General features: G+C 44.9%; 3 protein-coding genes across 3 annotated transcripts; 1 reads left to right on the forward strand and 2 right to left on the reverse strand.

Moving 5' to 3' along the window:
- Nucleotides 1-11,524: 11,524 nt before the first annotated feature.
- LOC125535548 (serine/threonine-protein kinase TIO) lies at nt 11,525-21,971 on the forward strand. Its single transcript, XM_048698616.1, has 23 exons — nt 11,525-11,913; nt 12,017-12,132; nt 12,214-12,288; nt 12,777-12,869; nt 12,978-13,052; nt 13,143-13,235; nt 13,591-13,654; nt 14,114-14,198; nt 14,838-14,910; nt 15,000-15,068; nt 15,157-15,234; nt 15,351-15,444; nt 15,532-15,660; nt 16,381-16,519; nt 16,884-17,055; nt 17,270-17,368; nt 17,451-17,981; nt 18,579-19,724; nt 19,804-20,037; nt 20,150-20,293; nt 20,374-20,454; nt 20,577-20,765; nt 21,499-21,971. Exons 2-23 carry the CDS (start codon nt 12,043-12,045, stop codon nt 21,742-21,744), a joined length of 3,999 nt encoding a protein of 1,332 aa, XP_048554573.1. The 5' UTR covers nt 11,525-11,913; nt 12,017-12,042; the 3' UTR covers nt 21,745-21,971.
- On the reverse strand, nt 21,956-22,908 carry LOC125535549. Its single transcript, XM_048698617.1, has one exon. It carries the CDS (start codon nt 22,518-22,520, stop codon nt 22,038-22,040), a length of 483 nt encoding a protein of 160 aa, XP_048554574.1. The 5' UTR covers nt 22,521-22,908; the 3' UTR covers nt 21,956-22,037.
- Nucleotides 22,909-23,624: 716 nt separating this feature from the next.
- LOC125535550 (lon protease homolog, mitochondrial) lies at nt 23,625-33,758 on the reverse strand. The gene is made up of 20 exons (XM_048698618.1): nt 33,333-33,758; nt 32,799-32,864; nt 32,510-32,707; nt 32,352-32,417; nt 32,231-32,272; nt 31,600-31,722; nt 30,857-30,955; nt 30,214-30,279; nt 30,052-30,138; nt 29,748-29,787; nt 29,464-29,635; nt 29,261-29,385; nt 28,557-28,687; nt 28,356-28,460; nt 28,079-28,192; nt 27,462-27,629; nt 26,098-26,199; nt 25,523-25,750; nt 24,523-25,041; nt 23,625-24,109 (listed from the first exon to the last, which is right to left on the reverse strand). The coding sequence occupies exons 1-20, from the start codon at nt 33,642-33,644 to the stop codon at nt 23,927-23,929; spliced, it is 2,946 nt and encodes a 981-aa protein (XP_048554575.1). The 5' UTR covers nt 33,645-33,758; the 3' UTR covers nt 23,625-23,926.
- Nucleotides 33,759-72,089: the final 38,331 nt, after the last annotated feature.

The following is a 72,089-nucleotide window of genomic DNA, read 5'->3' on the forward strand; positions in this document are numbered from 1 at the left end:
AGTCGAAGCCGCGGCGGCGGGGCCCTGTGGTGTACGATGACTGGCTGCAGGTGGCCCATTCGGCGATCGTCCATGGCGCCAGCCGTGCCTGGTTTTGTTCTTCTGAGTTCTCCGCCAGAGTCGGAGCTGCATGGTCTGGCTGCATGGTCTGGCTGCAGGTCGACTTGTCGTCGATTAGGGTGGGCTTTGCCCTGTGTGTTTCAGTCTATGGGAGTGGGCTTCGCCCTTGTTGTTCCGGTTTTTGCCCGGTTTTCCGTAATTAACTGGGCAATTCTCTTCTGCTTATTTAATAGATGAGGCAATCTTTGTCTCCGTTTCAAAAAAAAAGTTTATGAAGGTGGCATCCATGGCAATATGCTATTGCCCGCTGCGCTCCCGTTCCTTCTTCCAGAAACAACCCAGATCTAAAGGGTAAGGAAAGCAGAGGCTATTCCCCCTTCCATCCGGGGCTCGATGTCAAGGAGAGAGGCGGAGATGGTGAAGCTGGCGGGTGGCAACATAGAGAAGCTGGTGCGGCTGCGTGAGATCGATGAGTGGCTGCCGACGGACAAGGCGTTGAACGACAAAGCGGAGGCGATTCGCTCCATCCAAACCGCCGAGGAGATAAGGAGGTGCTTCCCGAAATTACGACCTCGGCCACCGATGGAGGTGGTTCTCTGGGCGATGTTGGAGGCGGAATCGGAGGATCTAGCCACACGGTTCAAGTGGGCGGCGTTTCGCTCCCACATCTTCGGTTTGCTGCCGCCTCAGGAGGAGGTGGAGGTGGTGATGGCGTTGTTGGCGCCGTGGATGCAGGCGATGCCGATCGAGATCGTCGACAACGAGGTTCCAAGGCCCCACAGGGTGATGAAGAGGAAGACAGTGGCGCTTCCCCGCCGCTCACCTCGCTTTCCCTGCCGCTCGGCCCGCCTCCGGGCCCTCTCCCGGGCTCGGTAGGGTGCTCTTCGGCCGGCAGCCGCTTCTAGCTGCTAGCAGGAGATGGTTGGCTTGTCGGTTTCATCACGTACTAATTCTGGTTACCTCAAATATCTGATTTCTAGTTCATCGATTAGTGAAGATGAGATTGATTTGGGCAAAAAAAGAAATAAAATTAAGAAAAAAGTTGTTAAGAAAACTAACACACGATCTCATGATTCTGAGATAATTTGTGATGTGCAAATTTCTGATGCATTGGATACAAGTTATAATAAGAGAAAAAAGATTGATGCTATCAACGATTACATGATTAGGTAGGGGCTTATGATCAAAAATCATATGCGGATAGGGAATTTTCCTCCAATTCCACAATATTTAGAGGATCAAGATATTGATTTTGGGGAGATGGAATTATTCTCCTCTAAAGTCGTGGTAGATAATATGGATAAGACTAGGAATAAATTGGGAAAAAAGTACTAGTGCTGATAAAGCTAGTTGTACAAATTTTGAGGGTCCAGTTGGGACATATTTGGACTTTCTAGAAAGTGAGGTGGACCTGCGCTTTAGAGAGAATGGGCCTTTTCCACCAGACACATGCCCTAAAATATGCTGATGATACTATTTTTCTTATACAAGATGACATAGAAAGTGCAAAAAAAATTGAAATTCATTATGTGTGCGTTTGAGAAAATGTCTGGACTCACTATCAATTTTCACAAGAGTGAGTTGTTTCTTTTTGGGGATGCTAATAACAAAAGAGGGGAATATCAAGAAATATTTACATGTGCTATGGAGACACTTCCTATGAAATATTTGGGTATGCCTATATTTGGTATTAGAATTAGAAGGTCTTGTGTGACTAACAACATAGAGAAAAGATGTAGATGTTGGCAAGGGTAACTCTTGGGATCAACTGCTGGGAGAATCACACTAGTGCAATCCTGTTTGACCAATATACCCTTTTCATGATGTCTTTTTATCATATCCCTGTTGGTGTGCTCAAGAAAGCTGATTTCTATAGGGCTAGATTGGTCTGGCAGGAAGATGAGGATAAGAAAAAGTATCATTTAGTCAGTTGGAATTCCTGCTGCAAGCCTAAAGATATGGGTGGATTGGGGATTCTAAATTTAAACATCATGAACACTGCACTTCTAGCCAAGCGGTTTTAGAAATTAGAAAATGAGAAATGACTCTGGCAAACGGTCTTACTAGAAAAATATGTTCCTAATGGATGCTTGTCAAGGGGTAAGTCTAAAATTGGCGATTCCTAGTTTTGGACTAGCGTCGTGAAGGTTAAAGAGATCTTTTATAAATTCTGCAAGAAAAAATTAGGAGATGGAACAAATACTAGATTCTGGGAGGACACATGGGTGGATGACAAACCCTTAAAACGTGCATATCCAAGATTGTATATGCTTAGCTTTGACCACAATATTACAATGGTTGAAGCTCTTGTGAGGGGATTGGTAGGGGTTTCAATTTCGCAAAACTTTAATTACATGGAGAAACTATGGATCTGTGGAACAATCTTAGAATGAGATGTGAAGAGGTGGAAATGAACACCGACAAAGATCAGACTGAGTGGATGCTGACTCCCAACAAACAATTTACTGTCAAATCCTTATATAGGAAGTTGATAGAAAATTATTGTAACTTCCCTCACAAATTTCGGTGGAAAGTTGAAGTACCTGCTAAAATTAAAGTTTTCCTTTGGTTATTGGCTAAAAAGAGTATTTTTTAAGCAACTAAAAAGAGTATTTTAACCAATGACAGCTTACTTAGGAGGAGTTGGAAAGGAAGTAAACAATGTGTTTCTGCAGGCAGGATGAAAACATAGATCTTTTTTAAAAATGCTCGGCAGCTGTCTTGGTCTGGAATTTACTGAAGTTTAGTATAAACTCTACACCAGACTCTCTAAATTCTTGTTTTGGGGGCTGATTTGAAGCTTTCCGAAGGATAAAAAAACTTGTGCTGGTTGGTATATCTGTTGTTTTCTGGACTCTTTGGAAGTATAGAAAGAATCTTATTTTCAAGAATAAAACATATGCATACCCACTGATAGTAACGCGTTTGGTTCGATGGAAATGTCACGACTTCCGATTACAGCGCTTTCTGAAACAGAATCCGGCGTTTGGTAGGCCCACGATGTATTAGGTAGCGGCGTCTTCCGATACATGCGCTCGCAAAGCGGAAAACGGCGGGACCGAAGGTGATTAGAAAACCAGGAGCCGAACGCTCGAAACAAACATATCTCGTATTCGGTAAAAATAGTTTGAAGACGGAGCTTCCCGATACCCAAGTCGAATACGTTACCTAAGCGCAAACCAAACGCGTCGTAAGCTGATTTGCTATTGGATCGTGGGATGGTCAATTTTACAGATAAAGGAGGAGCGGAAAGAGGCGCTGATGGTGGAGGCAAGGGTTCTCAAACATGTAGCAAATGAGGTCTACAAAGCTTCTCATAGATGGCGCAATGGAGTCTACAGACTGGGAGTGTGATGAAAGACTTTGCCGAACCTCTGTGGTCGTTTTAGCTGCATTTTCTTTAGTTTTTGGTGTAATAAGGTTGCCTCAAACCTGGTTATCTTTTGTACTGCGCCTTTGTCCTGCTCTTTTGTTTCATCAGGTGTGTGGCCATGGGGCGGTTGATGCTCTAAGATTAATTATTTTCTGTAGTAGTTTGTTCTTAGATGAACCATTTAATTTCTCTAATAGAAATTGCAGGGGGTCAAAAAAATGGCAATATGCTATTGTGTCCCCTTTCTGTCGCGCTGCACCATAGTTGTTTGGAAGGTGAGAGCATCTACGGCCAGACATAGCAAATATAACCCCCTAAACTCCTACGGACGCGCCATGCTTCACTGATCACTGGGATGATATAAGGGATCCGGTTAGGTCATTTTTTTCTTTCTCTCTCCTCCTTAATCACTGGCCAAACGCGTTTGTGGACATATAAGAGAGGGTTTGAGGGATCCAGTTATAGATACTCTGAGATCGCTGTGGGAGACATGACCCATGATTTATAGTGCTGCTTGTCCCGCAACCACAATGAAAAAGGAGCTGTCCTTCGTGGTATATCATACATGTACGTGTGCAGGCTGGCTGCATTTTTTTTACATGTTTATATAAGAAATACACAACCGGCCGAGATGCACGTGAGTACGTCCAACCGTTCACGCATGATACGCGATGTTGCACAGTATAAATAGTTATGGGCGTGTTTGGTTGAAGTTGTGAATACTTTTTGTATCGCATACACTTCTTAACTCAGTCTGGTTAAACAAAAACAGTTCCTAATACGTCATTTGTAAGTTGTTTGGTTGGCTACATCTAGTGTCCATGCATTAGGTAATACGTAAGTGCACTTTGTTTGGTTGCCTGCATTGACTCTAGCGGCACATGAACACGGCGTACATAATGTGCTTACCTTGTATCCTAGTTGGTGAGCATGCCCAGAATGATCACACCTAGCACACCAACGCCACAACACAGCAATGGCGATGAACTGGGCAAAGATGATGAAGTTCTTCAGCTTCAGTCTAAACTGACGATCCACCTTCACACCTCCAACCTTGCCACTGTCAACACTGTTGCCTCCCTGTTTTCGCACCCAGTTGGAGTAAGCTTGTTCTGCTGCCTACCTAGTCTTAAACCCTCTATGGCTGCTATTGCTATACGGTGCCACTTGTGCACTGGCTTCTTCCCATGAACTGTAAACCCCTGGAGCCTTACCGATGAACATGGCATTACCATTTGCCCTAGCAATGCACAAGAGCAAGAGTTGAAGTAGTAAATCAATGGAGCACACAAATAGCAAGCAAAGTAGCACACAAACACCAATGAAGCAGAAGAGAAGAAGTAAAACATGCATGATCATACGGCATAGCAAGTTCTACCTAGCACTACCTTGGTGTTAACCTACCACCATATTCAAAAAAGGGTTTCGTCCTACCACCGCAAGTTCACTATCATCACGAGGGGTTAGTATATACCACATCACCAAAATATACAGACTATCAAATAGTTTTTCAGGCCTAGCTACACAACATGTACGTCGTCGTCATCGTCGTCGCCACAGCCATCGCCGTCGGTGATCATGCACGCTCACAGGCAGCACTACTCTAGTAGTAGTGCTTGCCCAGCCAGCTCCTGAGCCACATCACCCTGTGAGCGTCTGCCATGGCAACGAACCCAACACCCTGGACCTTGTTGTCAAGCAGGTGGCTGAGAGCTGCCATGAGAGCCTCGTCACTGAAGCCACCCTGGGTCATGATAGCGCCATACAGGTCAGGGTGGACGTCGAGGGGCTTGCACTCCCTGATGGTTGTTGCCACCTCATTCACCGCCTCAGTCATGCTGCAAAAGACATTGATCTCCTCCTTCATCAGGCCTCCTCTCTTCCTCTTCCTATCATGGACGGGGTCAAATGGCTTGTCAAAGGGCTTGTCAGGGCCATCAAGGACCTCGACGTCCGGGGTCCCAGAGAAGTCTGGCGTGGGAGAACCAAGAGGCTCCCCCGAGCCCATGACATGCTTCCCAGTTGCCAGTCTGAAGGAGAAGATGTGTTGCATCTGGCTGTAGTTCTATATGGGTGTGATGAGGAACTCAGCATCCCTTGGATGGTCCTAAGAATGAAACACAAGTGTTGTTTGTTGCGATTAGGAGTAGGCAATGGTGGACAGTATGAAAAGGAAGAGGGCAGTGAGCTAACCGCGACATGGCCGGCGTAGTGCTCTGTCTCCAGAACTATGGAGCAAGTGTTCTCATCCCATGAGGCGTCGCTAAGGTCTCTCATCTTGGACACTTGGATCCATCGATCTCTTCACTTCCTCAGATGGTTGTACACCTGGGTGGCAGACGCCTCCTGCCCACAAAACTCGAACACATACTTCGCAACGGTGTTCAAGTGCACCTCCTTGAAGCCCTTATCAGTCCTAACCCCACTAGAGATGAGCTCACACATCTTGTTCAGCATGAACGTGGACATGAACGGCTGCCACTTCATGTTGTTCGACCTACCATCCTTTTTTGCCTTGGTTGTTGCTACCTTGCAGCAGCAACAGCAGGAGATTGCTCAACGAGCACTACTGGCACATAGAGGGAATCAGACGTGAATATCTCTGAATCAGGTGCCATCTCGAACATAGGCTGAGAGTCCTCGACAAACGATGGAGCAAACTGGTTGTCGGATAGGACAAGGGCCTAACTAAGATCTTGCGTCTATGTGGCCATGTCCTACAATCGTGGCACGCATTGACAGTAAGCATAGCACACAACATACGTATAATTCATGAAAGCAGGACTATACATGTACATGGTTCATCACTATCATAGCAAGCACATGCTTCATCACTATCATACTAAGCACATGGTTCATCGCTATCATACTAAACATACCGGACAATCTATGAGCACAAACATACATCTACAACAAACAACATGCTACAAATGGACCATCAATAGCTACAAATCACGGATCTAAGCACGAATCAACACAAGCACAAGGTTCAACTTCAAACTCTACTACTAATCTAGCATACTACATGCTTGAACATCTAGCCCTACCACAAATTGCAACCGCAGCATAACAATCAACCATATGAGCTCACAGATCAGACCACTAATCAACCATGCATCTAGATCAAACCCTAGCTGCAGCTCAGATCTAGCTAGAAGGAACAGAGAGAAAGGGGATTGAACTCACAGAGGCCATGGCTGCAGCTCAGATCTAGCTAGAAGGAACAGAGAGAAAGGGGGATTGAACTCACAGAGGCCATGGCTGCAGCTCAAGGACGAGGGGGGACGGTCGTAGAAGATCAACGCCGGCCGGTGAAGGAGCGTCGACGCCGTGGACCGCCGGCCGATGAAGATGCGCCACTTACCTGCTCGTCGGTGCCGATGCGCGTTGGCGGGAAAGCTCGAATGGAGGGAGAATGGTGGCGGGAGTTGGGACGGTGAGGGAAGGGGCTAAATAGGGGTGGACTCGGCGGGGGGTGAGCCGAAATCCTGCCAGCGATTTTTCGGCGACGCGGGCGAGCTCGCGCCATCTTCCTGGTCGCATGAGGAGAGAAGCGCGTCGCCCTTCCTGCCTCGCCCGAGTCAGGCTTGCGAGCTACTGCCGATTCAGGCGTTTCCTCTGGGCCTGGCCTGGACGTGCTTTTAGTTCCATGGCATGCGGGCCGCACAGTAAACGCAGGCAATCAAACGGGCCAAGTTCTTCCTGTGCAGGTCAGGCTGGACCAAATGCAGACAACCAAACACATCCTATATGTATTGTATATACACAACACACGAGACACGACATACATGGAAGAACCGCATGTGCGATCCCGGTGCGGTTCGGACTGACCACACGTGTCCGCGAACCCTTATATCCTCCTTACATTTGAGATGGATACGAGGGTTCGCGGACATGCCAGACATATAGGGACGATACAAGGGATCCAGTTGGGTCATTTTTTTCTTTCTCTCCTCTCTGATCACTAGCCAGACGTGTCCGCGGACGTATGAGAGAGGGTTTGAAAGATCCAGGCTGTAGATACTCTGAGATCGCTGCTGCACGGGAGACATGACCCCTGATTTTGTAGTGCCGCTTGTCCCGCAACCACAATGCAAAAGGAGCCGCCCTTCGTGGCATATCATACTCCATGTATGCGTGCAGGCTGGCTGCATTTTTTATATGTTTATGTAAGATAAGAAAATACACAATCGGCCGAGATGCACGTGAGTACGTCCAACCGTTCACGCACGATACGCGTGATGATGATGCGTCAAGAAAAAACATGATGTTGCACAGTATACATAGCTATATGTATACTGCGGTTCGGGTAGGGAGCCCATGCATGACAAGAACTTGGCAGCCCGCAACTTAGCAGAATCAGTCGAACACCCGAGGACACACATGCAAACAAACATAGCTTGTCAACTCGTTAAAGCTTGCAAAAACTGTGTGGCGGATAGGCACGAGGTCGGCCGAGCGAGCGCTGAAAAATCGCCACCATGCATATGCGGTGCCTTCTTTTATTGACAAAGAAAAGCAGAGCCTGGCCCCGCATGTCCGTATTCCTTGCTTGGATTCGGACAAGAGCCTCCGAGTTGGACGCGTTTGTTTCCTTGCGGCCTGTCTGATCCCTGCCTTCGATTCCCTAGCCATCAGAGACTCTCGAGTCTCGATCGATGGTGCCTGCCTTGCGCGCCGCTCTCTGCCGCATGGCCGACTGGCCTCGCATCTCAGCCAATTGTCCCCCTCTCGGTTTCCCCCTGCCTTGTCTGCTTTCAAATGTTCTTCCATATCCAAGGCGGCGGATCGCGTGGACTCGTCGCTCGTGTGTCCCTTTCTCCCTCCGTTTTCACCTTGCAATTTGCATGGTTGGCTGGGGACACACACGCATCGCTTGCAAGTTGCGGCAGCGTTGCACTTGCACGCACGAAAGGATGGACATGCTTGTGCCACGACTCTCTGCTGCCGTTTTTTTGTGTGTGTCACGGACTGCTTCCTGCCGTCCTGGCTGCGTATACGCCAAAAAGAAAAGGGAGAAACCAGCATGATTTGCTCCTGTCGGCATAGCAATGGTCTCGGAGAGGAGCGTCTGAGTTATATTACTTGCTCGGTCGCTTCAGTCTTGGCTTCAGGTTGTGCGTGCGTGCATGAGCGGCCGAGCTGCCGGCACACGCACGTACGCTCGCCTGCTTGTTTTTGTCGTACGTCTCGGCGTCCAATGCATGCGCATATTTTGAAGAGGGGAACAAGGGTCGACGTACGTACGTCAGCCGCAAACCAAACCGTAGTGCGACGGTGCATGCATGCCGTCGACGGCGGTGCTAATAATTAGTCGATTTGTTTGCTACTACCTGGCCTGCCGGACGATTTGATAATTTGTCATCCTTTACTTCCTCCTTTCATAATTTGCCACCCATTATCTCAATGATGGGCGGGCCCAGGCCCCACCTGTCATTCTCAAGGGGAGAGGGGGAGGAGTAAATTATGAAAGGGGGAGATAAAGGGTGGCAAATTATCAAATTTGCCTGGCCTGCCTGCATGCTCTGTTTTTCTCTCGGACGATCGGCTTTTGTCTCTTCTCTCGTGCTTTCATGTGGCGTGCGTGCACCTTGACGTCCATGCACCCAAATCCATCCTTCATATGAGGAAAAAGAATCCGGGACTCACAAATAAGGGCACATATCTTGGTCTTCCACGGGACAACGGTCTCTAAAGTTTTCACTAGCCGGTACTTACCACTTTACCGGTATGTAATTAAGGGCATCTTTAATACAAACCCTCAAAACGCTTGCAACACATCCGGACACAATTTGTCATCCAACGCGGTAGCAGCTATCCATTGGTCCGTGGACTCGTCCGGATGACCAAAATCCCACAAACCGGACACAAACCATGGAGCCTTTGCGGGCATCTGAACCGCTGCCACGTGCGGATCCGGTACCCCCGACCCACCCAAAACCTCTCCCGCACGAAGCAGTTGCAGCGCATCCATGACGGTTAGCACCGCTCCAGAGCGCCAACACCGCATCCATGCCAGTCCAGAGCGGGTGCAACCTCTCTTTGGAGCCGGTATTGAACTGACTCGTCGGCCGAGAGCGCTACTCAATCTCCACGTCTGTTCGATGCTGGAGAGACTTGACGATTTTCTACTGCATTCAAACCGGCTCCCTTAGTTTTGAAAGAATTCTGGAGCAGTGATTTTTTTGCCAAGACTTCCACGTATGTGATCTCATGATAGAAATTTGCAAACACTTGTCAAAGTAAAACAAAAAAAAGTCAGAAGTTTTTTTATTTTACTATTCATTCAAACTTATTTGAGCTCGAACTCAGAAGGGTACTTTCGCAATTCAACGCCTTATGAGACGCATAGTCAGGCTAATAACTTAAAGGCCCCTATACGGGCCTAGCACTAACACAACCCAATAAAATTCATACTGTTTCTATTTTAAGTATTTTATTAATTGTTTTGAAGAACTATTGTGAAAATTAAGATTTTGAATGACAAAAATCATATATACGAAAAAAATAAGTGTTTCATGTACCAAATATATAGGTCCATATATTTTTTTTTGACTATTAAAGGTCCATATATTTGAAATAAGACATTCATTTCTTATTTGAGAAATGTTCATTGTTTATTAAAAATATAATTATATATTGAATTTTGTACATGTTTAAAAATGCAATTCATGAACGTGTGTATATGCTTAATTAACTTTGAGTTGTTTTTAGGGAAAATGTAGAAACATAAAACAGGGCACAAAATTAAGAATAAAAACATAGAAATACAAAGAAAGTAAATACAGAAATAAAAATAAGAAATAAAATTGTAAACAGAGGGGAAAACAAAAAGAAACATTGTAGAGAGGATTGTGTGGATAAATACAAATTGCGTGGGAACAACTATCCAAAGGATACCCCTTGTGCTCGGGATGCTCATCCAACTACCAAGTGGTGGCCCAGCTGTTGCCGCATGTTGTGCGCTGGATGCTCTCGTGGTAGCACATTTTTTTTGGTTTTCTGCACACATTTTTGGACTTTTCTCTCGTCTTTTGGCTTTTCAAAATTTGCTTGATTTTTCATAAGTTTCCTCAGGGAAAAAAATGTTTTTTGGGGGTTTTCCCCTTGTGAAGCACACAATTTGAAAAACACATTATGTTTCCTAATGAAACACAATTGCGCTTCCGCGTGAAAAGGTGAAAATCACAGTTGTGCATCGCGTGAAGCACAACCTGTGCTTTCCGAAAAGTGAAATTCATAGTTGTGTTTTTCACGTGCTTCTAGAAAAAGTAAAACAAAACATGTGCTTCCGTGTGAAGCATAGTTGTGCTTCCGGTTTTCCTTTCTTTATCTTCCGGGTTTTATGCTTTACTTTTTTTGTTTTTTGTTTTTTATAAGTTCATCTAAACCTATTAACAAGTGATCTAGTTTCGAAGAACTTGACACTGGAACGCAATGGTGAAAATAATTTGTGATTTGGACGCATGGTTCGAGCGATAAAACATTTTGAAAAAGGAATCTACAAAAAGAACACAATACTCATAGGTTGCGACAAGTGAAGCACATGCAACGCGTCATTTGTCATCACCAGAGAAAGCGGGAGTGACCTTTGCAAGGGGGTATTCCCTTAACTAGTGATTTCGGAATTGCGCTTTATCCAAACTAGTAAATGGCACGTTCAATGCACATTAATTATGTGATTAATCCATACGTTGATATCCGGTATGATATTAATTGAATGCTAGACATGTGGAACGCCCACTCTTGGAGCAACATAGGTCATTGGATTGACATGGTATGATGACTGAGATTAATTAGATCTGCCTCTTTGCGTCTTTTTATATTGATATAGATATAGATATATATATAGATATAGATATAGATACAGAGGGGTATAGAGATAGTTAGTTTGTACCTTGGGTTCTCATCAATGAGAAAAAGTACCTGGGGTTGTTTGGTGGAAACTCTCATGGGCCACATTTCGCCTGCGACACACATGGAAGAAAACCTCTAGGCATTACGGCCCAAATATTCAAGATAGCCGTTTTTGACCTGACCGGGATTTTCCGCAGCGAGCGGGAAAAATATTTAAGCTCCCAGAGCCGCTTTTCTTCCTCCCCCTCACGAAAAAGCCATTCGAAATTCCAAATCGAACTCCCAACCCCGAAGCCAGTGCACGGGCGCGGAGCGGAGGCCACTGCGCAGATCAGGCGACCTCCGGTTCCCCACCTCCCATCCACCCAGATCGCCGCCGCCGGCGGCGCCTGCGCCCGATTCGCCCCCCTCCGGCGGCCGACGGCGGAGGACGCGGCCGGGTCCTGCTCCCACGCACGCTCGCACAGCGGGCCCCAAGTCGAGCCGCGCGCGGATTGACTTGCCCCCAAGCCCTCAGGCCCTCCCCGCGCCTCACGTCGTCGACCTCGACTGGATTCGGCCAGCGGGGAGCTTCGCCCCGATTCGCGCGGCTCCAACAGCGGCGAATCCACCGCCAGTGCACTGTGAGTTCGATTCTGCTGCTCCCCTTGGGCGTGCGGCTCGAATTCGGGTCGCGTTTGGCGCTCGACTTTTTTCCCCCCTGACTGAAGCGTGGATTGCGGCTAGGGTTTTGCGCGCGCGACTAGCGGGAGATGGGGGTGGAGGACTACCACGTGGTCGAGCTCGTCGGGGAGGGGTCCTTCGGGAAGGTGTACAAGGGCAGGCGCAAGTACAGCCGACAGGTTCGCATCAAACCCCTCTCTCCCCTCTACTGCGTTCAATATATAAAGTTTGATCCCTTCTCCTGTCTGAATTTGATGCAGACTGTCGCCATGAAGTTTATCCTTAAGCATGGGAAGAGCGACAAGGACATCCACAACCTAAGGCAGGAGATCGAGGCAAGTGCTCTGCTGCTGCTGCTGCTAGTTTTTTTCTAATTCAGATCAACATCCGTAGAGATTCAGGGTTCCTGCCTGTGGCAATTTACCTGTGCCTGCAAATCGCATCCTTGACTCCTTGCTTGGGGATGTCACATGCCAATTGCTAGTTTTTGTGAGGATATAAGGGTAATCTCAAACTTCCTCCAATTGTATGTTTTGGGGTGGGGTGGGCTTCCAGTTCGTCATGGGGGATGGCCTCAGTTTGAGAGTCATGCTGATACCGTCGGTCTACTGAATCTAAACCAAGGCACGCAACACCTTCAAAAATCCCAAATGTCGCTGTCATTTGTTTGTTTAATCTGCTGTGGGAGAGTCATGAGATGTATCATGTATGGAACAAGGGATCACCATATTGCTAGAAGCTTACAATAGTTCCCTATATAGTTGTATTTCTTAGCTCGCTATGGTGTTTCTTGTCTCACTTTGCCATCTCAATGATTCTGTAGATTCTGAGGAAACTCAAACACGAGAATATAATTGAAATGATCGATGCGTTTGAAACCCCACAGGAGTTTTGTGTCGTCACAGAATTTGCTCAGGTACACAAGTACTTTTTTTCTAGTCACATTGTGCTTTACACCAATGATTGCTTTCAATGGACTTGGATTGGCTAAATTTTAGTATCAATGGGCTAACGCCCATTTCAGGGAGAGCTATTTGAGGTGCTCGAGGATGATAAATGCCTCCCAGAAGAACAAGTTCAAGCTATTGCTAAGCAGCTGGTACACACTTACCTTTTTCTGGTTCCTTATGCACAAAACCAGCTTAGAACCCATTTGCCTTCATGGTTTGAGCTTGTGCCCTCATTTCAGGTAAAAGCACTCCATTACTTGCACTCTAATCGTATTATCCATCGGGATATGAAACCCCAGAACATCCTTATTGGAAAAGGATCTATTGTGAAGGTATATTCTATTTCATATCTGTGTACAGTTAATAGTTTTAGACCATGAGAAGTATTTTTGATTTTGGCACAAGTACATGTTTCTTTCGATGTAAAACACCTGTGTCACAGTTATGCTTCTTTCAGTATGATGTTGGCTAGTTGTGTCTTTTTACTCTGCTAAAAAGAAGTATTTATCTCAGTAATTACAATCCTCACGACAAACACCTAACTGATGACGTGAGACAAATTCAATTATCGTCATTTATGACACTTTCTGCATTCTTTACTGTTCTAGTTATAGTACTTATGATCCATTAGAGATTTACATTATTGTAGTTTGAATTCTGATTGGGGTTTTCCTGCCGTATTCACAGCTTTGTGATTTTGGGTTTGCTCGTGCCATGTCAGCCAATACTGTTGTGCTACGCTCTATAAAAGGTACCTTTCATCTTTGCATGCTAGCCAGTTTTCTTACAAAATCATTTCCTTCATGTATACCTCTGTTGGTATGTTTCATTCATTATCGTGCAAGTAACTTTGGATCTTGTAAAATCCATTTGTCTGGACTTGTATTAGCTACTGGTCATGACCACTGACATGTTACATTTCTAACATAAATGTGTGTTTGTGTTAGCATTAAATTTTATGGAGAATGAATTTATCTGGGGTTTGCATTAAATTTCAGATTTGACTTAATACTCCCTAGTCCCTACATTCTTACTTAGCTTATTTAAGATGATGATGATCGCTTCTAGTCGAGCATCTCCTTGTTGATTCTTACTTAGCTTATTGTGGCATAAGATGATACCTATATGGATGTTTTCCAAGTATTTCATGATGACTTATGAGATCCCTTTGCCAGTCATCCATTTCACTAAGCATGTTTCTCTCACCCAGGAACACCATTATATATGGCTCCAGAACTTGTGAGGGAACAACCTTATAATCACACCGCAGATCTATGGTCCCTTGGGGTCATCTTGTATGTAAATTGTTCTTCTTTTCTTCCAAAAGTATCTTGTTATCTCTGTATTCTACTGTTGAGTTTCTTTTTGTGTGACCTGTATTCCATGATATCATTCTAATAATGCGTGAGCTAGAGCATGTTTGGAATTACAGTTATACTGCAAACATGCTTTAGGGATAAGTAAACAAACAAAATACAACTCTCCAGACTTGCTGTAGTGCAAGCATGGTATGAAGTAAGGCTGAAGGACAACGATCTATTTGTTTAGTTTCACTATAATATCAATCCCATGCAAGTTTGATGCATGAGCTAATTTCATCAGTTGATGTAACTTTTTATTTACAAATTCCGAACACTACTGGCTATGTAATTCCACCCTCATTTCTTATATACTTTACTTTATCCAGAGGGCGATACCTAATTTAATCATGAATAGCTCATCTTGTTGCTTTGTTGGTATGCTTAATTATGACTTTCTGTAGCAAGTGTATTGGTTTTACCCTTTTTGTAAAGAAATTTTTTCTTAGAACCCAGCTTGCTTGCTTTGAGGTACTTATCATTGTAGCACACAGTTATACTCAGCTTCCACTTTGCGTTTGATAGTCTATCACTCTATTTACGCTCATCAAGCTAACTTTTGTCACTGATGGTCAGATATGAACTATTTGTTGGTCAACCTCCCTTTTATACAAATTCAGTCTATGCACTTATACGACACATTGTCAAGGTTGGTCCGTTACTGCTTGTTTCAAATATCTGCTATTTGAATTTTGTCACTGTTTTTTTTTAACATATGCTCTCTCTGTGTCATGGCAGGATCCTGTGAAATATCCAGATAATATGAGTGCAAACTTTAAGAGCTTCTTAAAGGGTTTACTAAACAAGGTCCTAACTGACATTTTTTCTACTAGAGCACAGTTATTGAATTTATTTATTCCTCCTTTTCTTTGCTCATGCTGTATGGTGTTAGCAGTTGCCTCAAAGTAGACTAAGCTGGCCAGCATTGTTGGAGCATCCGTTTGTTAAAGATGATTCAATGGATTTAGTAGCTGTAAGTGCCTTGAATTATTTCTTCTAAAAAATGGATTCTAGAAATAACAAGTCACATATTTGCATACCACGGACTTGTATCCTGATGCTAATCATTTTTCTCTATCATTTTCCTAGGACACTCAATCCACACCTTTTGAAGTGAAAAGATCTGAGGCCACACGGAAGGCTGATGAAATTCAAACATCAAGGAACCCTGCTGAACCACCAAGTAAATGTTTTTAATGCTAAACATGTTCTCACTCTTAAGCATTTGGAGTTCTGGATGTTAACTTAAACTTACACAAATGTTTGGCAGGTAAAAATGCTGCTAACAATACAGAACATGATCACGATAAACAAAAAAGCAGTAAAAAAGATGGCCCTACATCAACTACCGATGATCATCATGGTTCATCTCCTGGTGCTATTTCTGATGCTCCATCAGGCATGTTTTCTTCCAAACACCAGTTCGAATTGCTTCTAATATTTATATTTATTATGGCAGTAATTTTGACCTCTCTAGATTTTTGTGAACTGAATCTACCATATGCCAGTAATTGCCATCTGTTGGGATTAGAAGTTGTTCTTCACAGTTCATGAGATACTAATGGTATAAAATAGTTATCCTGAATGTAGTTGACCTTTCAGCCAATGATGATAAGGCAGGGGTAGATAACTAGTATTGTATTGCTAATTGGTTGGTTAACGGACCAATGCATAGGGTACAAGGGGCATATGCCTTTGAGAAGAAGGACAATACTGGACTGATTTAAGTCACTTCACTAGTTCTTAGTCATAATATTGAGCTTTCTAGGAAGAGAGATTATATTAGTTATTAACTACGAATGATCCGTTCATGCAGAGTGGTAAAGTACATGACGGTACATGCACATTCCACAAACCACACACATAATCCTTTCTAGCTAATTAAACAAACCATCATCCTTTATTTCAATCTCTCTCTTTATCTTGTGTACATGCACATCCTGTAGAAGCAACATCAATCGATGTCTTAATATCTTGAATCATCGGACCCCTCCTGGAACGGTCACCAGTAGAAGCAATAGCCTCTTAAGGTTTAATAACTTGTTGATGCTTCACTTTATGCTTTCATTAATCGTTTATAAACGTACTAACCAGCACCGACTTGTTTATCGCATTGCAGAGTGTACAGCTTTAGATAAGCTGGAAAAAGCTTCACAAACAGTGAATGGTGCTAGCAGCATTATTGGAGATAGTGCAGTGCTGTCGACTATCCTCAGTCCCATAAAAAATTGGTTGAGGAATCCTCCTAGTTCCCCGAGGTAGATTTGTAGCTTATGCTTTTACATTTAACATGAGCTATTCAAGTCATTGTTTCTACTGTAGAAAAAAATAAAGAATGATAATGGCAAACTTGTGCAATATGGTTGTTATCCACTAAATCCATGCGATTGTATGCATCCTATCTCTTCTTCATGTATTTGTTACACAAATTTGACATCATTTTGGTGATAGGTTCCACTCTATAAGGATTTAAACATTGAGATTGTCTTTTGAATAGATTATTTGAATTAGGAGATTGTACTGTATAACTGGCAATTATTCATTCAGAGTAAAAATCACTAGCTGTACTGTGTCTGATTTATTGTCATTCTAACTACAATTTATGCTTGGTCAACTTTGCAGGGAACTGAATATTGATGGTGCAAATCAGTCTCTCAGAATTGTTAAAAATCTAATTGAAGCTGGGTCTTATCACTCTTGTGCAGCAATTGATGACATCATCTGCCTATTTCTCGAGTTTACAAGTCTCATTATCAGAATGAAGCTTTCAGGCGCTTACAGCCTTGCAGTGAAGGTATTCACACCAGACATCTTGCAGATTCATATTCACTTGAAATATTATTGACTTTGCCATGTGAAATAGAAGTGCTACCAAAGGAAAACTCCTCTTTCTTTTGACATATATGAAGAGCAGGCTGTGCTAATATTAGTTTTGGAAAAGTACAAGTAACTGTTGAGATGTATTTGATGATATAATTGGCATTATTAAACAATGCTTCTGTTGGCAGTGTCTAGCTATAGCACGGAAGCTACTTGATACAAGTGAAGGCGCTGTGCTAAATTCTTATGGCAGACACTGGTCCTCTCTATGTGATCTTTATTCACAGGTCACACTTTGCCACTCACTTCAGGCTCTATTGTCTGATTTTTTTCCTTTTGTCTTGACTAGCTAAGAGTTTTGATTTGCAGATTCTGGTTTCCACTGTTGATCCATCTGGACGAATATCTCGTGAGTCAACTGCATGTCTTGCTCTGATGTTATCTAGGGTTATCTCTGTGTTGAAAGCGAGCATCTCCTCTGAGAGTCCAAATCCAGTTGAAGAAAGCCTCATCAACATTATAGATCATGCAAGGAAGTCACAGCTACTAGAACTCTTGTGTGAGTGTCTGATAGCTTCAGGTTCAGACATAATATCAGGTTCTACGAACATGGTACCAGCAGCATGTGAGGCATGCAAGGCCATCTGGTATCTTGCTCATGCTGTTGACATTGTGTCCCTTGGCGCACACAATTTTTCATTTCCATTAGCTAGCTCATGGCGACAAGGTCACTCAAAGTTGGATGGTAAAATGCAAGAGCAAGATTCATTACCAGATTCAAACTCCAGCAGTCTGATAAACATATTTGTCAAATCATTTCTGGCTTCACGGCCAATGCAGATTGCAGTTTACCACTGCTTGCATAATGGTTTAGAGTCAGCTATTCATGCTTCTCTTCAGGTAATTCTTTCATGCTTGGGCAAATAAGTCTTTCCATAGGATTCTTTTGAGTATGATCAGTTATCCTTTTTGTAGCCCTAGTGGAATGCTAATAATATAAGGTGAATATTTGGGTTCTAACTCAAACACAATTTGTTCTTCACCTCTTTGCACTGTTTCCAGTTAACTACAACTTTGTACCCCATTGCTATCTCTGATTTCATCAACTCGCGGGCAAACTCACAAGCAGCCTCACCTGCCGTTTTTATCTCATATGATTCCACTACGCTACATTCTGAGACTTCAGATTCTGTACTTCTGGTTATCTTCTTGTACATTGAGTAACAAAGAAACCAATATGAGCCTGGCTTTCCATTAAAGAAAGTACATTTAGTATATTCACATTGATGGAGGTTATACTCTGCTGCTATATTTTTAGTTAATGCAATATACCCAAATTATAGAAATTAAAAAGCTTAAGGTTGTCAGTTGATTATCCCTTTTACACCAAGAACTATTGATGTTTGAGCTTATTATATTTTTGTACATTGAAAGTGTAACTTAATTCTAACTTATGATAGTTGAGTTTATTATATTTTTCTAAATGTTGCTTTTCAGCTCATTGCTAGGGCCTGCCTGCTGAATCTGTCTTTCTGTGCTATTATGTGTGGTCCAATGAATTCATCACCGGAGGCCAATGAAATAGAATATGGTGGAGATGGGACAATTGTATCTGATATGTTTTCACTGCTGTCACTGTGTGGCTCATATTTGAACAAGGAGTCGAAGCAGAACAGTAATCAGAAATGCAAACTGTCCAATCCTCATGCCCTTGTAGTGCACTGTTGTCTTGCATTGGCAACAATAGCAGCGTGTCTGAAGTCGGAGGGGAAATCTTCAGCATCAATTATTTTAACAAGTTCCCACAAGAAACAGCGGTCCCGGCTTTCTGTTCTTGCGCACCTCTCTTCAGCCGATGATACAGTGAAGAGTTGCCTGCAGCCACACTGTGCAGCTGCAACACTTGCACTGTCAACGCTTATTTCACTTGAAAATGGAGGGCAAAGCAGATCTTCCTTATGTGAAACTGCCCTTGCTTTGTTTCCTCGTATGGCAACACTGCACACATTGCTGAAGCTATGGCTATCTGATGGAAGTGAGGAACTTTGCAGATATAATGCTGGTTTACTGAATCTGTTTGGCCTTCGTGATGGGAGTATCGGGCTGTTGGAAACTAGATTGAAATGGGGTGGACCATTGGCTGTTGAACAAGCCTGCTCAGTTGGTATCCCACAGCTCCTAATTCGTTTGCTTACCGATGGTTTCTCAAGGGAGCCTTCTGATGGGAAAGAAGTTTCAACACACCGCAGTGGATTGTCACCGTTGGGAGTTGCCTGGACACTTTCAGCTTTATCTCAATGCCTTCCTGGTGGCGTTTTCCGTGAAATTTTGTATAAAAGGGAACATCTAAAACTGTTGACTGACATGCTGTCTGATATGCACCTCAAGGTTTTGGCAGCTTGGACTGGTCTTGGTGGTGGGAAAAAGGGAGTACGGGAACTGATAAATTCAGTTGTTGATATTTTGGCATTTCCATTTGTCGCAGTGCAGAGTTCTCCAAACATGCCATCAACATCAGCATCCATCAATAGTGGTTTTCTCCTCAACATTGGATCACCTGGGGGAAGAATTGGTACTGAGAACAAGGAAATGCTCAAAACTATAGAGCATAATATGCCTCAATACTTTCAAGTTCTCCTAGAGGTCTGACTAACTGACTTTGAACTTGTTCTTATTCATAAGTACTCATTTCCATAACCTTTCTCCTCCTTTTCCTTTTCAGGTTGGTGTTCCTGGTTGTATACTTCGCTGTCTTGATTATCTCAATATGGAAGACATATCAAGGCCCTTGGCCATTGTGGCCAAAATGGTGGGCTACCGTCCACTTGCGTTGCAGCTTCTAAGAGAAGGCCTTCTCAATCCTTCTAGAGTAGCAAAGCTACTCAAAGGTCCTCTTGCTAAGGAGACTTTGCTCGACTTCCTCATGATAATTTCTGATCTTGCACGCATGTCAAAGGTTTGTCTTTTGTTGGCCTCTTTGCTCATGTCTTGGTTGCACAAAGAAGTCACGTTGAGATATCAAAACTTTGTTGGATATGCATAGTGACACGAGTTACGCTATTGCCCAGGACTTCTACGAGCCCATCAACAAGGCAGGCATGGTTGAATATTTGAAGAACTTTCTATCAAATGAGGACCCCGATATAAGAGCAAAAGCTTGCAGTGCCATTGGCAACATGTGCCGACACAGTCCCTACTTCTATGGTCCATTTGTAAGACAGGATTTAGTTATCTATTTATTTGCAGATTAAAATTTATGGAAGGGATGTTTAACCTTGTTATCTGGGAACAGGCAGCAAATAAGGTGATTGAGCTTGTAGTTGACAGGTGTTCTGACCCTGACAAGCGGACGCGGAAGTTTGCATGTTTTGCTGTAAGTTTGTAAACTGGCTTCCGATTGTTGTATTTTTATCTTCATACTGAGATGATAATCCTCAATCCTGTTAATGTTTTCGTGATTGATTTTGGAACCTAATTTAGCTGTTGCTATTTCAGGTAGGCAATGCTGCTTATCACAATGACAAGCTGTATGAAGAACTCAGACGATCTATACCTCAGCTCACTAAGCTACTTCTTGCTCCTGAGGAAGATAAAACCAAAGGCAATGCTGCAGGGGCCCTGAGTAATCTAGTCAGGAACTCTGACGTACTCTGTGGAGACATTGTATCCCAAGGCGCAATTCAGGTTTGCCACCCTTTGCGTACTGCTCATGATTCATGTCCTGTCATGTCATGTCTTCTCCTTGTATTTTTTACTTTTAGCGTAAAGGGAGGAAACTGGCATCCATACTTCATAGATTCTTTTTCTTGATATACGGTGAAGCTACTAAATAGCAATGCCTTTTGGTGCTCGGGCTCCATGAAGCCCGTTTTGTCTTGAAAAATTCAGAAAAAATGATTCAATGTTTAAAAAATACTGAAGAAAATGACACGCACAAGTCAATGTATCTTCTCATGAAATTTTGAAAATAGTGAACAGCGTCTGCACACACTCTGCACTATATAAAACCGACGATTTTCACTTTTTTTGTGTAGCTTGCGAGTCAATGTATCTTCTCATGAAATTTTACTTGAAATGTGATTTTTGAATGTTTTAGAGCAAAACGCTTCAGTAAGCTACTAATGGGCCATAACCGCACAAGTCAATTATTGTCATCTCAGTGTTAGCAAAAGTGGCAAGTCTGCTATTGCTTCATTCCATCGAGCTCTACTGTATTCTGACATCATTTTTAAGAAGTTGAATGGATCAGATACATATTTAAAAATTGAAATATATGTATTCGTACCATGTGTCAACAAAACTAGCGTAATGCTTTGGCCGTCTATTCAGTGGTAAATTGTCAATTCTCAATTTCTTCAACGGTTGTTCTTTGTGATGCTCATCAGACACTCTCATCCCTCGACTTATTCATGCGCAGGCCCTACTGAAGATGGTCAGCAGCTACTCCGCGGTTGCTCTGAGCCCCAGCAGAAAGGATGCTCTAACCGAATCCCCACTAAGAATCGTGCTCTTCGCGCTGCGCAAGATGTGCGACCACACCGTCTGCAGGCTCTTCCTGCGGTCATCCGAGCTGCTCCCCATCATCGTGCATCTCAGGCAGTCGCCTGACCAAACGATCTCCGAGTACGCCTCCGCCATCGCCAGCAAAGCGAACCAAGCTTGACGAGTTTCGCCTGGCAGGCGCACCGCGAGGGGGTCCTATTCTGCAATGTAGTAGCCGTTCAGTTTTGCTGAACAATTCTGCAATCCATTCTGTTTCTGGAATTGTAACTTATTAGAACAGTATCACGGGCCGGCGTACCGACTTGTTCATGTATGTAAGATCTCCGCTCTTTTGCCATGTATATATACATATATGCAGCACCAAATCGGTTCAGAGAAAGTCTCTAATCACATGCCAACTTTTTATTTTTAAACAAGATCACATCCGTTTGCAGTTGCACGAGTCGATCGGCGTCAGAAGAGCCAGTGAGGCACCTTCCTCGGCAGCACGCGCTCTTCGATCGTCCTCAAGCTGGGCTTCCAAGGCCCGCCGCGCATCAGCTCCTGGCTCAGGAACTCCGGCTGGTGGTCGCCGGCCCCGCCCAGCAACGGCCCAGCCTCGTCCCGCTGCTCCTGTGCGCTGACCGGCATCGACCGGCACCGCGCAAGCAGCCGCGACGCGGCGAGCGCTCGCCGGGCCTCGCCGGCGGAGACCCTGCCCCGGGTGGCCGGGAGCACGACGTACACCCCGGCACCGTCCAGCAGGTGGTCGGCCGGCAGCGCGGCGACCTTGGCCCCTCCGCCGGACGCCGCGAGGCGCGCGTCCACCACGAAGTGGCGCGGGTGCTCCACCATGAGCTCGGCCACGGACACGGGCTCGCCCAGCGCCCGGACGCTCCCGTCCGGCAGCACGATCTTCCCGCCGCCCGCCGCGCTCGCCGACACCAGGTTGCCCATGGCGGCGGCGGCTCCTGCGAAGTGTGGCTGATGTCTTTTGGCCGAGGAGGAGGGAAGGCGACGGCGGGTATAAAAACGCTGGCGGTTGCGAGGTTCAGTTGGCGTGGATCCGGCGAGAGGTTTTAAAATGGGAAATTTTTGTCAACTTTGCTTATACCACTTTAGAATTTGACATCTCACTTTTGCCAATTTTAGCTTTTGACAATACATCACAAATGACATTTCGTGGCAAAAACGATAATTTTTCATTTCACTTTTACCACTCTTAGCTTTTGACATGTATCACAATTGCCACTCTAATTTTTTTTACTTTTGCCACAGAATGGCAAAAATGATATATTGTCAAAAACTAAGAGTGGCAAAAATAAAATATCAAATTCTAGAGTGGCATAAGCAAAGTTGGTAAAAATAAAGTTTCCTCTTTTAAAATTATGGAGGGTCCGGTGTGAACCTGATCTATCAAGCGAGCCAGCTGCTCCGCTACCTCCAACGTCAATGGCTGGGCGGTCACGGCGCGGCGCCGGGACAACGCCGGCGGCGCGGCGACCCATGCACCGTGCGTCTCACGATGTTTCTTCCGTTATACTCGCCGTTTGGTCAGGCGAGTGTGCTGACGCGATATTATTTAGAAAGAAAAAAAAATCGCGTGGAGTAGGAACAGAGATCTTCGGTCACTTGCATTCTTTGCTATCCACACGGCTCACTTTCTCTGGATCGTGTTTCGTTCATGCTTACAGTTGCTGCCACATAAATGGCGCGTTGAAGATGGAGGTAATGTGCATCTTTTCATTGGCTGCGAATTTATTTGCCTGACATTACGCTGCCTGAACTGATACCGTATTTCCTTGTATGCTGATTTATGTAAACAATAAAAGCTCTTCAACTAATATATAAAAATGCTATTTTATCTGCACATCCCAAAGCAGCAGCAGATGGATAGGATACAGGGGTAGTGTGTGCATACGTTCATAGGAATAAGTGTATTTGTGCACGTCTGTACTCTGTTAGAAAGCCCAGCCAAAACCATATCTCAAGGCCTACTGCATTCTACCTACGGTGTCTGTGTATTAGAGAATCAGGAAAGAAGTAAACAGACTTTGAAGATACCAACAAAGTCCATAATGAAACAATCGTAGAATCATTAAAAAAAACTTGTACATTCTTGGGTTTGTAACAAACCTCTAGTTTTCCTTATTTGACATGGCTCCTCAGCTATCTAGCTACGGACATTCTCGTCAAAATTTCCGTAAAACATATTGTCACATGGGGCACTAGGAAAAAACAATCATTACAACAAAAAGTTACTCCTGATCTTGCAAAGAATGGCCTAGCTGCAAACTTCGTTCAGTATTCAGTCTTGCCCCAAAGACCTCGGCGCAATCTGAATACTCTGTTTGAATTGCTTGCTAGCTTGTTTCCGTCTCGTTCTGGAAAGCTATCTTGTATATTTCACTGTATGTGTCAACAAAGTGAACCTCGAGACCCTCCTTTACGTTAGCAGCAAGCTCATCGAAATCCCTTTTGTTTGCTGCTGGAAATATGATCGTCTTTATTGAGCTTCGCCTGGCAGCAATGGCCTTCTCTTTTACCTGTTTTCAGGATTAAATGTAATAAATACGTCAGGGTGAAAGTGCTTGCACACAGGAAAGCATGCACAAAAGATCAATTAGTGGTCATGACAGTATGATAACAGGATGATCTATCTCTTCTAGAGACTGGAGTATGTAAAATGCATGCGAGATGATTTTGAGGACTACAAGAATGCATGGTATACAATTCATCAGATATGACATCTATTGTTGTTTGCAGATCAAGCACTAACTGTAAATGTCAACATGAACAATTAAAGATGAAATGCCTCAAGATGTAAACATCGCAGCAATGAAATCAATTGATGTTTTGGTGAATAAGCAAAGTTCCCTTGTTTGAGAAAGACTGCATGTGTGTAAACAACAGAGGGATTCAACAAACCGAGTTTGAGAAAGGAGTAGAGGAAACATACCCCGCCGATTGGGAGGATTCTTCCAGTCAATGTTACTTCACCAGTCATTGCTAAGTCCTTCCTGGCAGGTTTTCCCATAGCCAAGGACAACATTGATGTAATCATGGTACATCCAGCACTAGGGCCATCCTTAGGGGTGGCCCCTGCAGGAACATGCAAGTGCAACTTTGAGTTTGCAAAGAATTGATTATCTGGCTCTCTATCTCGTAGTATAGCTCTACTGACTGTGTGAGCAATCTGAGCACTCTCTTTCATGACATCTCCAAGCTGCCCCGTCATCACAAGTGCACCTTTTCCTTCTCCTTCCTCCACTTTTGTTGTTTCAATGTACAAAGTAGAACCACCCATAGAAGTCCAAGCTAAACCCATGACCACTCCAACAGGAGTTTGCTCATATATACGCTCAGCATGGAATACAGGTTTCCCGACAAAATCGTCAAGGTTTGATGAATCAATTAGTACCTTCTTAACTGCCTTGTCTGCTGCCTCCTCCTTTACTCCGTCTGTGTCCTTGTTGCCCTACAGAATCAGCACTTAGTAAATCCATTACGATTTCAGCTATAACCTACTATCATTACCAACTCTCCTCAGCAACATTCTCGCTCGAAAAAAAAACTCCCCTCAGCATAGACTATTTATATACATTGCTAAGTCAGTTAGAAATTTAAAAATCTGTTAATTAGCTAACATTTGCATCCACCACGGTAGCCAGGGCATCGGGAGCAACAGTTGTATCCAGTATTTATTAAAAAAAATGACGAAACATCAATATATTAATTTCATCAAGAGTCAAGAATATCCTATGAAACATACTAGTTTACTCTGCTGCATTGCTTGTCTCAGATCTATCCTAGGCCAATTATCATCAGGTGAGTTAATCAGCAGCACATAAAATACCACGTATATGATTGGGTTTGCACAGTACAGCACCATATTCAGGATCAAGCTATTCACATTTTATCTATAAGAAACACAATGGAATCCATGATGGTCATACTACCTCTGGTGTGCTCAATGTGTCGGTTGATAGAGCTGGCTCAGTTACAAGAGTTTCTTTCAGAGATGGTTCTTTAGTTTCCTCGGGATCTTTGACGGCAGGATCATTCAACTTCTCATCTTTCACGATTGTTGCACTACCACCATCAGTAGGTTCTACGCTTGGTGTGACAATCACAGCCTCTAGGGCTGGCTCATTTGATACCCCTTGGCGGACAAGCTGCAGAGCTATCTGCAAAGACGGGTCACATGGTATGTAAAGAATGTACGAGGATAAAGTTATACTCTATTACTCACTATTGAAGAACTACTAGATAGTCTGATTGCCAGTACACTGTGCCAGTAATGCAGGAACAAGTAACTTTAATCAAGATTAAGCAGACACCAAAGACAATGCATATGTCATGATGTTCCAATTTTGTATTGCTACAAACACTAATTTCAAGAGCACAGAATTACAACAGGTTTGTCGCCCTGCTTTTCCTTACATGGTATTGAGTATAGACAACCCATCCTTGTTTCAACAAACTAACAGCTCAAACATAATTAGGTTGGCGCTCTGTTGCCGTTGTAGCGTACCTTCCGGTAAATTTTCTCAATCTGCTTTTGAAGGTTCCGCACTCCTGCTTCTCGGCAGTAATTTTCAATAAGGGCAAGGAGGGCAGCATCTGTAACTTCAACCTGTACATGTTTATAGATGGACCATTAAAGCTAAAATTAACAATAAAATGTACTCATAAAGAAATATCACTGGAAGCCTCGAGCTCTATTACTGTATAAGTCGAGTGATACAGCAAAGTGGAAATTTCAAGCTTAATGTGATTGTTATTTCCATTTTGTTCTTTAGTTCACTCTGGAAGCACTTCCAAAGATACTCTTAGATAGGTGGTCTAAACGTTTCTCAAGACATACTCATGTATAATAATATTAATGACAGGAAACTGCACAACAGGAGTGTCAACCTTGAAAGAAAATCACAGATGGACATGAACTACTCCCTGCCTTCCAAAATGCAACGCATATTTTGTTTTCTAAAAGTCGAATATATCTATGTTTGACCATGTTTATAGAACAAATATCAACATCCACAATACAAAATTAGGTTCATTAGATTCATCATAAATTATACTTTTGTATTTATATATTTGGTATTTTAGATGTCAATAGTTTATTCCATAAACTTGGTCAAAGATAAACATGCATGACTTTTGAAAAACGTAATATGCACTACATTGTGGAACGGAGGTAGTATTACATATGCAATGAGCACCGAATAACTACATTAGGCTTACAAAATTCGCAAAACAAGTCACAACTCACAACCATAGGTAAAACTTGTCTGTCAAAAATAAACTGTTAAGTGTGGCATCCCCAAGTTACATGTCTCCCCCCACCCCCACGGTGAAGGTAGAATCTCACAGTTGGGTAAAGGCTCTGTTTGGAATTGTGGATTCATGAGAATTCCATTTGGCAGATCATTTTTGGAAGTGGCAACGGGTTACTATCTTACTAGATACAGTAGATATTTTCCATATGCTGACCACATAGGGTGCAATATAGTTGAATATACCACCTAAGTCTGTAACCAAAACAATCTAAAGATAAGTCCACTGGAAGCCTTGTGGTGAACTAGGATTTATTAAGTTACTACAACTCGTCACATTTTCCAGCATCACGAAAAAGAACTTATGTGACGCAATAATGCATAGAAAGTTGTAAGAATTCAGAAGTCATACATAACAAAGCATAGCTTGGTGAGATTTAGTAACTTGGTGAGATTTAAGCTATCTATATCATACTACAAAGCAAAGCATGACCACTAGTTTTTCTCTATGTCAAGGTGTGGACTTCCATTTTGTAGGAAATTAAACTTTTAAAGTTATAAACAACACTACAAAATAAAGCAGATTGAATAGCTAGTCTACTTCCAAATCTGCAGATACCTGTTCAGGTTTAATGCCACAAGCCTCTCTAGTATTCTTCTCCAGATAGTCCCGAGCAATATGCATCTTCTCATCAGTTATATAACCAGCTATTGAAATGATCTCCATTCTATCCAGCAACGGATTAGGTATTGTATCAATAACATTTGCTGTGCAAACAAACAGAACCTGATTTTCACACAACAAAATGTCAGGGAATGTTTTGCAATAATTAAGTTCAAAAACTTATTATATAGAACAAGAACATCATAAACAGAAAGTTGCATGGCAGAGAAGTCACGAAGCACAAGCAAAACAGCAGCAATTAGCAAGATCGGAAAAGGGAATCAAGCAAAAAAACAACATCGCATTAACTTAATCAAAAATCTCAAGGAGTCAAGGGTAATAATGCTCTATCACACCTCATGAATAATAGCATAAACACTGCATGTGATAGCGCAATAATAAGCGTGGTGCACGCCCAATCATAACAGCATGCCAAGAGATGTAAACTGATGATGTTTGCTACAGTTGTTGAGGAGACATTAGAAAACATTACTTTGAACCGTAAACTGAAGTTACCCGAATGCATATATAGGTAAAACAGGCAAATGCCCTTGAGAAAGCAACAGACTAACCTTGGATAGGTCAATAGGAACATCAAGGTAGTGGTCCAAAAAATTAATATTCTGCTCAGGGTCCAGAAGTTCCAGCAGTGCACTCGCTGGATCACCAGAATGCCCTCTCCCAAGCTGCCAGCAAACAAAGATAGCCAGTTAAATTTTGAAGTGATGCATTTGAATCAAAAATTTCGTAGTGGCTAACAAAATAAATTGATGTTGAATATGTAGTCCATGTCTAAACAAATGCAAGTAATCGTCGACCCAAACGAATAAAAATCATTTGTTACAATACCTTGTCGATCTCATCTATCAATACCAGAGGATTTGCTGTCCCAACTGATTTGAGACACTGCACCATCTTCCCTGGCATTGCACCAACATAGGTCCGCCGATGCCCCTAAGATTATTTAAATGTTATTGGAACAACAGCTCAACTAGTTTTAAAGGATACCAACACTTAACAAGAGACGTGACATGGATATTTGTTGCGCACCTTGATTTCTGCCACATCGGCCAAACCTCCAACAGAAAATCTGTAAAACTGTCGATTCAATGCACGTGCAATAGAGCGACCAATACTAGTTTTACCGACTCCTGGTGGCCCAGAAAGACATATGATCTTCCCTGTATAAATGATAGATGAACAAAGTCATTGGTTGAATAGCTTCATGTCAGATGTGAAGTAAGGCATCACCGAGAAGTGTTTTAGTGTTGTTTAGAGTCAAACTTTAAGCTATGGTGGCTACTGATATATCTTTGAATATTGAAAATGGCATATGAAAACAATGTGTAGATTTATACAAACAAGTATTTAAATGATACGATTGTTTCACTGGTTTGTTAATATATAACAAAAGGTGAGTGGTCAATGTTACGTTTTGAAGACCATGTTTGTCAAAGATGGCACTCATTGTGACAGATCAGATGGAGTACCAAATTTAGCGAGAATTAAGTGGTAATCCAGCTACAGTATGTCTATCAGAAGTCTCCGCGTGCAGCTTTCAAAATCCAGCTTCTACCAAATGACGAGCTATGATGAAATAGAGGAACCAGATCCTTTATACGTCACTTTTCATGAATGCGGTATATAACTAAGGATGCAAATAGAGGACTTACAACTAGGTCCACACCATACCGGTGAATAAATGACATGATATTTGAAACACAAAACAGAAAGGGAATTGTTAGGACGTAAACCTTGCGAAGTCCCTCTTAGCTTCCCAACTGCTATGAACTCCAGTATTCTCTCTTTAACATCACTCAGACCATAATGGTCTTCATCAAGGATTTGTTGGGCATGATGAACATCAAAATTCTCATTGCTGCAACAAAAGGGCAAACACTACATGAGGCTCAGATAACTGACCTATGTTTCAAAAGAAAGGCGGATAAATACAAACCTATAATTTCCCCATGGTAATACCGTCAGCCAGTCCAAATAATTGCGAGTTACATTGAACTCACTAGAACTGGCTTCTAGCAGCTGTAGCTTGGTGAGCTCTTCTTCAATGACTTGCAAAACATGAGGAGGACACTTGTCTTTCTTTGCTTCAATCCTTTCCCTAAACTTTTCTGCACCCCATGAATATTTAGTCAATTATGAAAAGCCAACAAAAGTGAAAGCTCTAAAAGTGATAAAAACAACACATTAATTTTCAACAAGTATGAAGGTTCAAGAACAGACCAGACAATGCTGTCTTGTCATCAGTCTCCAAACCTAGCTCCTGCAAACATGAGATATGGTGAGTAATAATGAAGGACCAACAAAATCAGATCAACCTAAAAGTTATGGTGATTTCACATTTGGCATGCACAAATGGTTCAAGAAGCAGACACCAGATGGTGGTATTATTCAATTCGACACTTAATGAGAATCAATGGTGTCATGGATCCTTAAAAAGAGCTAGCTTATACAACAGTAATTATTTGAAAGTCAGACTGGAAGGAGCATAATTAAATTGATAAGAGAAACAACGAATGATCAGTACCTTCTTGATTGCTTTAAGTTGTTCGTTCAATAAATAACGTCGCTGATCACCGCTAATTTTTTCTTCAATTGCCTTTGCAATTGCTTGCTGTAAAAAAAAAGATAACAAGAAAGCTCAAACTAAGAATAAAAACTAACAAGGGAGATTAAGATAATGAATTACCTGTAACTTACTGATCTCCATGTCCTTCTTTACTAACTCAAGAGTTAACTTTAGACGCTTATCTACCTGTTCAAGAAATGCCACATTTGAATTGAACCAGAACAAGAAAGCTATGACGTGGTCCGAACAACATATTGTTCATTCAAGAACACATAGATGAGTGATGTATTGATGACACAAAGAGAGTATCCTATAGATCATTTTTTTCAAAATTGTTTATTTTTGTGAATTTGGAAAGAATTTTTGCTAGTCCAAGGACCAGTATTATTGTTTCACCAAGTATTCTTGTGCTATCAATTTGGTTTTAAGAAGGCCAACAAGTATGCTTATAGTGGACAAAAAGCAAAACACAATAATCTTCTGCTGATCCATGAGAATGCTGTTCAATTGCTTAGATGAAATGATTATATCTCACAATAAAATACTTAGAGTACAAAGTCAAACAGAAGCATAAATAAGTCCAGTGCCCATGGTAATTCACAGTTTCCATGGCATCTAGACATTCAATGAATGTAAAAGTTCACAAAGAACTGTATGGGTAAGAATTTGGTAGGTTTCAAGTAACATCCATATTGCTTAGGGAGTTGGATTTAAAGAAGTAAAAGAAACGTAAAATGGATGAAGTTCCAAGAAAGCTTCTTACATCTAATTCCTCGAGCACTTCCTGGCAAAGCAACTTGTTGGCACCGGAAATAGCAGCACCGAAGTCTGCTAGCCGTGGGTAGTTGAAATCACCTACGTGCTGAATCAAGTGAAAGAAGAAAAACATTCAGAATGCCACCATGTAATCCAATGGCACCCAAGAAAAAGGAAATGCATATAGGTATACAATAAAAGTAAATGTTAAATTTATCATCAGGGATTTCTATGTCAACTATTACATGGCCACTGGTTATAGCTCTAATATATTGTCAGCATGGCGTTAATGGCAGGTACAGGTAGCTGGGAGCGAATAAGATGTGTATCCTAGCCCTTACTCATTTGGCTCCTATAGATAACCCTGCGTGTTATCCACTTTCAGCAACTAAACAGGATGAAAGAACTTAATAAGGTTCAGTAACATACTTACCCTGCCTATGTTAGATATTAACACAACATTTCAATAATCAAAACACCAGTTGTGTCACAAGGTTGACAAGTTCTATGGTTCTCAAACAATATTCAAATAAATGATTACAGGGCACGCTTGGTTTGAAGCCTAAAATTAGCTAGCCAATAAATTGCCAAACTTGCCAACAATTGGCAACTTTTCTAGAGGTGGGCAATGCAGTCTGGTAAGCAACCAGCTTATAGCCAATATCTTGGATTTGCCCAAATATTGGCAAGCCAAAATTTGGTGGCATACCAACCACAAACAAAGGAAGAAATTAAGGAAATAATTCAGACCTGTATGTAGGTCTGAACATGATCCTTCCAAAGGGAACTTGTCTTGAGAACCTCCCTTAAAGTTGATATAACTTCAAATGAGGTTGCTTTTATAACATCGTCATCCTTGTTGTAGGTATTTTCCTGCAAAGGACAAGTTAAATGGTCTAAAATGCGAGGTATCTTCTGACAGTTTATAGCAACGAAGCAATCTCACATTTAGTTCATAGTGAAATCAGGGTTAACTAAGAAAAAAAGTATTTTACTGCAGATTCAATTAATCTTGTGCCATCTAAAAGTACACGATGAAAAACAAGTGAGAAAAATTACATCACTAAAAAAACACAATGGTGCAGGAGCACACACAAAATAAGAACGCAAAAGGAGGGTGATCTGAATACTGGTATGTGATATACATAGTATTGCATGGATGCAGGTAAAATTCACAGCTATAGCAGAAATTAGAATCATATATGACTTCTCCTTAGCTTCAAGAAACAAAATTTTAGTGTTCTTGTTCATTTTTTGTGTGTGAGGGATTTGAGCAGTACTTTCCACTTTGGGGCAGGTGGGAGGAATTAGATGTCCATAATGGCAAATATAAAAACAAAAACCAAAAACATGGGAGCTGGTGATATCATTGTAGAGTTACCTTCAGATGGTCAACTTTAACTGTAAGTGGGTCCTCCTCAACCTGCAATTTTGGGTATCTTGATGAAAGGAAGTTCTCTAACTCATCAAAACTGAATAGCAGTGAATCTAACATATCTCACCATCTCAGTTATCCGCAAACGCCGGTGACCAAGAAGCACTACCTGATCCCCTTGTATGCTAGTTATCTACAGAAACAACAAAGACTGGTTACAGGAAACATATTAACGTAAGACTGTGTTAGCACAGGACAATCCCAGTCTTTCTAATCATCAATTACCTGAGCCAGAGTGCCAACTTCATGAAGACGCTTCAACAACTCCTTCCCTTTGAGACTATCAATGGTTTTATTGTCTGATGAATCTGGACTGGCTACAATACTAGGGTCAGTACCCTCTTCATCCTTCACAAGAAAGGCACCTGCGTATGGGGCTGATCTTTTGCGATTTTCAATTAAGGCTTGCAACAGCTTTTGGTCCTAAAGTATTTTGAAAAGAGAGGGAAAATTACCATGTCAGTAAGAGGCAAGAAGGAAATTACAGAGTAGACCAAATTCCTCGACAACATACCTTTACATAGATCGGCATATAAAATCCTGGAAAGAGTGGTCGGTGTGGAAGAGGCAGTGCAATGACCTAGAGTAAAGTAAGAAAAAGGGTGCGCTTATTAGAATGTACCATGAAAATATAATCACACATCAACTGTTCACTGTAAAAATTCTTCTCTATGACCTTTTCAAGTTTCATATCAAATACATTTTGATCACTTTACTGTGCAACCTAGAGTATTAGATGAATCAATCACATCGGCCCCAGAATAAATACATTACTTCCTCTGCCACTGAATTTAAGCCAGTTTATCTGTTCCTATTTCCCACTAGATGTGGGTCAGTCCGCAATTTGTAGGTGTTTTTCTGTCACTAGTTCCTAGTTTTCCTCTCGCTGTAAGCCACCTTTCATGGCAAATCAAGGGTTCATTTACAAATCATTCTGAGCTCAGACCAAAATACACACTCTACTACTAGTTAGTAGCACAATTCCACCGAATGGCTGATACAGGCAACTAAAAAAAGCGATTATTATCCGAAATGAGAGAGAGCGCACCGAGAGGAAGTCCTCAGGACGGGGGTTGGTGGAGACGATGGCGGAGGACGGCTTGCCTTCCGCCTCACCCTCGGCGGCAACCGCATCCTCGGCCTTCGCCTCCGCTGCGGCCGCCGCGGCGGCCTCGGAGTCGCTCCCGGAGGAGCTGGAGCAGAAGCGCGCCCGCCTCCCCATCACCGAGCTCCGGCCGCCCCTCAGCGACCCGAAAACCCTGAGCAGCGGCGACCGCATCTCCTCCACCGCCGCCACGGCCGGCACGGCGGCGAACCGCGCCGGGAAGGCAGCGGCGGCAGCCGCCGCCGCGCGCAGCATGAGGGATTCGGGCGATTGGGCGGTGCGACTCTAGGGTTTGGACGAGCAGCCGCGAATGTGCGGGCGGCGTGCTCTGCCGTTCTGGTTTGGGGAAGAAGAAAGAAAGGAAGGAAGGAGCCAGACTGCGAAACCCTTCCAAAACCCCTTTTAATATTATTTTTGTTCTAAATATAAAAAGATTACCCAATTCAAGGCTGAGTTTTTTATTTCTGCTAATTCAGCTGGAACGTAGAACGCCGAGTTTTTCCTTTACCATCTCGGGTTATTAATAAATCCACTAAACCACCACAACCATTAACGAAAAACCATCACTTTACAATTTGTGACATTTCGTACCGAACCGAAATTCTAAAAGTGGCAAAAACACCAAGTAAAAAAAGATCTAGTTTTGACGTGGCCGATCCCGAGCCAGCAGGCAGTGATGACGACGCGGCGTTAACGGCTGTCATTTTTTTCGGCGCTCGGGACGAAGATGTTGGGTCGGGTCGACGCGTTCGCGCGTTCCCGTTTACTGTACTGGGCTTGTTCGTCAAATGAGCCGATGCGTTCGCTCTGCTCATTCTCAAACCCAAACCCAACCAACAGGTTGTCCGGTTCTTCTAAAAAGACAAGCAGTCGTTCGATCGATAGATTGTCGCCCGTTTGATTTCTCCTTCTTCCAGGAAACCTCGGTGTCCACGCTGCATTCATTTATCTCCCCTCGCACAGATAACCACCAGGCGCTCGCCTCCATTCAACTTCCCTATTCCATAGAAAGCACAACAACAACAACAACAACAACAACAACAACAAAACCTCCATCGCGCCATGGCGTTTGGCTTCGGATGGGACCAGGCTCTGCAGGAGATCTTCGACGGCGACATCACCAAGCTCTCCTACGTGCGCGAGGTGAGCACCTGGTACATCAGCATTGCAATCCAGAGGAATCATGCGCGCGCGGTGAGGGCATGCGCCACGCATGAAGAGAGGTCATGAAAGCCAGACCTCCACCACCCACTCATCGAGAACTTGATCGGGGCGATGGAGGAGGCCAGGGATTCCCGGATCCATTTCAACGGTCACACTGGTACATGAACCATATGAAGGAAATATGCCCTAGAGGCAATAATAAAGTTGTTATTTATATTTCCTTATATCATGATAAATATTTACTATTCATGCTAGAATTGTATTAACCGGAAACTTAATACATGTGTGAATACATAGACCAACAGAGTGTCCCTAGTATGCCTCTACTTGACTAGCTCGTCAATCAAATATGGTTAAGTTTCCTAACCATAAACATGTGTTGTCATTTGATGAACGGGATCACATCATTAGAGAATGATGTGATGGACAAGACCCATCCGTTAGCTTAGCACTATGATCGTTTAGTTTATTGCTATTGCTTTCTTCATGACTTATACATGTTCCTATGACTATGAGATTATGCAACTCCCGTATACCGGAGGAACACTTTGTGTGCTATCAAACTTCATAGCGTAACTGGGTGATTATAAAGATGCTCTACAGCTGTCTTCGATGGTGTTTGTTGAGTTGACATAGATCGAGATTATGATTTGTCACTCCGAGTGTCGGAGAGGTATCTCTAGGCCCTCTCGGTAATGCTCATCACTATAAGCCTTGCAAGCAATGTAACTAATGAGTTTGTTGCGGGATGATGCATTACGGAACCAGTAAAGAGACTTGCCGGAAATGAGATTGAACTAGGTATGATGATACCACGATCGAATCTCGGGCAAGTAACATACCGATGACAAAGGGAACAACGTATGTTGTTATGCAGTTTGATCGATAAAGATCTTCGTACAATATGAGCATCCAGGTTCCGCTATTGGTTATTGACCGGAGAGGTGTCTCGGTCATGTCTACATAGTTCTCGAACCCGTAGGGTCCGCACACTTAACGTTCGATGACGATTTATATTATGAGTTATGTGATTTGATGTACCGAAGTTTGTTTGAAGTCCCGGTTGAGATCACAGACATGACGAGGAGTCTCAAAATGGCCGAGACATAATGATTCATATATTAGGAGGTTACTGTTGGGGAACGTAGCAGAAATTCAAAATTTTCCTACGTGTCACCAAGATCTATCTATGGAGAGACCAGCAACGAGGGGAAGGAGAGTGCATCTACATACCCTTGTAGATCGCTAAGTGGAAGCGTTCAAGAGAACGGGGTTGATGGAGTCGTACTCGTCGTGATCCAAATCACCGATGATCCTAGTGCCGAACGGACGGCACCTCCGTGTTCAACACACGTACAGCCTGGTGACGTCTCCCATGCCTTGATCAAGCAAGGAGAGAGGGAGAGGTTAGGGAAGACTCCATCCAGCAGCAGCACGACGGCGTGGTGGTGGTGGAGGAGCGTGGTACTCCAGCAGGGCTTCGCCAAGCACCGCAAGAAACAAGGAGAAAGAGAGGTAGGGCTGCGCCAACAAGAAGAGAGGAACTCATGTGTATTGGGCAGCCCAAACCTCAACTATATATAGGAGGAGGGGAGGGGCTGCGCCCCCACCTAGGGTTCCCTCCCTAGGGGTGGCGGCAGCCCCCTAGATCCCATCTAGGGGCGGCCAAGGGGAGGGGAGAGGGGGAGGCGCACCAGGGTGGGCCTTAGGGCCCATCTGCCCTAGGGTTTGCCCCCTTCCCCTCTTCCTTGCGCCTTGGGCCTTGGTGGAGGGGCGCACCAGCCCACCTGGGGCTGGTCCCCTCCCACACTTGGCCCATGCAGCCCTCCGGGGCTTGTGGCCCCACTTGGTGGACCCCCGGGACCCTCCCGGTGGTCCCGGTACGTTACCGATAAAATCCGAAACTTTTCCGGTGACCAAAACAGGACTTCCCATATATAAATCTTTACCTCCGGACCATTCCGGAACTCCTCGTGATGTCCGGGATCTCATCCGGGACTCCGAACAACATTCGGTAACCACATACAAACTTCCTTTATAACCCTAGCGTCATCGAACCTTAAGTGTGTAGACCCTACGGGTTCGGGAGACATGCAGAGATGACCGAGATGACTCTCTGGTCAATAACCAACAACGGGATCTGGATACCCATGTTGGCTCCCACATGTTCCACGATGATCTCATCGGATGAACCACGATGTCAAGGACTTAATCAATCCCGTATGCAATTCCCTTTGTCCATCGGTACGATACTTGCCCGAGATTCGATCGTCGGTATCCCGATACCTTGTTCAATCTCGTTACCGGCAAGTCTCTTTACTCGTTCCGTAACACATCATCCCGTGATCAACTCCTTGGTCACATTGTGCACATTATGATGATGTCCTACCGAGTGGGCCCAGAGATACCTCTCCGTTTACACGGAGTGACAAATCCCAGTCTTGATTCGTGCCAACCCAACAGACACTTTCGGAGATACCTGTAGTGTACCTTTATAGCCACCCAGTTACGTTGTGACGTTTGGCACACCCAAAGCACTCCTACGGTATCCGGGAGTTGCACAATCTCATGGTCTAAGGAAATGATACTTGACATTAGAAAAGCTTTAGCATACGAACTACATGATCTTGTGCTAGGCTTAGGATTGGGTCTTGTCCATCACATCATTCTCCTAATGATGTGATCCCGTTATCAACGACATCCAATGTCCATGGTCAGGAAACCGTGACCATCTATTGATTAACGAGCTAGTCAACTAGAGGCTTACTAGGGACATGGTGTTGTCTATGTATCCACACATGTATCTGAGTTTCCTATCAATACAATTCTAGCATGGATAATAAATGATTATCATGAACAAGGAAATATAATAATAATCAATTTATTATTGCCTCTAGGGCATATTTCCAACAATCTCCCACTTGCACTAGAGTCAATAATCCAGTTCACGTCGATATGTGATTAACACTCAAGGTCACATCCCCATGTGACTAACACCCAAGAGTTCTGGGTTTGATCATGTTATGCTTGTGAGAGAGGTTTCAGTCAACGGGTCTGTAACATTCAGATCCGTATGTACTTCGCAAATTTCTATGTCATCTTGTAGATGCAACTACTATGCTACATTTGGAGCTATTTCAAATAACTGTTCTACTATACGAATCCAGTTTACTACTCGGAATAATCTGGATTAGTGTCAAAGTTTGCATCGGCGTAACCCTTTACGACGAACTCTTTTACCACCTCCATAATCGAGAAAATTCCTTAGTCCACTAGTTACTAAGGATAACTTTGACCGCTGTCCTGTGATCCATTCTTGGATCACTCTTGTACCCCTTGACTGACTCATGGCAAGGCACACTTCAGGTGCGGCACACAGCATAGCATACTGTAGAGAGCCTATGACAAAAGCATAGGGGACGACCTTCGTCCTTCCTCTTTCTTCTGCCGCGGTCGAGCTTTAAGTCTTAACTTCATACCTTACAACTCAGGCAAGAACTCCTTCTTTGACTGATCCATCTTGAACACCTTCAAGATCATGTCAAGGTATGTGCTCATTTGAAAGTACCATTAAGCGTTTTGATCTATCCTTATAGATCTTGATGCTCAATGTTCAAGTAGCTTAATCCAGGCTTTCCATTGAAAAACACTTTCCAAATAACCCTATATGCTTTCCAGAAATTCTACGTCATTTCTAATCAACAATATGTCAACAACATATATTCATCAGAAATTCTATAGTGCTCCCACTCACTTCTTTGGAAATACAAGTTTCTCATAAACTTTGTATAAACCCAAAAAATCTTTGATCATCATCAAAGCATACATTCCAACTCCGAGATGCTTACTCCAGTCCTTAGAAGGATTGCTAGAGCTTTGCATACTTATTAGCATCTTTCAGGATTGACAAAACCTTTCGGTTGTATCACATACAACCTTTCTTCAAGAAAATCGTCGAGGAAACAATGTTTTGACATCCTATCTGCAAGATTTCATAAATAATGCAGTAATCGCTAACATAATTCCAACAGACTCTTAGCATCGCTACGAGTGAGAAAGTCTCATCGTAGTCAACTCCTTGAACTTGTCGGAAAACATCTTAACGACAAGTCGAGCTTTCTTAATGGTGATACTTACCATCATTGTCCGTCTTCCTTTTAAAATCCATATGTACCTAACAGCCTTACGACCATCAAGTAGTTCTTCCAAAGTCTACACTTTGTTTTCATATATGGATCCTCTCTCGGATTATATGGCCTCGAGCCATTTATCGGAATCCAGGCCCACCACCGCTTCTCCATAGCTCGTAGGTTCATTGTTGTCTAGCAACATGACTTCCAAGACAGGATTACGTACCACTCTGAAGTAGCACGCATCCTTGTCATCCCACGAGGTTTGGTAGTGACTTGATCTGAAGTTTCATGATCACTATCATAAGCTTCCACTTCAATTGGTGTAGGTGCCATAGGAACAACTTCCTGTGCCCTGCCACACACTAGTTGAAGAGACGGTTTAATAACCTCATCAAGTCTCCACCATCCTCCCACTCAATTTTTTCGAGAGAAACTTTTCCTCGAGAAAGGACCCGATTCTAGAAACAATCCCTTATTGCTTTCGGATCTGAGACAGGAGGTATACCCAACTGTTTTGGGTGTCCTATGAAGATGCATTTATCCGCTTTGGGTTCGAGCTTATCAGCCTGAAACTTTTTCACATAAGTGTCGCAGCCCCAAACTTTTAAGAAATGACATCTTAGGTTTCTCTAAACCATAGTTCATACGGTGTCATCTCATCGGAATTACGTGGTGCCCCTTTTAAAGTGAATGTGGTTGTCTCTAATGCCTAACCCATAAACTATTGTGGTAATTCGATAAGAGACATCATGGTATGCATCATATCCAATAGGGTGCAGTTATGATGTTCGGACACACCATCACACTATGGTGTTCCAGGCTGTATTAGTTGTGAAACAATTTCCACAATGTCTTAATTCTGTGCCAAACTCGTAATTCAGATATTCATCTCTATGATCATATCATAGATATTTATCCTCTTGTCACGACGATCTTTCAACTTCACCCTGAAATTACTTGAACCTTTCAATAATTCAGACTCGTGATTCATCAAGTAAATATACTCAACATCTACTCAAATCATCTGTGAAGTAAGAACATAACGATATCCACTACACGCCTCAGCACTCATTGGACTGCACACATCAAAATGTATTACTTCCAACAAGTTGCTTTCTAGTTCCATTTTACTGAAAACGAGGCTTTCAGTCATCTTGCCCATGTGGTATGATTTGCATGTCTCAAGTGATTCAAAATCAAGTGAGTCCAAACGGTCCATTTGCATGGAGTTTCTTCATGCATATACACCAATAGACATGGTTCGCATGTCTCAAACTTTTCAAAAACGAGTGAGCCCAAAGATCCATCAACATGGAGCTTCTTCATGCGTTTTATACCAATATGACTTACGTGGTAGTGCCACAAGTAGGTGGTACTATCATTACTATCTTATATCTTTTGGAATGAACATGTGTATCACTACGATCGAGATTCAATAAACCATTCATTTTAGGTGCAAGACCATTGAAGGTATTATTCAAATAAACAGAGTAACCATTGTTCTCCTTAAATGAATAACCGTATTGCGATAGACATAATCCAATCATGTCTATGCTCAACGCAAACACCAATCTCGATGGTAGAGGGAGCGTGCGATGCTTGATCACATCAAGCTTGGGAAAAACTTCCAACACATATCGCCAGCTCACCTTTATCTAGTCTCCGTTTACTCCGCAACCTTTTATTTCGAGTTTACTAACACTTAGCAACCGAACCGGTATCTAATACCATGGTGCTACTAGGAGTACTAGTAAAGTACACATTAACACAATGTATATCCAATATACTTCTATCGACCTTGCCAGCCTTCTCATCTACCAAGTATCTAGGGTAATTCTGCTCCAGTGGCTGTTCCCCTTATTACAGAAGCACTTAGTCTCGGGTTTGGGTTCAACCTTGGGTTTCTTCACTAGAGCAGCAGCTGATTTGCCGTTTCATGAAGTATCCCTTCTTGCTCTTGCCCTTCTTGAAACTAGTGGTTTCACCAACCATCAACAATTGATGCTCCTTCTTGATTTCTACTTTTGTGGTGTCAAATATCGCGAATATCTCAAGGATCATCATATATGTCCCTGATATATTATAGTTCATCACGAAGCTCTAGCAGCTTGGTGGTAATGACTTCGGGGAAACATCACTATTTCATCTGGAAGATCAACTCCCACTTGATTCAAGCGATTGTTGTATTCAGACAATCTGAGCACAAGCTCAACAATTGAGCTTTTCTCCCTTAGTTTGCAGGCTAAGAAAATCGTCGGAGGTCTTATACCTCTTGACATGGGCACGAGCCTGAAATCCCAATTTCAGCCCTCGAAACATATCATATGTTTCGCGACGTTTTAAGACGTCTTCGGTGCCTCAACTCTAAACCGTTTAACTGAACTATCACGTAGTTATCAAAATGTGTATGTAAGATGTTCGCAACATCCACAGACGACGTTCGAGGTTCAGCACACTGAGCGGTGCATTAAGGACATAAGCCTTTTACTGTCTGCATAATTGCTACTATCAACTTTCAACTAATTTTTCTCTAGGAACATATCTAAACAGTAGAACTAAAGCGCGAGCTACGACATAATTTGCAAAATCCTTTTGACTATGTTCAGGATAAACAAGTTCATCTTATGAACTCCCACTCAAATAGACATCCCTCTAGTCATCTAAGTGATTACATGATCCGAGTCAACTAGGCCGTGTCCGATCATCACGTGAGACGGACTAGTCAACATCGGTGATCATCTTCATGTTGATCGTATCTTCTATACGACTCATGCTCGACCTTTCGGTCTCTTGTGTTCCGAGGCCATGTCTGTACATGCTAGGCTCGTCAAGTCAACCTAAGTGTTTCGCGTGTGTAAATCTGGCTTACACCCGTTGTATGTGAACGTAAGAATCTATCACACCCGATCATCACGTGGTGCTTCAAAACGACGAACTTTCGCAATGGTGCACAGTTAGGGGGAACACTTTCTTGAAATTTTAATGAGGGATCATCTTATTTACTACCGTCGTTCTAAGCAAATAAGATGCAAAAACATGATAAACATCACATGCAATCAAAAGGTGACATGATATGGCCATCATCACTTTGTTCCTTTTGATCTCCATCTTCGGGGCTCCATGATCATCATCGTCACCGGCATGACACCATGATCTCCATCATCATGATCTCCATCATCGTGTCTTCATGAAGTTGTCTCGCCAACTATTACTTCTACTACTACAGCTAACGGTTAGCAATAAAGTAAAGTAATTACATGGCGTTGTTCAATGACACGCATGTCATACAATAAATAAAGACAACTCCTATGGCTCCTGCCGGTTGTCATACTCATCGACATGCAAGTCGTGATTCCTATTACAAGAACATGATCAATCTCATACATCACATATAATTCATCACATTCTTCTTGGCCATATCACATCACATAGCATACCCTGCAAAAACAAGTTAGACGTCCTCTAATTGTTGTTTGCATGTTTTACGTGGCTGCTATGGGTTTCTAGCAAGAACGTTTCTTACCTACGCAAAAACCACAACGTGATATGCCAATTGCTATTTACCCTTCATAAGGACCCTTTTCATCGAATCCGATCCGACTAAAGTGGGAGAGACAGACACCCGCTAGCCACCTTATGCAACTAGTGCATGTCAGTCGGTGGAACCAGTCTCATGTAAGAGTACGTGTAAGGTCGGTCCGGGCCACTTCATCCCACAATGCCGCCGAATCAAGATTGGACTAGTAACGGTAAGCATATTGAACAAAATCAATGCCCACAACTACTTTGGGTTCTACTCATGCATAGAATCTACGCAATAGACCTAGCTCTGATACCACTGTTGGGGAACGTAGCAGAAATTCAAAATTTTCCTACGTGTCACCAAGATCTATCTATGGAGAGACCAGCAACGAGGGGAAGGAGAGTGCATCTACATACCCTTGTAGATCGCTAAGCGGAAGCGTTCAAGAGAATGGGGTTGATGGAGTCATACTCGTCGTGATCCAAATCACCGATGATCCTAGTGCCGAACGGACGGCACCTCCGTGTTCAACACACGTACAGCCCGGTGACGTCTCCCATGCCTTGATCCAGCAAGGAGAGAGGGAGAGGTTAGGGAAGACTCCATCCAGCAGCAGCACGACGGCGTGGTGGTGGTGGAGGAGCGTGGTACTCCAGCAGGGCTTCGCCAAGCACCGCAAGAAACAAGGAGAAAGAGAGGTAGGGCTGCGCCAACAAGAGGAGAGGAACTCATGTGTATTGGGCAGCCCAAACCTCAACTATATATAGGGGGAGGGGAGGGGCTGTGCCCCCACCTAGGGTTCCCTCCCTAGGGGTGGCGGCAGCCCCCTAGATCCCATCTAGGGGCGGCCAAGGGAAGGGGAGAGGGGGAGGCGCACCAGGGTGGGCCTTAGGGCCCATCTGCCCTAGGGTTTGCCCCCTTCCCCTCTTCCTTGCGCCTTGGGCCTTGGTGGGGGGCGCACCAGCCCACCTGGGGCTGGTCCCCTCCCACACTTGGCCCATGCAGCCCTCCGGGGCTTGTGGCCCCACTTGGTGGACCCCCGGGACCCTCCCGGTGGTCCCGGTACGTTACCGATAAAACCCGAAACTTTTCCGGTGACCAAAACAGGACTTCCCATATATAAATCTTTACCTCCGGACCATTCCGGAACTCCTCGTGACGTCCGGGATCTCATCCGGGACTCCGAACAACATTCGGTAACCACATACAAACTTCCTTTATAACCCTAGCGTCATCGAACCTTAAGTGTGTAGACCCTACGGGTTCGGGAGACATGCAGACATGACCGAGATGACTCTCTGGTCAATAACCAACAGCGGGATCTGGATACCCATGTTGGCTCCCACATGTTCCACGATGATCTCATCGGATGAACCACGATGTCAAGGACTTAATCAATCCCGTATACAATTCCCTTTGTCTATCGGTACGATACTTGCCCGAGATTCGATCGTCGGTATCCCGATACCTTGTTCAATCTCGTTACCGGCAAGTCTCTTTACTCGTTCCGTAACACATCATCCCGTGATCAACTCCTTGTCACATTGTGCACATTATGATGATGTCCTACCGAGTGGGCCCAGAGATACCTCTCCGTTTACACGGAGTGACAAATCCCAGTCTCGATTCGTGCCAACCCAACAGACACTTTCGGAGATACCTGTAGTGTACCTTTATAGCCACCCAGTTACGTTGTGACGTTTGGCACACCCAAAGCACTCCTACGGTATCCGGGAGTTGCACAATCTCATGGTCTAAGGAAATGATACTTGACATTAGAAAAGCTTTAGCATACGAACTACACGATCTTGTGCTAGGCTTAGGATTGGGTCTTGTTCCATCACATCATTCTCCTAATGATGTGATCCCGTTATCAACGACATCCAATGTCCATGGTCAGGAAACCGTGACCATCTATTGATTAACGAGCTAGTCAACTAGAGGCTTACTAGGGACATGGTGTTGTCTATGTATCCACACATGTATCTGAGTTTCCTATCAATACAATTCTAGCATGGATAATAAATGATTATCATGAACAAGGAAATATAATAATAATCAATTTATTATTGCCTCTAGGGCATATTTCCAACAGTTACATTAGAACACCGGAATGGTTCGGATCGTTTCGGATGAGTTTCGGAGTATCGGGGGTTACCGGACCCCCCCCCCCCGCGAAAGTTATTGGGCCTCATGGGCCTAGTGGCGGAAGAGAGGAGGCAGGCCAGGGACATGTGTTGTCATTTGATGAACGCGATCACATCATTAGAGAATGATGTGATGGATAAGACCCATCCGTTAGCTTAGCACTATGATCGTTTAGTTTATTGTTGTTGCTTTCTTCATGACTTATACATGTTCCTATGACTATGAGATTATGCAAATCCCGAATACCGGAGGAACACTTTGTGTGCTATCAAACGTCACAGCGTAACTGGGTGATTATAAAGATGCTCTACAGCTGTCTTCGATGGTGTTTGTTGAGTTGACATAGATCGAGATTAGGATTTGTCACTCCGAGTGTCGGAGAGGTATCTCTAGGCCCTCTCGATAATGCTCATCACTATAAGCCTTGCAAGCAATGTAACTAATGAGTTTGTTGCGGGATGATGCATTACGGAACCAGTAAAGAGACTTGCCAAAAATGAGATTGAACTAGGTATGATGATACCGATGATCGAATCTCGGGCAAGTAACATACCGATGACAAAGGGAACAACGTATGCTGTTATGCGGTTTGATCGATAAAGATCTTCGTACAATATGAGCATCCAAGTTCCGCTATTGGTTATTGACCGGAGAGGTGTCTCGGTCATGTCTACATAGTTCTCGAACCCGTAGGGTCCGCACACTTAACGTTCGATGACGATTTTTATTATGAGTTATGTGATTTGATGTACCGAAGTTTGTTCGAAGTCCTGGATGAGATCACAGACATGACGAGGAGTCTCAAAATGGTCGAGACATAAAGATTCATATATTGGGAGGTTACATTCGGACACCGGAATGGTTCGGATCGTTTCGGATGAGTTTCGGAGTATCGGGGGTTACCGGAACCCCCCCCGGAAGTTATTGGGCCTCATGGGCCTAGTGGCGGAAGAGAGGAGGCAGGCTAGGGACATGTGTTGTCATTTGATGAACGGGATCACATCATTAGAGAATGATGTGATGGACAAGACCCATCCATTAGCTTAGCACTATGATCGTTTAGTTTATTGCTATTGCTTTCTTCATGACTTATACATGTTCCTATGACTATGAGATTATGCAACTCCCGAATACCAGAGGAACACTTTATGTGCTATCAAACGTCACAGTGTAACTGGGTGATTATAAAGATGCTCTACAGCTGTCTTTGATGGTGTTTGTTGAGTTGGCATAGATCGAGATTAGGATTTGTCACTCCGAGTGTCGGAGAGGTATCTCTAGGCCCTCTCGACAATGCTTATCACTATAAGCCTTGCAAGCAATGTAACTAATGAGTTTGTTGCAGGATGATGCATTATGGAATGAGTAAAGAGACTTGCCGGAAATGAGATTGAACTAGGTATGATGATACCGATGATCGAATCTCGGGCAAGTAACATACCGATGACAAAGGGAACAACGTATGTTGTTATGCGGTTTGATCGACAAAGATCTTCGTACAATATGAGCATCCAGGTTCCGCTATTTGTTATTGACCGGAGAGGTGTCTCGGTCATGTCTACATAGTTCTCGAACCCGTAGGGTCCGCACACTTAACGTTCGATGACGATTTTTATTATGAGTTATGTGATTTGATGTACCGAAGTTTGTTCGAAGTCCCGGATGAGATCACAGACATGACGAGGAGTCTCAAAATGGTCGAGACATAAATATTCATATATTGGGAGGTTACATTCGGACACCGGAATGGTTCGGATCATTTCGGATGAGTTTCGGAGTATCGGGGGTTACCGGAACCCCCCGGAAGTTATTGGGCCTCATGGGCCTAGTCGCGGAAGAGAGGAGGTAGGCCAGGGACATGTGTTGTCATTTGATGAACGGGATCACATCATTAGAGAATGATGTGATGGACAAGACCCATCCATTAGCTTAGCACTATGATCGTTTAGTTTATTGCTATTGCTTTCTTCATGACTTATACATGTTCCTATGACTATGAGATTATGCAACTCCCGAATACCAGAGGAACACTTTGTGTGCTATCAAACGTCACAGTGTAACTGGGTGATTATAAAGATGCTCTACAGCTGTCTTCGATGGTGTTTGTTGAGTTGGCATAGATCGAGATTAGGATTTGTCACTCCGAGTGTCGGAGAGGTATCTCTAGGCCCTCTCGACAATGCTCATCACTATAAGCCTTGCAAGCAATGTAACTAATGAGTTTGTTGCGGGATGATGCATTATGGAATGAGTAAAGAGACTTGCCAGAAATGAGATTGAACTAGGTATGATGATACCGACGATCGAATCTCGGGCAAGTAACATACCGATGACAAAGGGAACAACGTATGTTGTTATGCGGTTTGATCGACAAAGATCTTCGTACAATATGAGCATCTAGGTTCCACTATTTGTTATTGATCGGAGAGGTGTCTCGGTCATGTCTACATAGTTCTCGAACCCGTAGGGTCCGCACACTTAACGTTCGATGACGATTTGTATTATGAGTTATGTGATTTGATGTACCGAAGTTTGTTCGATGTCCCGAATGAGATCACAGACATGACGAGGAGTCTCAAAATGGTCGAGACATAAATATTCATATATTGGGAGGTTACATTCGGACACCGGAATGGTTCGGATCGTTTCGGATGAGTTTCGGAGTATCGGGGGTTACCGGAACCCCCCCGGAAGTTATTGGGCCTCATGGGCCTAGTGGCAGAAGAGAGGAGGCAGGCCAGGGACATGTGTTGTCATTTGATGAACGGGATCACATCATTAGAGAATGATGTGATGGACAAGACCCATCCATTAGCTTAGCACTATGATCGTTTAGTTTATTGCTATTGCTTTCTTCATGACTTATACATGTTCCTATGACTATGAGATTATGCAACTCCCGAATACCGGAGGAACACTTTGTGTGCTATCAAATGTCACAGTGTAACTGGGTGATTATAAGGATGCTCTACAGCTGTCTTCGATGGTGTTTGTCGAGTTGGCATAGATCGAGATTAGGATTTGTCACTCCGAGTGTCGGAGAGGTATCTCTAGGCCCTCTCGGTAATGCTCATCACTATATGCCTTGCAAGCAATGTAACTAATGAGTTTGTTGTGGGATGATGCATTACGGAACGAGTAAAGAGACTTGCTGGAAATGAGATTGAACTAGGTATGATGATACCGACGATCGAATCTCGGGCAAGTAACATACCGATGACAAAGGGAACAACGTATCTTGTTATGCAGTTTGATCGATAAAGATCTTCGTACAATATGAGCATGCAGGTTCCGCTATTGGTTATTGACCGGAGAGGTGTCTCGGTCATGTCTACATATAGGGTCCGCACACTTAACATTCGATGACGATTTGTATTATGAGTTATGTGATTTGATGTACCGAAGTTTGTTCGAAGTCCCGAATGAGATCACAGACATGACGAGGAGTCTCAAAATGGTCGAGACATAAAGATTCATATATTGGGAGGTTACATTCGGACACCGGAATGGTTCAGATTGTTTCGGATGAGTTTCGGAGTATCGGGGGTTACTGGAAACCCCCCCGGAAGTTATTGGGCCTCATGGGCCTAGTGGCGGAAGAGAGGAGGCAGGCCAGGGACATGTGTTGTCATTTGATGAACGAGATCACATCATTAGAGAATGATGTGATGGACAAGACCCATCCGTTAGCTTAGCACTATGATCGTTTAGTTTATTGCTATTGCTTTCTTCATGACTTATACATGTTCCTATGACTATGAGATTATGCAACTCCCGAATACCGAAGGAACACTTTGTGTGCTATCAAACGTCAAAGCGTAACTGGGTGATTATAAAGATGCTCTACAGCTGTCTTCGATGGTGTTTGTTGAGTTGGCATAGATCGAGACTAGGATTTGTCACTCCGAGTGTCGGAGAGGTATCTCTAGGCCCTCTCGGTAATGCTCATCACTATAAGCCTTGCAAGCAATGTAACTAATGAGTTTGTTGCGGGATGATGCATTACGGAACGAGTAAAGACACTTGCCGGAAATGAGATTGAACTAGGTATGATGATACCGACGATCGAATCTCGGGCAAGTAACATACCGATGACAAAGGGAACAACGTATGCTGTTATGCGGTTTGATCGATAAAGATCTTCGTACAATATGAGCATCCAGGTTCCGCTATTGGTTATTGACCGGAGAGGTGTCTCGGTCATGTCTACATAGTTCTCGAACCCGTAGGGTCCGCACACTTAACGTTCGATGACGATTTATATTATGAGTTATGTGGTTTGATGTACCGAAGTTTGTTCGAAGTCCCGGATAAGATCACAGACATGACGAGGAGTCTCAAAATGGTCGAGTCATAAAGATTCATATATTGGGTGGTTACATTCGAACACCGAAATGGTTCGGATCATTTCAGATGAGTTTCGGAGTATCGGGGGTTACTGGAACCCCCCCGAAAGTTATTGGGCCTCATGGGCCTAGTGGCGGAAGAGAGGAGGCAGGCCAGGGAGTGGCGCGCGCCCCGCTGGCCCAAACTGAATTGGACTAGGGTTGGGGGGCCGGGCCCCCTTTCCTTCTCTTCTCATCCTCATTCCCCCTTCTCCTTGTGGGAATAGGAAAGGGGCGAATCCTACTTGGAGTAGGACTCCCCCCCTTGGGCGCGCCACACCTTGGCCGGCCTCCTCCTCCCTCCCTCCTTTATATATGTGGCCAGGGGGCACCCCATAGACACACAAGTTGATCTTTTAGCCGTGTGCGGTGCGCCCCTCCACAATTACACACCTCGGTCATACCGTCATAGTGCTTAGGCGAAGCCCTCTGCCGGTAACTTCATCATCACCATCACCACATCGTCGTGCTGACGGAACTCTCCCTCGGCCTCAACTGGATCAAGAGTTCGAGGGACGTCACCGAGCTGAACGTGTGCAGATCGCGGAGGTGTTGTGCGTTTGGTAGTTGGATCAGTTGAATCGCGAAGACGTTCGACTACATCAACCGCGTTACTAAACGATTCTGCTTTCGGTCTACGAGGGTACGTGGACACACTCTCCCCGCTCGTTGCTATGCTTCTCCTAGATAGATCTTGCATGATCGTAGGTAATTTTTTTGAAATACTATGTTCCCTAACAGTGGTATCAGAGTCAGGTCTATGCGTAGATGTTTTATGCACGAGTAGAACACAATGAGTTGTGGGCGATAATAGTCATACTGCTTACCAGCATGTCTTACTTTGATTCGGTGGTATTACTGGATGAAGCGGCCCAAACCGACATTACATGACCATGTTCATGAGACTGGTTCTACCGATGTGCTCCGACACAGGTGGCTAGTGGGTGTCTGTTGCTCCAGCTTTAGTTAAATCGAGTTTGACTATGCCTGGTCCTTGTTGAAGGTTAAAACAGCACACTTGACAAAAAATCATTGTGGTTTTGATGCGTAGGTAAGAACGGTTCTTGCTAGAAGCCCGTTGCAGCCACGTAAAACTTGCAACAACAAAGTAGAGGACATCTAACTTGTTTTTGCAGGGCTTGCTATGATGTGATATGGTCAAGACGTGATGATATATAAATTGTTGTATGAGATGATCATGTTTTGTAGAAGTTATTGGCAACTGGCAGGAGCCTTATGGTTGTCGCTTTATTGTATAAAATGCAATCGCCATGTAATTGCTTTACTTTATCACTAAGCGGTAGCGATAGTCATTGAAGCAATAGTTGGCGAGACGACAACGATGCTTCGATGGAGATCAAGGTGTCGAGCCGGTGATGATGGTGATCATGACGGTGCTTTGGAGATGGAGATCAAAGGCACAGGATGATGATGGCCATATCATATCACTTATTTGATTGCATGTGATGTTTACCTTTTTATGCATCTTATTTTGCTTAGTACGGCGGTAGCATTATAAGATGATCTCTCACTAAATTGCAAGGTATAAGTGTTCTCCCTGAGTATGCACCGTTGCGATAGTTCGTCGTGCCGAGACACCACGTGATGATCGGGTGTGATAAGCTCTATGTTCACATACAACGGGTGTAAGCCAGTTTTGCACACGCAGAATACTCGGGTTAAACTTGACGAGCCTAGCATATACAGATATTGCCTCGGAACACTGAGACCGAAAGGTCGAGCGTGAATCATATAGTAGATATGATCAACATAGTGATGTTCACCATTGAAAACTACTCCATCTCACATGATGATCGGACATGGTTTAGTTGATATGGATCACGTGATCACTTAGATGATTAGAGGGATGTCTATCTAAGTGGGAGTTCTTAAGTAATATGATTAATTGAACTTTAATTTACCATGAACTTAGTACCTGATAGTATTTTTGCATGTCTATGTTGTTGTAGATAAATGGCTCGTGCTACTGTTCCGTTGAATTTTAATGCGTTCCTAGAGAAAGCTAAGTTGAAATATGATGGTAGCAACTACACGGACTGGGTCCGTAACTTGAGGATTATCCTCATTGCTGCATAGAAGAATTATGTCCTGGAAGCACCACTAGGTTCTAGGCCTGCTGCAGACGCTACTGATGACATTAAGAACGTTTGGCAGAGCAAAGCTGATGACTACTCGATAGTTCAATGTGCCATGTTGTACGGCTTAGAACCAGGACTTCAACGACGTTTTGAACATCATGGAGCATATGAGATGTTCCAGGAGTTGAAGTTAATATTTCAAGCAAATGCCCGGATTGAGATATATGAAGTCTCCAATAAGTTCTACAGCTGGAAAATGGAGGAGAATAGTTCTGTCAGTGAACATATACTCAGAATGTCTAGGTACCACAACCACTTGACTCAACTGGGAGTTAATCTTCCTGATGATAGTGTCATTGACAGAGTTCTTCAATCACTGCCACCAAGCTACAAGAGCTTCATGATGAACTATAATATGCAAGGGATGGATAAGACAATTCCCGAGCTCTTCGCAATGCTAAAGGCTGCGGAGGTAGAAATCAAGAAGGAGCATCAAGTGTTGATGGTTAACAAGACCACTAGTTTCAAGAAAAAGGGTAAAGGGAAGAAGGGGAACTTCAAGAACAACGGCAAGCAAGTTTCTACTCAAGTGAAGAAGCCCAAGTCTGGACCTAAGCCTGAGACTTAGTGCTTCTACTGCAAAGGGACTGGTCACTGGAAGCGGAACTGCCCCAAGTATTTGACAGATAAGAAGGATGACAAAGTGAAAGGTATATTTGATATACATGTTATTGATGTGTACCTCACTAATGCTCGTAGTAGCGCATGGGTATTTGATACTGGTTCTGTTGCTCATATTTTCAACTCGAAACAGGGGCTACGGATTAAGCGAAGATTGGCTAAGGATGAGGTGACGATGCGCGCGGGAAATGGTTCCAAAGTCGATGTGATCGCCGTTGGCACGCTGCCTCTACATCTACCTTTGGGATTAGTTTTAGACCTGAATAATTGTTATTTGGTGCCAGTGTTAAGCATGAACATTATTTCTGGATCTTGTTTGATGTGAGATAGTTATTCATTTAAATCAAAGAATAATGGTTGTTCTATTTATATGAGTAATATCTTTTATGGTCATGCACCCTTGATGAGTGGTCTATTTTTGTTGAATCTCGATAGTAGTGATACCCATATTCATAGTATTGAAGCCAAAAGATATAAGTTTAATAATGATAGTGCAACTTATTTGTGGCACTGCCATTTAGGTCATATTGGTGTAAAGCGCATGAAGAAACTCCATGCTTATGGGCTTTTGGAATCACTTGATTATGAATCACTTGATGCTTGCGAACCATGCCTCATGGGCAAGATGACTAAGACCCCGTTCTCCGGAACAATGGAGCGAGCAACAGACTTGTTGGAAATAATACATACTGATGTATGCGGTCCGATGAGTGTTGAGGCTCGCAACGGATATCATTATTTTCTGACCTTCATAGATGATTTGAGCAGATATGGGTATATCTACTTGATGAAACATAAGTCCGAAACATTTGAAAAGTTCAAAGAATTTCAGAGTGAAGTGGAAAATCATCGTAACAAGAAAATAAAGTTTCTACGATTTGATCGTGGAGGTGAATATTTGAGTTACGAGTTTGGTCTTCATTTGAAATAATGTAGAATAGTTTCGCAACTTACGCCACCTGGAACACCACAACGTAATGGTGTGTCCGAACATCGTAATCGAACTTTATTAGATATGGTGCGATCTATGATGTCTCTTACTGATTTACCGCTATTGTTTTGGGGTTATGCTTTAGAGACGGGTGCATTCACGTTAAATAGGGCACCATCTAAATCTGTTAAGACGACACCATATGAACTGTGGTTTGGCAAGAAACCCAAGTTGTCGTTTCTTAAAGTTTGGGGCTGCGATGCTTATGTGAAAAAGTTTCAACCTGATAAGCTCGAACCCAAGTCAGAGAAATGTGTCTTCATAGGATACCCAAAGGAGACTGTTGGGTACACCTTCTATCACAGATCCAAAGGCAAGATATTCGTGAAGGAAATATGCCCTAGAGGCAATAATAAAGTTGTTATTTATATTTCCTTATACCATGATAAAAGTTTATTATTCATGCTAGAATTGTATTAACCGGAAACTTAGTACATGTGTGAATAAATAGACAAACAAAGTGTGCCAAGTATGCCTCTACTTGACTAGCTCATTAATCAAAGATGGTTAAGTTTCCTAACCATAGACATGTGTTTTCATTTGATGAACGGGATCACATCATTAGAAAATGATGTGATGGACAAGACCCATCCGTTAGCTTAGCACTATGATCGTTTAGTTTATTGCTATTGCTTTCTTCATGACTTATACATGTTCCTATGACTATGAGATTATGCAACTCCTGAATACCGTAGGAACACTTAGTGTGCTATCAAACGTCACAGCATAAATGGGTGATTATAAAGATGCTCTATAGGTGTCTCCGATGGTGTTTGTTGAGTTGGCATAGATCGAGATTAGGATTTGTCACTCCGATTGTCGGAGAGGTATCTCTGGGCCCCTCGGTAATGCACATCACTATAAGCCTTGCAAGCAATGTGACTAATGAGTTAGTCACGGGATGATGCATTACAGAACAAGTAAGGAGACTTGCCAGTAACGAGATTGAACTAGGTATGATGATACCAACGATCGAATCTCGGGCAAGTAACATACCGATGACAAAGGGAATGGCGTATGTTGTTATGCAGTTTGACCGATAAAGATCTTCATAGAATGTGTAGGAGCCAATATGAGCATCCAGGTTCTGATATTGGTTATTGACTGGAGATGTGTCTCAGTCATGTCTACATAGTTCTCGAACCCGTAGGGTCCGCACGCTTAACGTTCGATGACGATTTGTATTATGAGTTATGTGATTTGATGACTGTCGTGGGTTTGTCACGGCAGATGTCCTTGTGAAAGGACTTAGTCGTGGAGCCATCGCTATGGGTTAGCTTAAAGGGGTTAAACCGGACAAGGGGACACGGGGAGTTTTATACTAGTTCGGCCCCTTCGAGGAAGGTAAAAGCCTACGTCTAGTTGTGATTGGTATTGCTAGGGTTTCGAAGGCCAGGGAGCGAATCCGCTTTGTCTGGCTCTCGAGTTGTTGTCTGTCCCTAAACCGCTGTCGGGTCGTCCCTTTATATACATAGGTTGACTCCCGCCGGTTTACAGAGTCCCGAAGCCAGATCATAAACGTATCCAGTTCGGTCTCTATCCTTCCTATCTTACAATACAAATTACATGACAAAGCCGGTTTATATTTACATGCTTTAACCCGCCTTCGGGCCTTGGGCCCCCATGAAGCGCCATCATCCTTGCATCTTTATGGGCTTCTAATCTTCAAGGAGTCAACCCGGCTACATAATGCCGGTTTATCTCTAGTAGTAATATCCCCAACATTAGGCCCTAGATTGATTTGAACTCGTTCATGTCAATCTTCTATAGTTAGAAAAATTCTTCCCTCATATCTTCACCTCGATCTTGTAAACCGCCGTGACGTCATACTTCAAGATTATGATAAACCGTCCTGACGTCATCCATCCGTTGATGTCGAAGATTTCCTTCATTTAATATGTCTCCAGCCATCGAGGCGACACCCTTATTAACTTATCCATTTTTGGGCTCCTCGATTCCCGCACTTGCCGTTTCATCTCTTCGCCTTATAAATAGGGACAATGGACCCCTTTTCTTTTCTTTTCTTTTCTTTCCACTACCCATTCATCTCTTCTTCCTCTCGACGACCTCGCACCCGAGCGTCGCCGTCATCTTTGAACTCCGCCTCTGCTTCGCCGTTGGCCGCTGCATCAACCTGTTCGCACCAGAGTTCCACAGCACCCTTCCGCTGCTTCCGCCATCGCAGTAAGTCTTTTCCCCTTTCTTTCTTAGATCCATTAGGGTTTCCTTGTTCTTCGCTGTTCTTGAGGTTCATCAGAGCTTTCAGTGTTGCTCTTTCATGGCCTTTAGGTGTATACTTCGTATCCGACGTACTCCTTGCCGTAGCTAACCTTCCATTGTCACCACAAACCCTTATGCACAAAGAACTGATCTACTCCTTCATAAGTTGCTTCAGTTCTGCACCCCTTCTAGATCCAATTATTTTTACTTTTCTGTCTTATCTTAGATCCGAAAATTTCATATGTCACTGTGAGATCTGTTTCTATGTCCCTGTGAGATCTGTTTCTCCTTGCACCAACATAGGCGGTTTAACCTTGTATAAGCAGTCTATGCCATTAGCCCTCGAATAAACTGGAGGAGCATTTTACCTTCATAATTATGCTCCGGTTTAACAGTGTCTGAGTAATCCGGTGTTAGTATTACCTTTTCCCCTTATGGCATTAGTCTCTGGTTTACACCATTTCACATATCAGTATGTTTCTTACTCCCTTGTCTCTTGCATATAATCATGCGTAATTTATAAACCGGCCTTTCATTTTCAGCTTGTTTGTTTCGCAATGGCCAAACAATTCACTGCCTGCAACTGGGCTCATTCCCAGGTTACTGAGACTCAGTTGAATGAGATGGTTACCATCGGCTCCCTGCCTAAGAAAACTGAAATCAAATGGCGAGTTCCAGGAACAGAAAATCCTCCAACCCTAAGGCAGGGCGAGGTGGTGGTCTTTGTTGGCCATATAGGTCGTGGCTTCAAACCGTCAGGGTCAAAGTTTTATCGAGATGTGCTTGCCAGCTTCCAACTTCATCCGCAAGATATTGGTCCCAACTCGGTTTCCAATTTATGCAACTTCCAGGCCTTCTGTGAAGTATATTTACAAGAAGAACCAACTGCAGAACTGTTCCGGGATTTCTTTCACTTAAACCGATGCACAGTGTTTGTAAATGGCCCGAACACAGAACTTGGTGGTGTCTCGATTCAAAAGCAGAAAGAGGTTGAATTTCCTCATGCCAAACATCATAGCCACCCAAAGGAATGGAATCAAACTTGGTTTTATTGCAGAGACACTTCGCCTGAAGATGAAAATCCCCTCCCCGACTTTCGTGATCATAGACTATCCAATACTCACCCATGCCACAACGCCTGAGTTCTTTAGAAAGGGCGAAATACGCTCCTCAACTCGCCAAACTCCGGGCCTTTATGGCAAACGGTTTAACAGGTGTGGACTTTGTGCGCTGTTGGATATCCTGGAGTATCTTGCCGCTAAGCCGGCGTCCCGGTTTAATGTGTGAATATACCGGTGAGGTTGACGACCCTCAACGCCATTGCAACATCCAATTATCTGAGGAAGAAGTCACTGAAGGTGTAAAGAAGATTCTGAATGAGTCGGAACTGACCTGTAGTCAAACCGGTCTGAGTCCCTTCTATGCTAAGAACAAACCGCCTGTTGTAAGCATTATACTTCCTCTTCATCTCTAATATCTTTAATGTATGCAACCTGTAACCCTTCTTCTTTATATGTAGGGTGATGACCCCTTCTGGAAACGGAAAACCGTAGAGAAAGCGGCAAAGCCGACTGGAGACAAAGCGGTCAAGCCATCCCGCCCAAAGACCAAAGCCGTAAAACGGACGTCAAAACAGAAAACGGCTGACCGGATTAATATGGAGCTTGATGATGATACTGATGATCCAGAAGTTGAGGTAGAACTTGACTCACTTGGCTCTCTTTTCATGCATCTCATTAACAATGATCTTCCTCAGGAGGATGCAGAAGCTAGTCAAGCTGATGACATAGAGGTAATTACCCTTTCCTTCGGTTCAGACTCTATGCCAACACAAAAAACTCGCCAAGCAGTCTGGAAAGTAAGCTTTTCTCATCCTCTTGCTCACTTGGATCCAACATTTATTTTGAAGACTCAGCAGCATGAAGCTCGCCGGACAACCCGGCACAGTGGCCAACATGTCACTTCAGCCGGTTTACCTGATACTCCGGTTCGGAAGCGCCGGTCTGAGGTCTCTCCTACTTCTGACCATTCTTACCCCAAGGCAGGTTATTTCAGACAGCCTCTTAATCCGTCCGATTCAAATTATCAGGTGACACCTCCTTCATCTTCTGGTGAATCAACAGCAACTCAACTCCCCCCTTTGAAAACTGTGGCCAGGTAAGTTGTAAAAACCTTTCCTTTCAATGCACCATAAATCCTTTGAATAGGATGTTAATCCTCTTTTATTCTGTTTGCAGGGCCAAAGCCAGACCCAGTAAGAAAGCTTGGACCACCAATCCGCTCGAAGATCCGGTCGCCGAAGAAGGAGAACCAAGAGGTGAACCGGAACAAACTCGTGAACCGGAAAGCCCTCATCCTGAAGCTGCTTCTGATAACCCGCCCCTTGAAGGCCAAAATACTGATGAACCAGCAGACACTGATCCTGCCGCGCCTGATGCTGAACCGACCGAACCAAACCGGGCTAGCCCGGTGAAAGATGCTGAAATTCCAATATCATCAACCAAAAACCCTGAAGGCCAAGGTGATGACGTTATTATTACTGGAATGGGCCACAACTCTCCTGGCCGTCCCGTCATTTTGGCTCAACACAGTGCCAAAGAAGAGCAAGCTGACAGGGAGAAAGGTAAATGGAGCAGCGATTTATCAAGCTATGCTCATCTTGACGCTGATGAGCTCCATTCTGGCTTCTTGAACCGTCTGCACTCAAACCAGGATTATGAAGCCGGTTTGGTGAACTTGATGAAAGAGCGATATGAGGTAAATTCCTCTCCCTTTGTGTATTGATTTATAGCTGAAACACTATCCCAAGTAGCCCCCAAGGGCCGTTTTATGATTGTTAATCATAAACCGCTTTAGAATCGACGCACATTAGCCCCCAAGTGTCAAGGATAATGCTTGCATTCTTCTGGAGACTTGTATAAATTGTAGCACTTTTAGAGCAAATAGGCATTAGCCCCCAAGTATGAAGTGTATAACTTGCTATATGCTTTATACTTAGCACATATATATGTTGTTTGTTAAATATACCTTCAATGTTGCAGGCTGAACTGAGAAGCAAAGATGTCCGAAATTCTGACTTGCAAGAAAATGTGAAGTCACAACAAGCCGAGGCTGCAAAAGCCAAAGAGGAGCTGACCCAGGCCCTGGCTGTAATGGAAAAGCTGAAAGAATCCTTCAACCAAGAGCGTGCTGAATGGGAAACCGAGAAATCTGGTTTAACCAAAAGAGCTATAGACGCCGAGGCAGCCCTGAAGCCAGTGGTTGAAGAACTGGACGGTTTGAAACGCCAAATCAATGCTATGACCTCTGCTATCTTTGGTAAGTGTCTGCTTATGTGTGTTGCGCTAGTCGATGAATCTCATAACTGACCAAAATGTTGATAAAATCTTTGGCAGGCACTCGGATTGCTCATCTTGGTACAAATATGCGGATGAAGCTCAAAGCAGCATATACATTGGTTGAACAGCTATACTCTGGGTCTCAGCGGGTTATTAGCACGACAACTTATAACAAACCGGCTCCAACTTTGATTAAGGAGACCCTTGAGAAGCTGGGCATGTTACCAGCCCGTATTGCCGAGTTGAAGAGAGCAGCTGCCAGAGCAGGAGTTTTAACCGCCCTTATTCGAGACAAAGCCTGGATTCCAGACCTTGAAGAGGAGGATATCATTAAAGGATACCCAGGCGTTAAAGAAGACGGTTCAAACTTCAACAATGATGATCTTCGGCGGCTGACCAAATGGATGCGGCCAGCAGCCAGCAAGTTGGCTGATGATACCGATTTGTCCCATTTTCAACCGTTTTATGACGCAGAAGGGAAAAGACAACCGGCCGACATCCATGAAGTCGAAGAACTTGTGCCTCCGATTCATAAACACACTTATGCCCCTGATATTAACCCTTCCAATCTTATCCATGAGGAAGCAGTGTTCCAAGCGTTAACTGGAATCGATTGGTCAACGGCTGATTTCCAACGTCTGGGGAGGGATGAAGAAGTGCCCACACCAACTGACCCTCAACCGTCAAACCGTCGCGATGAAGAGTCCTGATCCGGCCGCCGGTTTATATGGCTACTGTGAAAAACAATGATACTATTGGAGCCGCTTTGAAGCTTCATGTAATAGGATAGCCGAAACTCCGCTATCTGCCATGCCATCGAGCATGTTTCGTAATACTTTGTAACAATCTGTGCCGCTCTTTGGGATATATTTATGCATAACCCATGATGAATTGCGTTCCTGGGTGCAATAACTTAAAAGTATCTAGTGGTTTACCGCTAGACGTATCATGATGTCCAAGAAGTATATAATACCTAGATGAATAATCAAGTGTTTGTACAAAAAGTAATGTACATAACATACCTCATTGGTCGACCAAACGAGTATACGACAAAGGTGTTAATACCAATCCGGAATTTTGATAACTCCATCTTCGTAATACCGGTCTATATATTAAACCGGACCAGGATAACTACCAGATTTTCTTTATAACACTGGCGATTTAGTCAAACCAGACCGGGTCAATGAACACCGGTTTATAATTGATCATGTGCCAACAACTTGTAGTTTTGAAAAGCACGCCGGGTCAAGGACGCTGGTTTAAAAAATACTTATGATTTTCAACAAACAAAATTCAAACAGGAAAATATGCAAGGCTTTTTATGAGCTGCCAGGCTCCAAATCGAGGCTTTTCATGGGTTGCCAGGCCTCTGAGTTAAACCATTTAACAAAGACTTTTAAGATGGGCCTCCAATTAACCAATTATCGTTTTAACTTTGACAAGTTTAGGGTCTATAAAAGATTGACATGTCAAACATTTGATGGGTTATACCAGGATTACCTGGGCAGGAGTGGCTTACTTGATGAAGGCAGGTTAACCCGGGTTTTTAGGTGAATACACCAGGCTTCCAAACCGTGGCTTGATAGCCAATTACAAGGGTCCTTTCGAACTCTTTGTTGCTTTGCAAAAAGATCCCCCAAGTAACTTTGTGAGCGATGCTCAATGTGTTCCCATGTTTGAGTCTGTACTCTGTACAACACTCTCTTTGGCTCCACAAAATTTTCCCTTTGTGGCTTAAATGCCTATCAAGAGGTGTAGCTATGGTGTGAGGACAACCAAGCCCCCTAATGATATCCCTTCGTGGTTTAAAAACCGATCAAGAGGTGTAGCTGTAGTTCAAATATGACCAAGCCCCCTAGTGACTTTCTTTATATCTATGCAGCTGCTAAAGCCGGATTAACAAAAACTCCGCTTTGTCAGTTAACTTGTAAAAGCACACACAGGATATAAAAAGAACAGATACCCTGCTTATAACGGAGGCTCCGGTTTATTATATGATATATACACTGTCATAAATATGTACAGATGAAGAGCCTATAGCTTCAAGTATAGTAAGGCCGAAGGAGAGCTATGTCCCATGGCCGCTTGGTCTCCTCCTCCGATTGACGTGAGTCTTCATGCTCTCGAACATCAACGAGGTAGTAAGATCCGTTGTGTAGATTTTTGCTGACCACAAAGGGTCCTTCCCAAGGTGGGGATAACTTGTGCATATCAGTCTGATCCTGGATGAGCCGGAGCACCAAATCACCTTCTTGAAAGGTTCTGGTTTTAACCCAGCGGCTGTGATAACGTCGGAGATCTTGTTGATAAATCGCCAATCGTGCTACTGCAAGATCACGCTCTTCATCCAACAAGTCCAGAGAATCCTGACGTGCCTTCTTATTATCAGCTTGAACATAAGCTGCCACACGGGGTGAATCGTGACGGATGTCACTAGGAAGAACCGCCTCCGCTCCATAGACCATGAAGAAAGGTGTGTAACCCGTAGGCCTATTGGGTGTGGTGTTGATGCTCCATAACACAGAAGGTAGCTCCTCAACCCAACAACCCGGCGTCTGCTTTAAGGGAACCATAAGCCTTGGTTTGATACCCCGTAGAATTTCTTGATTTGCCCTCTCTGCTTGACCATTAGATTGGGGGTGAACCACCCCGATTGCCACCCCTTTATGGTTTCCACAAAGGAGCCCTCGAGCCATGTTATGTTGGGCATCTTGCCCACCATGGCGCCTCCGCACTCCGCCTGGCGGCCGCCCACCACCTTCGGCTTGACATTGAAGGTCTTCAGCCATAAGCCGAAGTGGGGCTTGATGCGGAGGAAGGCCTCGCACACGACGATAAACGCCGAGATGTTGAGGACGAAGTTCGGGGCCAGATCGTGGAAATCCAGGCCGTAATAGAACATGAGCCCCCGGACGAATGGATGGAGAGGGAATCCCAGTCCACGGAGGAAATGGGTGAGGAATACTACCCTCTCATGGGGCCTGGGGGTGGGGATGAGCTGCCCCTCATCTGGGAGCCGGTGCGCGATGTCGTCGGGCAGGTATCCGACTCTCCTCAGTTTCTTCATGTCTCCCTCCGTGACGGAGGAGACCATCCACTTGCCTCCCGCTCCGGACATGGTTGGAGAAGGTCGAGGTGGGAAGTGCAGACTTGGGCGCTGGAGCACGAGTGTGCGAGAACGGATGAGCAAAGGAGGAAGAAGGCGTGGATAGAGAGGTGAATCCTTATCCCTTTATATGGGCGGATGAAACTAAGCATCCCCACTTGCCTGGTAAAACTCACTTATCCCCCAAGCGCCGCAATTGATGGCGCGGTTGGCTTACCCACGCCCGTATTGATGAGAATCCCGTAATAAGGGGACACGATCTCTGCTTTGACAAGACGTGTCGAAAAACTGCCTCGCGTTATGTGCGGGGCTGGTTAAAAGAAACGGTTCGAATAATCACCGGGCCATGACGTAACGTCATGCTGCCAAAACAAGCCAGCAAATTAGATCTGCGAAGATATTATTCTCTCTACGGTGGAATGTGGAACTTATTTTGCAGGGTCGGACACTATCCTCGTATTCAAATTCTTCTGTGATGTATTCGGAGAAGGAACCCGCCTTGCAATGCCAAAGAAAATACTGCGCGCCAGACTCATCGTCATTGAAGCCTGGTTCAGGGGCTACTGAGGGAGTCCTGGATCAGGGGGTCTCCGGACAGCCGGACTATCTCCATTGGCCGGACTGTTAGACTATGAAGATACAAGATTGAAGACTTCGTCTCGTGTCCGGATGGGACTCTACTTGGCGTGGAAGGCAAGCTAGGCAATACGAATATGGATATCTCCTCCTTTGTAACCGACCTTGTGTAACCATAACCCTCTCCAGTGTTTATATAAACCAAAGGGTTTTAGTCCGTAGGACAACAATCACAACATACAATCATACCATAGGCTAGCTTCTAGGGTTTAGCCTCTCTGATCTCGTGGTAGATCTACTCTTGTACTACCCATATCATCAATATTAATCAAGCAGGACGTAGGGTTTTACCTCCATCAAGAGGGCCCGAACCTGGGTAAAACATCATGTCCACTGCCTCCTGTTACCATCCGGCCTAGACGCACAGTTCGGGACCCCCTACCCGAGATCCACTGGTTTTGACACCGACAGTTCCCCTAACAAAGCTTTCAATGAGAAATTTGCCGCGCGCATGACCTCCAAGTTCAAGATGTCCATGATGGGAGAGTTGAAGTTCTTCCTTGGCTTCGAAGTCAAACAAAGAAGATAAGGAACCTTCATCAACCAAGCCAAATACACTCAAGACATGCTCAAGAGATTCAAGCTAAGTGATGTCAAGCCGGCTTCCACTCCCATGCCCACCAAGTGCCAACTTGACATTGATCCCAATGGTAAAGCGGTGGATCAAAAGGTATATCGCTCCATGATTGGCTCCTTGCTTTACCTTTGTGTATCTAGACCGGATATCATGTTGAGTGTGGGAATTTGTGCATGGTTTCAAGCCGCACCTAAGGAAAGCCACTTTGTGGTGGTCAAGCGAATCTTTCGATATTTGGCTCATACCCCAAACTTTGGCTTATGGTACCTGTCGGTGTCAAAACCGGCGGATCTCGGGTAGGGGGTCCCGAACTGTGCGTCTAAGGCGGATGGTAACAGGAGGCAGGGGACACGATGTTTTACCCAGGTTCGGGCCCTCTTAATGGAGGTAAAACCCTACGTCTTGCTTGATTATTCTTGATAATATGAGTAGTACAAGAGGTGATCTACCACGAGATCAGAGAGGCTAAACCCTAGAAGCTAGCCTATGGTATGTTGTATCTTGTCCTACGGACTAAAACCCTCCGGTTTATATAGACACTGGAGGGGGCTAGGGTTACACAAGGTCGGTTACAAAGGAGGAGATATACATATCCGTATTGCCTAGCTTGCCTTCCATGCCAAGTAGAGTCCCATCCGGACACGGGACGAAGTCTTCAATCTTGTATCCTCATAGTCCAACAGTCCGGCCAAAGGATATGGTCCGGCTGTCCGGAGACCCCCTAATCCAGGACTCCCTCAGTAGCCCCTGAACCAGGCTTCAATGACGATGAGTCCGGCGCGCAGTGTTGTCTTCGGCATTGCAAGGCGGGTTCCTCCTCCGAATACACCACAGAAGAATTTGAATACAAGGATAGTGTCCGACCCTGCAAAATAAGTTCCACATACCACCGTAGAAAGAATAATATTTCCACAAATCCAATCTGCTGACACGTTTTGGCAGTATGGCATCATGCCATGGCCCGGTAATTATTTGAACCATTTTTCTTTAACCAGCCCCGCACAAAACGCGAGGTGGTTTCTTGACACGTCTTGTCAAAGCAGAGATCATGTTCCCCTTATTACGAGATTCTCATCAATACAGACGTGGGTAACCCAACCGTGCCTAGGACTCCTAGATTTTAGGCAAGTCCCAAACGGCCACGAGGAGGACACTTGATATTCACCCTCTTTATAAAGGGACAAGGCTTTTACTTTTTTCCCTCCCGTGCTCAATCAAATCCTTCCCCCGCCTCGAGTTCTAACACCCAAAGCCCAGGTTAGGTGCTTCAGACCTTCAATCATGTCCGGATCCAGCCTTCAAGGCTGGTGGATGCCTTCCTCCGTCACGAAGGAGGATATCAAGAAGTTGAGTGAGGCCAGATACCTGACCGCTGAAATTTCGCATAGGCTGCCCACCCGAGGGCAGGTCATCCCCACTCCCGAACCCAACAAGAGCGTTGTGTTCATCTCCCACTTCCTCCGAGGACTAGGCCTCACTCTGGATCCCTTTGTTAGGGGTCTTATGTTCTATTACGGGCTGGATTTTCACGACCTAGCCCCGGATTCCCTCCTTCACATCTCGTCATTTATTGTCGTATGTGAGGCCTTCATCCGCATTACCCCTCACTTCGGCCTGTGGCTCAAGACCTTTGATGTGAAGCCGAAGATGGTCGAGTGGCAGTACGCAGCGTGCAGAGGTGCTCTAATAAGCAAAATTGCTGGCGCTCCATGGCCGAAGGGCTCCTTTCCAGAGGTGTCCGGATTGTGGCAACGGGAGTGGTTTTACGTCACAGCTCCCCGAAGTGCCAAGTGGGTAGCCGCCCCCACCTTTCGCTCGGGCCCTCCACCACAACTGATGTCATGGATCAGCAGGGGCTGAGTTGGGGCCCAGCCAAGGACGTGCCCATACTGCAGAGCCGCATCCGAGATCTCTTCGAGGAAGATTTCAGTCTGGTTATGGTAATGCAAGTCATGCTGGTTCGTCGAGTCTAGCCTTGCAAACGCCGGCCCCTTCACATGTGGGAATTCAACCCGGAAGGACCGCGGACTATTCAGAATTTCCTCGGCCTGACGCACGAGGATATGTACAAATCGTTCTTCGGACCCCAAATAGAGTGTCCGGACACTACCAAGGATGTGGGCCTGAGCAGCAACCGCACCGCGGCCCAAGTAAGTAATCCCATGGCCGAACACACTGTCCCTTTTTTTACCATGACATCATTCTGAAGAATCACTTTTTGACCAGGACTGGATAACAAAGGCGAAGATGATCCGGTGTTCGGCCCCCCTTCCTGAAGGCTTGGACAATCCGGTGCTGGAAAAGATGCTCGAGCCAGCACCTTGCCTGGTGCCCTCAAAGGAAGATGAAGGGGGAATAAAGAGGGCGAAAGCGGGCCTCCACTGCTACCTATTCCAACCGAGGGAATGAGCGCCTCCGCGAGGGAGGACAACCCAGGGGAAGAATCTGACATTCTCTCGCCCCGGGGAAGGAAGAGGACTACCTCTGAAGATCCGGAAACCAAGGTTTCCAAACGGGAGAAGAAATCTCCACCAGAGGTTCCTGCCTCGGAGGGTGCTCTTTCCGCACAATGTCCGCGCGGGGATCAGCCCTCTAACGAGCTGTAAGTAATCAAAAAGTACTTAATAATGAAGATATCCTTCCTTACTTCTGAGGAAAATAACCGAAGCATTTATCTTGCAGTTCGGATCTTAGCCCTTCTTAGTAGAGCTCGTCTTCAGGGGATCTTCTTCCGGAGATGATGGAGAGCGAAACGCCTCCCCCGGACTCCCCAGCTCAAGAAGCGGGCGACCTTGAAGTGTCATCGCGGAGGGTCTCTCCGGATCCGGCGAGGCCAGAAGATAATCCTATGGCCACCCGAAGTCCCCAGTATCCAGCTCTTGAAGAGAGCAACCAAAAGAGTCTGGCACCGTCTGGTATGTGGTCGGACGTACTGAGGGATCTGCTAGAGCGAGCGACTATCTCAGAAGAGCACCGTACGTTGATGGGTATGGTGATTGAAAGGATTTCGTCCGCCGAAAGCGGGTTGCATGAAGCCTTTATGAGTCTACTGACGGGTTTTGAGGTACGTGAAATGATGTACTTTTTTGACAGTACCGCACATTTTAAGGTGTGCCCTATGTAGATAGTAGCCCCTGAGACTCTGGTTGTCGTCGAGAACGGCGACAAACAGAGGATCGTAGTCCCAGGTAATAACCAGACCGCCTTTATGTGCAGGTGGTTGAAGCTCCGGTGGCTAGCCGGACTGATGGGTTTGCCGGACTAAAGCGACAACTGGATGCGGCAGATGCCGACATTGTGCTTGTCAACAAGCGGCTTGACGAGGCACAGGGTGAGTGATTTTTCTGGTGATCGTCACATGATAAGAGCAGCATGATGCCAGTATATTTAATATGTTGTGACTGCAGATGGAGCTGCCACCGTGGAGACCCTTCGGGCAGAGCTTGCCCGAGCCAAGGAGCAAGCAAGGAGTAGTAATGCAGCTGCTTTAAAGGCGGCCGAAGAGTTAAGAGCCAAAAAGGCCGCACATTGTGAGAGCAAAGAGAAAATGGCTGAGATGGCTGTAAAGTTAAAAGACACTGCCGACCGTTGCCAGCTTCTTGAAGAAGAAAACCGGGCGAAGGCGACGGACCTGGAAAAGTCCACGATGGCAACCAAAGACACCCGCTCTGCGATGAGAGAGAAGAAGGTGGAGCTGCGTCAAGCCGGGGATATCGCGGCTGGGAAACCTTTCATGCTGCGGAGGAAGTTTGGAGATCCTCAGTATGCCCCTCTGGACCGGCTGTGGAGTTCGGTGGATGCATATCCGGACTTGGCGGCGAGTGCTGTCGACGCGGCCGAATACTTATGAGATCAAACAGATCGTGAAGTGGACAAGCTATTCTGGTAACAATTTAATGTTCCAGAGCGTCCGCTTCCATTGATTGATCGGCTTGCCGAATGGGCCGAGCTGAATAGATTGTCCGGACTCGCCATGAGGTTTGTTGTGGGTCATCTGTGGCCGGAAAGGCCAAAGCCGAACAACTATTTTAGTTTGGTGCAGCAGTTCCTTGGTGCGGTGCCGCGCATTAATGCGATGAAGAGGTCGTCGTGCATAGAAGGCTCGCGGATGGCCCTTGCCCGTGTCAAAACATACTGGGAGGAGATGGATGCCACCACTGTCGCGGCGCAGGGTTCGGCCATAGGCCGAGTGGCTGCCGAGCACTATTTTGAATAAGTTCTTGAAGGCACTCGTTCGATAGAGGCCCAGTGCTCGAAGAATATTATGTTTGAATGACATGTATTCCCATTGTAAAAACAATGTTTTATTAAGTTTATCAAGGCTGTATTTATACTTTTGCCCGAAAGTATTATGATGCCTCCTGTGCGGCCGTTTATGTATATATGTATATAACCTGAAACATTGCAGTCGTCGGCTTCAGCCCCCACGCATATAATGTGGGGGTGTTCGCAGAAGACGCATGTTCACACTTGATCCAACGTCTTGGTCCATTAAGGAGGTGATAGCGCAGCGAACTAGGCAACCAGACTATAATGCTTTAACACTTTCACTTAGCCAGAGGAGTTTGACAGTGGGGCTACTATATAGCCCCTGGTGGCTCCACACTCATCCGAATTCGGGGTGCGTACATGCCTGTCCGGGAAACGGCCCTTCGTTAAGGCGGAGGAATCCCAAAGATTCCGATAGGTCATTGAGTGGTTGACCAGTCTCATGCTATATCATGACAGTCAGTTTTCGGCTTTCTCTACTGAGGTGCTCGTCCGGATGAACCAGAGCACAATCGCAGTAGTTCTCCTGGTGCCGCCTTAGCCGATAGAGTGGAACGTAAGGTAGAAAAACACAGGAGCCAGGCAAACCCAACATTTGACCAAAGACATGATTCTGAGCTGATGCATATAAGGCCAAACTCGCAACACCGAACACTCCCTAAGGTATTTGGTCTTTATGGTGTAAACCGGGCCTAAACAGTGGCCTTTGTAATAAGCCCCTGGTGTCCAGGTACGTGCAACATTCTGACGTGGCCACATGCCAATACGTCAGCATCCTTCTCAATTGTACTGAGAATCCGGGGGATGTGTATCAACAAGAGATAGTAAAAAAGGTTTATGCAGGGTCTTAATCTAAAAAGAATCCTTGGAACGGGTCCCTGCTGCACGTCTGCGCCTGTGTCTCCGTTGTGCCATATCCTGGACGGGTGTAGCACGATGGTCATCTGTAAAAGAGAGGAACTTAGTTGAAAAGTTGTCGTGCAAAAAGGTAGGTTGTACTAAAGAAAATATGTACATTTCAAGATGAGTAAAGTTGAGCCTAATTGTCACTTGTTTACGCGCGTTGAGCCCCTTGTATTGTAATAGGGCTATAGCCATCAAACCTGTATCAATTACATATAACTGCGCCGGACTCGTCTAACCGTGTCCGTGGTCTTAACGACCTGTCAGATGCTTCAGTTGGTGAGGCCGTTTAGCGTGCGGCTGCCAAGGCAGCCGCACGGTCTTCCACGCGCAAGGAGTGCTCGATACGTCCATTTACCGTAATGATGCCGCGTGGACCGGGCATCTTAAGCATAAGAGAAGCGTAATGCGGTATTGCGTTAAAGCGAGCAAAAGCTTCGCGTCCGAGTAGAGCTTGATAGCCACTTTGGAACGGAGCGATGTGGAAGTGAGGGAGTCCTGGATTAGGGGGTGTTCGGATAGCCGAACTATACCTTCAGCCGGACTCCAGGACTATGAAGATACAAGATTGAAGACTTCGTCCCGTGTCCAGGAGGGACTTTCCTTGGCGTGGAAGGCAAGCTTGGCGATACGGATATTCATATCTCCTACCATTGTAACCGACTCTATGTAACCCTAACCCTATCCGGTGTCTATATAAACCGGAGGGTTTTAGTCCGTAGGACAACATACACATCAACAATCATACCATAGGCTAGCTTCTGGGGTTTTAGCCTCTCTGATCTCGTGGTAGATCTACTCTTGTACTACCCATATCATCAATATTAATCAAGCAGGACGTAGGGTTTTACCTCCATCGAGACCGAACCTGGGTAAAACTTCGTGTCCCTTGCCTCCTGTTACCATCCGGCCTAGACGCACAGTTCGGGACCCCCTACCCGAGATCCGCCGGTTTTGACACCGACATTGGTGCTTTCATTGAGAGTTCCTCTCTGCCGTCGCCGTCAGGGCCGATGGCTCCTACGATCTTCAACAGCGATGCAGTCCAGGGTGAGACCTTCCTCCCCGGACAGATCTTCGTCTTTAGCGGCTTCGCACTGCGGGCCAATTCACTTGGCCATCTGGAGCAGATCGAAAGCTACGCCCCTAGCCATTAGGTCAGATTCGGAAGTTTAAACTACACGGCTGACATCCGCGGGGACTTGATCTTCGACGGATTCGAGCCACTGCAGAGCGCGCCGCGCTGTCCCGACGAGCATGATCTAGCTCTGCCGCCGAACAGTGCCCTGGAGGCTGCACCCGCATCGGCTCCGGTCCCTAATTCGGAGCCAATTGCGCCGATCGAGGATGGGCGGTTGGACGCCACCTCGGGGGCTGCGACGCCAACGGCGATTGAGCCGAACACCAGCCCCATACTCTGCGAGACTCGTGACTCCAAGGAGCCGGACTCCTCTCCGGACTCCGAACACTCCGCGCCCCTGCCAATCGAATCCGATTGGGCGCCGATCATGGAGTTCACTGCCGCGGACATCTTTTAGCACTCGCCTTTTGGCGATATTCTGAAGTCACTGAAGTCTCTCTCTTTATCAGGAGAGCCCTGGCCGGACTACGGCCAGCAGGGTTCGGATTCGGACGATGAAGAAATTCAAAGCCCACCCACCATCCACTTTGTAGCCACTGTCGACGACTTAACCGACATGCTCGACTTCGATTCCGAAGACATCGATGATATGGACGCCGATGAAGGAGATGATGAAGAACCAGCGCCTATTAGGCCCTGGAAAGCCACCTCGTCGTATGACATATACATGGTGGACACCCCAAAAGAGGGAGATGGCGATGGAACAACGGATGATGACCCCTCCAAGAAACAGCCTAAGTGCCGACGTCAGCGGCGCCGCTCAAAATCCCACCCAAACAAACACGGTGATTCCAGCACGAGAGATAATAATACTCCGGAAAGCGCCAAAGAAAACCACCTCCAGCAAGATTTAGCACAGGAGGATGAATAAACCAGCCCTCATGAGAGAGCGGTAGACAGAGAGGTCGAGGACGATAATTATATGCCTCCCTCCGAAGACGAGGCAAGCCTCGACGATGACGAATTCGTCGTGCCAGAGGATCCCGTCGAGCAAAAGCGTTTCCAACGTAGGCTTATGGCCACGGCAAGAAGCCTCAAGAAAAAACAGCAACAGCTTAGAGCTGATCAAGATTTGCTAGTCGACAGATGGACTGAAGTCCTTGTGGCCAAAGAGCATAAACTCGAACGCCCCTCCAAGAGCTACCCAAAGCGCAGGTTGCTACCCCAATTAGAGGAGGAAGCACTTGATGCGGCCGACCGGCCACCTCGTGGCCACGACAGAGAGGCCTCTCGGCCCTCCACTCGAGCCGCACCCCGTACAAAGGCACGGGAATATGCGCTGGACTTACGAGATATGCTGGAGGACAAGGCTAAACAAACAAGATCGATCTACGGATCGCGTGGGCGCCCCACGGCTCGAGACGGCATCCGTCACGCTGGCCATAAATTCGGCAGGGCCGAACACAGTAGACAAGGCTCACTGGAGCTACGTCATGATATAGCCCAGTACAGAGGCGCCGCACACCCACTCTGCTTCACAGACGAAATAATGGATCATCAAATCCCCGAGGGTTTCAAACCTATAAACATCGAATCATATGATGGCACAATAGATCCCACGATATGGATTGAGGATTATCTCCTTCATATCCACATGGCCCGCGGCGATGATTTCCACGCCATCAAATACCTCCCACTCAAGCTTAAAGGACCAGCTCGGCATTGGCTTAATAGCTTGCCAACAGGATCAATCAGTTGTTGGGAGGACCTGGAAGCCGCATTCCTCGATAATTTCTAGGGCACGTATTGCGACCCCCAGACGCCGATGACCTAAGTCACGTAATTCAGCAGCCAGATGAATCGGCCAGGCAATTCTGGACACGGTTCCTAACAAAGAAAAATCAAATAGTTGACTGTCCGGACGCTGAGGCCCTAGCAGCCTTTAAGCACAATATCCGTGACGAGTGGCTGGCCCGGCACCTTGGACAGGAAAAGCCGAAGTCTATGGCAGCACTCACGACACTCATGACCCGCTTTTGCGCGGGAGAAGACAGCTGGCTTGCTCGTAGCAACAATATAACTAAGAACCCTGGTAATTCAGACACCAGGGACAGTAGTGGTAGGTCGCGTCGCAACAAGCAGAAGCGCCGCATTAACGGCGACAATGCTGAGGATACGGCAGTTTATGCCGGATTCAGAGGCTCTAAATCCGGTCAGCGGAAGAAGCCATTCAAAAGGAATCCTAGGGGCCCGTCTAGTTTGGACCGAATACTCGACCGCTTATGCCAGATACATGGCACCCCCGAAAAGCCGGCCAATCACACCAACAGGGATTGTTGGGTGTTCAAGCAGGCAGGCAAGTTAAATGCCGAAAATGAAGACAAGGGGCCGCATAGCGATGACGACGAGGAGCCCCGGCCGCCGAACAACAGTGGACAGAAGGGTTTCCCCCCACAAGTGCGGACGGTGAACATGATATACGCAACCCACATCCCCAAGAGGGAGCGGAAGCGCGCGTTAAGGGACGTATACGCGATAGAGCCAGTCGCCCCAAAGTTCAACCCATGGTCCTCCTGCCCGATCACCTTTGATCGAAGGGACCACCCCACTAGCACCCGTCACGGCGGCTTTGCCGCATTGGTTCTAGACTCAATTATTGACGGATTTCATCTCACTAGAGTCCTTATGGACGGCGGCAGCAGCCTGAACCTGCTTTACCAGGATACAATGCGGAAAATGGGCATAGATCCCTCGAGGATTAAACCCACCAAAACGACCTTTAAAGGCGTAATACCAGGTGTAGAGGCCAACTGTACATGCTCAATCACACTTGAAGTAGTCTTCGGATCTCCGGATAATTTCCGAAGCGAGGAGTTAATCTTCGACATAGTCCCGTTTCGCAGTGGCTATCACATACTGCTCGGGCGAACCACATTCGCCAAGTTCAATGCGGTACCGCATTACGCATACCTTAAGCTCAAGATGCCAGGCCCTCGAGGAGTAATTATGGTCAATGGAAACACCGAACGCTCCCTCCGAACGGAGGAGCACACGGCGGCCCTTGCAGCGGAAGTACAAAGCATCCTCTCCAGGCAGTTCTCCAGTCCGGCCGGTAAACGACCGAACACCGTCAAGCGCGCCCGAAGTAACCTACAACAAGACCGCCTGGCATGATCCGAGCAGGCGTAGCAATGCGGCCCCAACCCGAACCCTCGCAAAAAGGCGACGCCAGCACTTTGCGTACATAACTACGCTCTAGAGATACCATGGGCACAGGGGGAGGGGCACCATCACGGCACGCCCGAAACACGGCTTAAACCGCACAAGGGGCTGCCGATTTTTTAATTTTCTCTTACTTTCAGGACTCCATTCTTCGGACGGCCTGTTCGGCAGTTCAGTTGCCGCACAAACGATGCAAGAACCAGGGAAGCAGACAAGCCACGCCG

This window comes from Triticum urartu, chromosome 2 (genome assembly GCF_003073215.2).
Source record: "Triticum urartu cultivar G1812 chromosome 2, Tu2.1, whole genome shotgun sequence".
Lineage (NCBI taxonomy): Eukaryota > Viridiplantae > Streptophyta > Magnoliopsida > Poales > Poaceae > Triticum > Triticum urartu.

What these genes read in the sequence shown, in the direction of transcription:
- LOC125535550 (XM_048698618.1), bottom strand. Translation starts at nt 33,644, where the DNA reads ATGCTGCGCGCGGCGGCGGCTGCCGCCGCTGCCTTCCCGGCGCGGTTC. An exon ending in GCTAAGAGGGACTTCGCAAG is followed by an intron (nt 28,688 to 29,260) that starts GTTTACGTCCTA and finishes TCATTTATACAG; the next exon opens with GGAAGATCATATGTCTTTCT. An exon ending in TTGAGAAAATTTACCGGAAG is followed by an intron (nt 25,751 to 26,097) that starts GTACGCTACAAC and finishes CCGTCTTTGCAG; the next exon opens with ATAGCTCTGCAGCTTGTCCG.
- LOC125535549 (XM_048698617.1), bottom strand. Translation starts at nt 22,520, where the DNA reads ATGGGCAACCTGGTGTCGGCGAGCGCGGCGGGCGGCGGGAAGATCGTG.
- LOC125535548 (XM_048698616.1), top strand. Translation starts at nt 12,043, where the DNA reads ATGGGGGTGGAGGACTACCACGTGGTCGAGCTCGTCGGGGAGGGGTCC. An exon ending in AAGCTATTGCTAAGCAGCTG is followed by an intron (nt 13,053 to 13,142) that starts GTACACACTTAC and finishes CCCTCATTTCAG; the next exon opens with GTAAAAGCACTCCATTACTT. An exon ending in TATCCCAAGGCGCAATTCAG is followed by an intron (nt 20,766 to 21,498) that starts GTTTGCCACCCT and finishes ATTCATGCGCAG; the next exon opens with GCCCTACTGAAGATGGTCAG.